At 48.5% G+C, this 69,528-nt stretch overlaps 3 protein-coding genes across 9 annotated transcripts in view; 2 read left to right on the top strand and 1 right to left on the bottom strand.

Annotated features, from left to right (window-relative positions):
• Window positions 1–9,711: 9,711 nt before the first annotated feature.
• Window positions 9,712–31,921, top strand: GRK6 (G protein-coupled receptor kinase 6). Of its 3 annotated transcripts, XM_056811693.1 has the most exons (17): window positions 9,712–10,019; window positions 14,761–14,856; window positions 17,400–17,512; window positions 17,818–17,895; window positions 19,198–19,298; window positions 19,549–19,641; window positions 19,987–20,050; window positions 25,113–25,253; window positions 26,086–26,276; window positions 26,988–27,025; window positions 27,101–27,190; window positions 28,093–28,301; window positions 28,393–28,530; window positions 28,909–29,046; window positions 29,189–29,323; window positions 29,659–29,660; window positions 30,469–31,921. In XM_056811693.1, exons 1-17 carry the CDS (start codon window positions 9,968–9,970, stop codon window positions 30,560–30,562), a joined length of 1,773 nt encoding a protein of 590 aa, XP_056667671.1. In that variant the 5' UTR covers window positions 9,712–9,967; the 3' UTR covers window positions 30,563–31,921. The 3 variants fall into 3 exon arrangements, with proteins under 3 accessions (XP_056667671.1, XP_007474210.1, XP_007474211.1); XM_007474148.3 differs by lacking the exon at window positions 29,659–29,660; XM_007474149.3 differs by having other exon boundaries at window positions 9,738–10,019; window positions 29,659–31,921.
• Window positions 31,922–36,450: 4,529 nt separating this feature from the next.
• PRR7 (proline rich 7, synaptic) lies at window positions 36,451–58,787 on the top strand. Of its 4 annotated transcripts, none has more exons than XM_056811695.1 (4): window positions 36,451–37,398; window positions 37,519–37,660; window positions 38,070–38,209; window positions 58,134–58,787. In XM_056811695.1, exons 1-4 carry the CDS (start codon window positions 37,335–37,337, stop codon window positions 58,523–58,525), a joined length of 738 nt encoding a protein of 245 aa, XP_056667673.1. In that variant the 5' UTR covers window positions 36,451–37,334; the 3' UTR covers window positions 58,526–58,787. The 4 variants fall into 4 exon arrangements, with proteins under 4 accessions (XP_056667673.1, XP_056667674.1, XP_056667672.1 ...); XM_056811696.1 differs by having other exon boundaries at window positions 36,452–37,368; XM_056811694.1 differs by lacking the exon at window positions 36,451–37,398 and adding exons at window positions 39,251–39,356; window positions 57,036–57,842 and having other exon boundaries at window positions 37,610–38,209.
• Window positions 58,788–60,399: 1,612 nt separating this feature from the next.
• DBN1 (drebrin 1) overlaps window positions 60,400–69,528 on the bottom strand; it is a 23,195-nt gene continuing 14,066 nt past the window's right edge. Inside the window, exons 8-15 of one of the 2 annotated variants that reach the window (XM_056811691.1) lie at window positions 69,280–69,343; window positions 68,280–68,339; window positions 67,940–68,057; window positions 65,972–66,112; window positions 65,316–65,462; window positions 62,813–63,447; window positions 62,063–62,165; window positions 60,400–61,467 (exon numbers count right to left, since the gene is read on the bottom strand). In XM_056811691.1, the coding sequence (XP_056667669.1) occupies window positions 61,397–61,467; window positions 62,063–62,165; window positions 62,813–63,447; window positions 65,316–65,462; window positions 65,972–66,112; window positions 67,940–68,057; window positions 68,280–68,339; window positions 69,280–69,343 (1,339 nt within the window). In that variant the 3' untranslated portion in view covers window positions 60,400–61,396. The remainder of the gene's footprint in view (window positions 61,468–62,062; window positions 62,166–62,812; window positions 63,448–65,315; window positions 65,463–65,971; window positions 66,113–67,939; window positions 68,058–68,279; window positions 68,340–69,279; window positions 69,344–69,528) is intronic. The other variant, XM_056811692.1, reaches the window with a different exon arrangement.

Here is a 69,528-nt window from a genome sequence, read left to right as displayed (position 1 = left end):
GTTTCTCTTTAAAAAGCATTGGGTGTATTTTTGGTTGTTTTTTGTTTTTGTTTTGTTTTTTAATAAAGGATCAGTCTCTAGGAAGGAGCTGGGGAAAGAGATCCTGGGGGGAAGTTTGGTGATATGAGAAAAGGTATCCATAAAAATGTATTTTCAAAAATCCTTGGAGCTGTAGCTAGAAAATGGCTCAGTGGACTGAGAGCCAGGCCTTAGAGACAGTAGCTCCTCAATTCAAATTGCCTCAGACACTTCCCAGCTTAACCCCCATTACATAGCCTTTACTGCTTTTCTTTCTTGGCACCAATACTTAGTATCGATTCTAAAACACAGAAGGTAGGGTTTAAAATAATAATAATTATAATTATATATATACATATATATACATAATAAACTTCAAAACTGAAAAATGTCAGCTACTTAGTATCTGTCTCAACATTTGCTTAACTTTTGGGAGGAATATGGTACTTCATATCAGTGGTTTTGGGGTATATCTACTGTATCAAAACAAAAATGTACCACTTTTAAAATTTCATTTCCTTCAATTTCACAAACATTTATTAAGCTCCTTCTATATGCAAGGGACCTAGCTATGTTTGGGGAATTTAAGGCATAAAGCCCTGTGGGTATCCCCTGGTACATGAGGCTCTCAAGAAATCTAGCTTCCATCCAAGGGACTCTTGGTAGTGTGTACCAAGTCAAAAAACATTGATTCATGAGTCCCCATTGGTGTTTTAACTTTAGCTGGTGAGTCAGAAGACCCAGTTCATTTAAAGCAAAAATAGGATACCCAGAAAAATAGAAATATGTCCCCATACCACACTCTTACACAAATAAGATTAATCTTCCTGAGTTCAAATTTAACCTCAGACACTAGTTGTGTTATCCTGGGCAAATCACTTAACCCTATTTGACTTAGTTTCTTCATCTGTAAAATGAGCTGGAGAAGGAAATGGCAAACCACTCCAGTATCCTTGCCAAGAAAACCCCAAATGGGATCAGGAAGAGGTGGATACCACTGAAATAAGTGAACAACAACAATGAAATATGTCATTATATATGTGTGTGTGTATACATATAAATATGTATAATGAAATACATATAATTATAAATATATGTGTACGCATATATATAATAACAAGTATCATTGTATATAAATGTGTATTATGTGATATGCACATAGATGAAATGAAATATACTGAAATGTGACATTATAGGTGTATGTTATGTGACTATATACATATATAATAAAATATGTCATTGTATATGTGCATATGTAACTGTGGGCATATATACATGTATCTAAGGAAGCATGTGTGTGTATATACAAATATATCATGAAATATGTCACTGTGTGTATACATAGTATGAATATGGGGGGGGGGATAGTGAAAAGAATGCTGGCTATGGAGACAACAGACTTGGGTTTCAATCCTGGCTCTTCTACTCATTACCTGTGTGACCCTGAGCAAGTCATTGAACCTCTATGGAGCTCAGTTCCTCCTCATCTACAAAATGAGGGGGTTGGACTAGGTTACTAGAAGGTCTCTAAATCTGTGATACTATAATCACAGTATATATAGTATCACATATAATATAGTATCACAGATTTAGAGACCTTCTAGCTCCAGGCCAGAAACTGTTTCCTAGTCCCTGTCTTGATATCTCCACCTTAGCATAGTGCCTAGCACTTAACCAGTCTTTCCCTTCATTAGTACTTATTAATTGATTGATTAATTCCAGTGTCAGCCAAAGTCCTCAGCTAAGGCGCTCTCTCTTTGATATAAGAGGATCGACAGGCTTTGCCATATCTCTTTTGGCTTAGAAACTAAAAGTAAGCTTTAGTCCTTTTAGTTAGGGAGGTAGGCCCCTCTGCAGGCATCTTTGGAACTAGATAAAACTCTTAGCTCTTTTCTCTCTGCCAATTGTCGGTCTTAGTTGTGTGTGGCTTTCTTTCTAGAATAATCTTGTCTCCATACAAACAGGCCCCCATAAGTAAAGTCCACAGCTATTGAATCTGTCTTTATATCTGTTTTCTTGTCTCTAGAAGCCACTTTTCTATTCCAGACCTCTATCTGATTGAGGATTAGAAAGACCTCTTTAATGCCACCCCTCCTCTTCCTTTGCAAAGGTAAGGAAGAGGGAAGTCCATGGATGTGGAATCTTGCTCATGTTAGATATTTGTATTATATTGATTGATTTTGCTGATTTTCTTCTCTTCATTTTTTTCTTTAAAAAATATTTTTTACAAAATAGCTTTCTGGGAAGAGGGAGGAAACATTGGAAAAATTAAGTCAATGTAAAAATAAAATATCTCATTTAAAATCTCTCTTTTTAGCAGGCAGCTGGGCAACTCAGTAGATTGCGAGTCAGGCCTAGAGACAGGAGCCCTGACCATTCTTCTGCCTTGAAACCAATACACAGTGTTGATTCTAAGATGGAAGGTAAGGGTTTAAATAATTAAATAAACTAATTAAAGAATCTATTTTTTAGTCCCCTTTAAGTAAGGGAGAGAATTTTTTGTGAAATAAATGGGAGATTATGTGTGTGTATATGCATATGCATGTATATTTAAATACCCACATACAAATACATATATATGTAAAATCTCAGATTCTCTCTCCATACTATTCCTCTCAGAGAGCCATGCCTTATAGTAAAAAAATTTTAAGAGGAAAAATATTTTAAAATTCAGTAAAACCAATCAATAAATCTAAAAAATCCTGACATTAAATGTAGTGTTCAATATCCGTGGGCTCCCACTTCTACAAAAAAAAGGGAAGTTGGTGTCTCCTCATATCTCTTCTTTGGTGCCAGGCTTCAAATTCCTTTGGGAAAAGGTTCTTTACATCTTAAGGGCTCAACCATGTTGGAACTTTTTGAGCAGATTCTTTTTGAATCCTGGTATGTAGGTCAAATGGGCTAATTTGGATTTTTTAGTCCTAGGCTACTTTCCTATCCTTGTGGCTTGAGTTCAGATAGCAAATACCCTGAAGACTCACATTACACATGTAAATCTGTGAAGTGTAACTGAGTGCTTTGCCTCTCCAGATGGAAGCTTAGCTTAGAGGGGGTTGGGTTTTTTTTTCTACTTTTAGAATTTAGAGGGTTTTTTAAAAACTTTTTTTTCTGTGTTCTTTATTGTGGGGTGACTGGGACAAACTCTGAGAAGCACTATTGAAGGGGTGAAACTGTAGGAACTTTGTAAAAAAAACTTGTTGAATTTGTACTATTATGTGTTTGGGGGTCAATGTGAGCTCTGGGCCCACTCAGCCTGGGAGGTCTGGAACCACACAAAAGACAGTTAATTTAGTGTTTCAATGTGCCACCAAAAATAAATAAATAAAATAAAATAAAATCTCTCCCTTACATAAAGGGGGCATTTTAAAAATAGATTTTCATTGGGATCTTTTACTTTTTACATTGACTTAGATTCACTCCTGAATCCTCCCTCTTCCCAGAAAGCTATTGTATAACATACTTTTTAAAAAGTACTAAGATGCTGAAACTCTCCTGGATGTTGCTAGGACTCAGCACAAAGCACAGAGAAAGGCAGTCAAAGAAAGAACAACAACTAGGGCTTTCCCTCAAGACCCCAGGAAGTTCTCCAGAATAGATGTTGGCCAAATGTGACCCAAAGTGCCCCAGTTTGATGAATTGGAGTGGTAAATATTTAACTGAGATGAGGAAAGTTTTAGGGGATTTCCTTCTAATTAACTGAATGTCTAGGGTCAGGAGGGAACTTCCCTATAAAGAGTGTTGACATCCACAGTGGCATCATGTTAAGAGAGTGAATGATAACTATTAATTTCCTGTCATTGGTACTACCCTCAAGATGACTTGGTCAACTAGAACTCATCAAACACTGTGCTCTTATGAAGTAGCTGCCCTTCTGTGTGACCTATAAAAGAGTCAACAGACCACTTAAGTCCTTTCTTCTACCTTTCTTGTCTACCTTTATTCTATAGTATTGCCTGGATAGGGGTTAGGGGGCAAAAGGGACTTCCTCCTCTCCTCACCAGGAGCTTTTAATGGTGTCTTGGGGCAAATGCACATGGTCTGTTTTAAGGGCCTGCCTATGTGGCCCAAAAGGAAAACTGGACCCCAAGAATGAACAGCATAAGTATCCCCCCCTCCCCAGCCCAAATTTTCATCTGCATAGTTGACCTCTCAGCTCCAGAAATGGCAGCAAACATGGCAGGATTAGAATATCAAGAACTTCCCCAGAGCCACATGACAGAAAGAAACATGTGCTTGACCATATTACCTGACAAGAGAGCTCATCAGTAATGCTCCTGATCCCCAGCCTCCATTGTAGAAGATGTATTTAGAGTCTAGATAACTTGACCCCAGAGTCTACCTTTCTAGCAGAGAAGGAATATTTTGGGGGCAATATAAACCTTCAGGCTTGCCTCACAAGTAACCTTGAGTTTGAGTTAAGGAACCTGATTTTTATGGCAAGGTATCTTCCTGAGCAGCACACTTCTTAGAGGAAGAAGATTGTCCAAGTGACATTATAATTAGAGGAGCAACGAGGGTGGCAAAGACCTAATATTACATACACTGAGTTATTTGGACAGTGTTGGTATTATGGGAAAGAAACAGTCACAAAGTATGTTTCTTTATAGAATCTGAGTCTAGAAGGTCCTGGTAGGAAGCCTAGAAATAAGTTGTAATAACAAGGTGTTGTTCTTCTAGGAACCTTAAATTTAATCCCCTATTCATGGGGATTTATGAGTTATGAATGATTTATATATTTACCTTACCTTTTTATGGGTTCTTTTGAGTCCTTTATAAATTCAGCATTATCCAGAAGCTGTCCTCTACATCATTTTTTTCTCTCTAAGAGCTTGTATAGGAGCTGGGGACCACATTACCTATATTTGTGTGTAATGAGTGTTGTGGACCAGGAGTACATTTGGTGATAGTGTCAAATTTTTACTCATCTACACTTGATTTGTCCTTCTGCTTTCTACATCCTTTGTAGAAGCATTTATTATTGTTGCTCTTGTTCAATACTATCCAACTCTGTGATACTAGAGTGGTTTGCCATTTCCTTCTCCAACTCATTTTATAGAGGAAGAAACTGAGGCAAACAAGGTTAAGTGATTTGCCCAAGTTCACACATCTAGTAAGTGTCTAATTCCAGATTTGAACTCAGTTCCTTTTGATTCTAGGCCTGGAACTCTATCCACTTCAACACTTAGTTGTCCCTATGTAGAAGCATGCTTTCATATAATTAATTAATCAGTTAACCAGCTAGGGAGTTCTGTATATTTAGCACAGATGGTACCATCTTCCAGCCACCAATCAAGTAGCTCTGTTAAATGATATTGTGTGTATATGTAGCTGTTTTCAGACTACAGAGGGTACTTTGACTACACAAATAGGTTACTCTCCCCCACCCCCTACTTCCCCATTGCCTTGAGTTTTCCTGAGGTCCTGAGTAGTGTGGTTAGCCCCAGGTTCTGTATAAATCCAGGATATAATAAGGAATTACAAAAATGGAAAATCTCTCAACTCTATACTAAACCCCTACCCCACAACAGGAAAACATCCTATGATTGACAAACCTCAATTTAATTTTTAATGACCATTACACTTATTGAAATACAAGAATGTGATTGTAAATGAGCCATAGACTCCCTTTTGATCCTCTTACACTCTCCCTTCAAATCCCTAAGGCATAGGTTAGGATAAGAGAAGGAGCAGACTCAGTAAGCACTTGGAAACAACAGGGGAGAGAAAACTGGAAGTTAGTTCTCCTCTTGCTAGTCTCACAACAGTTTCACAGTGGCTGGCAGCATTATCTTCTGGTCTGTACTGAAATTCCTGAGGCAATCTTGCTGGTCCCATACTTATGAGAAAGAACACTATCCACATTTAGAGGAGTAACTGTGGGAGTAGAAACACAGAAGAAAAACAACTGCTTGATCACTTGGGTTGATGGGGATATGATTGGGGATATAGACTCTAAATGATCACTCTAGTGCAAATATCAATAATATAAAAATGTCAAACCCAGTGGAATTACTTGTCGGTTATGGAAGGGGATTGAGGGGAGAGAAAGGAAAGAACTTGAATCTTGCAACCATGGAAAAATATTCTAAATTATTTAAATAAATTTTTTTTAAAGTATCCTAGAAACCTTAAAAAAAAAAAACCTGAGTGATGCACAATAACCAAATTTATCCCTGCAGAAGAGTTGAGAAAATGGAATTTCTTCACTATATTTTTTAGTAGCAGTAGGAAATTAAAGGTATGGAAAAGGTATATGAATATTGCGTGTACTTTTGGACATGCTTGATGTGTCAATTGGGAGTGATGACCTTATTGATTTCTTTTTATGTTTAAATCTTTGTTATAAGAGATGGCCATCTGGATATGATATGAGGAAATAAGAGTAATGTAAAAACAAAAGATGGGCAGCTTTGGAATAAAGTAATTTGTGTTCCTTCTCTAGGACAGAGAGAAGAAGCAAGCTTTCAGATGAGCAGCTAGAAGCCCTTCACTCCTGATACTGGTCCTTAAGAACCTTAACGTTCCAGGACCCAGTAGTTCTCCTCTCCCTCCTTGATCAAAGGGGTCAGAAACAAAGCAGAAACAGACTAGAATGGAGTGAGAAGTCAACTTGCTAACTCATTTCTAGAAGCAGCCCAGAACAATGGACTGAGTCTGAGAACTCTGTCCTGGCATTTTCACTGACTGTGTCAGGCCTGGAACTCTTTTCCTTCTTATTTCTCTTAGTTGACTTGATTTTCTTCTCATCTATGCTGAAGTCTTACCTTCTACAAGAATTAATATGCCTTAATTCCAACATCTTCCCTTCATTGCCCATTTCTACTTAATCTTCTAATTAGTTTATTTATTTGTATATAGTTGCTTGCATGTTGCCTTCCCCATTAGACTGTAATTTTGGGATTATGGGAGCAGGGACTATCTTTTCTTTATAATCTTACTACATTAGCCCCTTGTAGGCAATTAATAATAATAGAATTGTTGACTGAATGACACAGACACTTGATTTGAACATTGGTTTTGCTATTTCTGAATGACTTTTGGCAAAGCCATTTAACTTTTTTAGGCCTTAATTCCTCCATTTGTAAGAAGTTGAACTATATGGCCTCCAAGGCCCTTCCAATGCTAAAGTTCCTAGCAGCAGCAAACATTTGTTTACCTGTATGAACTAGGCTTTGAGAATAAAAAGTAATAATAATAAATCACATTTATATAGATGTTTAAAGACTTTCTTCACATTACCTCTATGAGGCTTGTAGTTCAAGTTTCATTCTTATCTTGTAAATGGAGAAACTGAGACTCAGAGAGTTTAAGGAATTTGTTCAGTAAAAACCAGTTCTCCTGACTCCAAGTTCAATGTTCTTTCCATTACAGAATCTCTACTGAACATAGCTATACTCTTAAGATGCTCAAAATCTGACTGGAGAGGTAGACATGAGCTTTTGGACAAATTAGCCTCTCTGAGACTCCATTTCCCTATTTGTAAAATGAATGGAAAAAAGCAGTAAATTGGGTAAAATGTTTATAGATGGTTTCTCAAATAGAGGTCTCTTCTTTAAACTACATAGAGAACTTTGTCAAATATATATGAACCTCTCCCCAAATGAGAAATGGTCAAAAGATATGAACAGTTTGGGGATGAAATCAAAGCTATATTTAATTATATGGGAAAATGTTCTAACTCATTATTGATTAGAGAAATGCAAATAAAAACAGCTCTGTGATATCAGCTCACACCTATCAGATCAACTAAAATAATAAAAGGGCAAAATGACAAATGTTGGATGGGATGTGGAAAAATGGGAACACTAATACACTGTTGATAGAAGTGTGAATTGACCAAACCACTTGGGAGAAGCAATATGGAATTATGCTCAAAGAGTTTTAAAGCGTGTGTAAACCTTTTGACCCAGCAATTAGTTTTATTTCTTAAGGGGATCAAGGAAAATGGAAAAGAAACTATATTCTAAAACATTTATGGCAGCTCTCTTTGTGGTAGCAAAGAACTGGAAATCAAAGGGGATGCCTATCAATTGGGAATGCATAAAAGTCGTGGCATTTGATTGTGATGGAATACTACCGCATACTAAGAAATGATGAAAAAGTTGGGAAATTTGGGAATTTGGGAAAACATAGAAAGACCTACATGAAATTATGAAGAGTGAAGGGAGCAGACCCAAGAGAACACTATTTACAGTAACAGAAATAATGACTGAAGAATGACTTGTGTATGTACACCTCCAAAGAAGTGACAAATAGAATTAAGTAAGATGTTTTATGTATGCACCTATCTTTTTGTCAGATGTCTTCTTTAATAGAGGAAGGAGAGGGAGTTAACAGGGTAGTTAACTGTAACAAAGAAATACATAAATAATTTTAATTTTTTTAAGGGAAGAGGAGACGAGACAGTGGGGGGAAACGCCACTAAGGTCCCTTAAAGCTCTAATTCTTTGACCCCTTTAGAATACAGCCTGGGACCACCCGCTTTGACTAGTTCATCAGGCCTACTTCACAAATGGAGGAAGTTGAAGAGCACCCCTGCCTACCGATCACCCCGGATGTTCAAGGAAGCCGGTGGGTAAAGGCTTTTCTACCTACCCAATAAGAGGCCTCCAGTAGAAGCTGAAACCAGAAAAGATAAGATAACTCCTGACGTCACGGGGGAGCAATCTGTAAACGACCTCCCCTCCCCCTCCCAGCAATGCTTCAGTTCCTGCTAAATTCTGGCTCTAGGCCCAGGCCGCCTTAGTGAGGCTACCCCAATCCCTGCCGCTACCACCCACCCTGGGACAGCTTCTGGCTTCAGCCCCCGAACCGCCCGGGACTGGAGCTCCAGGACTGGGTAGAGCAGGAGAGGCCGGGTGTGTCCTGGGAAATGCATTATGGGCAGGCGAGGGAGGAAGGAGAAACTGACTGCTGCCATAGGGAAGTAAGGTTTGTGCTGAGCCCCAGGAACAAAGAGGATCCCCCGAAAGCGACTGGGAGCTTCTCTGCAGTTCATGGAACAGAAGCTTCCCAATGCAGAGTCCGGAGCCTCTGCCAGCGGAGACTATCTCAGATCCCCCAGACCCTGGGGTAGGCTCAGCTCCTAAACGAATAGCTACCTCCCATAGGGAGTCTGAGTCTCTGGAGGTGAGCTTCAGGAGGAACTCCCCCAGGTGCCAGGCGGGCGCCGCCCCAGTCCTCGGAAAAGCCACCCCCAGGGCAAAGGAGCCACCGCTCAGGGGCGTGCCTTCTAATGACCCCACCCCCTAATTAAAACCTCTAATTGGAATGCTGGCCTGAGACTGAGTGAAATTTCACTCTCCAATCAAAGTGCCATTGCAGCACGGGGGGGGCGGGGATTACCCTATAGGCGTGATTTCCCTGACTCCCAACCACATTCCGAAGGCGAAGGGCTCGTCCGTAATTGGCAGACCTACGACCAATCATAATCCCGAAATCCGGAACCCAGGTCGCCGCGCCCTGTGTTCGAACCAACCAGGGTAAGATTACGTCCTCAAGTACCTCCACCTCCTCCCGCAACGCCTTTGGCCGGGGCGAGGCCCTCGTAAAAGGGGTGGGGCAACGGGCAAATAGAGCCCAATGGAAGGCCGGCGCGGGGAGCGTGTGAATTGCAATTGGTAGTAGGGAGTAAACAGTAGGCGGGGAGTGGGTGGGCTCGGTGGCGGCGGCTGCCGCCGCGGCGGGGTGGGGGGGAAGGGAGGGAGCCTCTTTGGGGGGAAGGGGAGGGCGGGGGAATGAGTAGCCCCGCGGCGGCAGCAGCTGCAGCAGCAGCAGCAGCAGCAGCAACGGCGGCAGCAGTTACAGCAGCAGCAGCAGCAGCTGGCTGGCGGCAGGCGGCGGCGGCTGCTGCGGCGGCCCGGGAGGCCGAGGCTGAGGCCGTGGCGGAGTCACTGCAATCCGGGCCGGCTAGCTAGCCAGCGGGCAGGCGAGCAAGCGCCACGGCTCCATGGAGCTCGAAAACATCGTTGCGAACACGGTGCTACTCAAGGCCCGGGAAGGTGAGCTAGGCTGGGGTTCGGGTCCGACCGGGCTGAGATCGGGTCAGGGTTGGGTATAGGCTTGCGCTGGAGGCGAAGGCGGAGGCCGGCCATCTACCGGAGCTGCTCGCCGCCCAAGGACCGCAGCCCTGGGCCCTGCTTGCTGGGGCCGGGCGGCTCCCGGGCCCGCGGACGCACGCGGATGCTCGTCCTGGGCCAGTGAGGGACCGGCCACGCGCACAGGAAGGACCCCCCTTCCGGACCTGGGGTCGCCTGGCCCCCTCCCCCGCTCCCTGTTTATCTCTCCGCATCCCATCCCACCTGCTTTGACTTTCCGCGGGGGTGGCCCCAAGGAGGGGGGGTGAGAATCCAGTACTTGGACTCGCGCCCCCGGCTTCCTTTCTGTCCTGTGGCTCCCCCCACCCAATGTAATCCCCCCTCCCCCCGGGGCCTGGCCCATTTGGTGATGCTGGGCAGGCGCAGCACCCCCTTTGTACCCTGGGTGCTTGTTTCCGGCTGAGTGCCGAGAAGCTTGGGGTGCTTGAGTGAGCTTGGGGCCCGGGCTTCCTGGAAAGGGGAACAGGCCAAGCTAGGCTGGGGACCCTTTTGACCTCCCTTCTGGAAGCAAATCAGAGAGAAGTTGGGAGGGGATTGAGCATCTGGACCCCACTGGTAGAGGCTGACCTCTTGAGAATGACCCGATATGGTGATCTGTGTGGGGGAGACCCTAGGGACTGCTGTTTTAGCTGCTTGGGGAAGCTTTCCATTTTCAATGGGTGACCCCTAAGCTGGGGCCCTCTTGAAGACTTGGATATTCTGCTTTGACTCTGAAGGCCTAACAAGTCAGACATAGTCAAGGTGGTTCTTATTGGGGTGGAGGGGAAAGAATTCATTGGCTCAATGAGAACATATGGTGGGAATCCGAAAGTTTTTCTAGGATTCTTTGGGGCCCCATGAGGTGGCTAGCTAAGATAATTGCCTGGAGCCCTTGGAAAAGGGAGGGAGGGAGGGAGAGGGGTGTGTGTGCCTGTGTCTGTGTAGATTAGAATAGTATAGTTAAACAAATGCTAAATTTGGGGTAGGGTTTGAATCTCAGCTCCCTTGGCCCTAAATTTTCTCATCCATAAAAGGTGGCTAGAATAAGTAATCTAACCTCTGAGTTCTTTCAGCTCTAATTCTACAATCTTATTTCTTTTCTCCCAAACTTCTTCTAGCAGTTCAGACTCATCATCATATATAGGCAGGGACTTGGCCACCCTAAATGCTCTGTTACCAGCATGGTCTGACCATAAGTCATTCTTTAGACAGGGGATATACTACCCCAACCAGCCATCTACACCTGGTAGGTGTATCTATTTCAGTGACCCTTGGGTTATCATACTTCCTTGCAAGGTAAAGTCCAGTCCACATGCCAACTAAAGATGTTGGGAATATAAAATTCATACAGTTTCAGGGCAGAAATAGCGCAGTTCTCATTGTCCTGTAGGCAAGGCCTTATCCCAGAATGGGGAACCCAGATGGTAGTGTCCATTGCTGATCCACACCTCTAGTACTACTACCAGATGAGCTGCATCTTTCTAGATTCCCCTACTTGTTACCTATGTGATCTTGGACAAGTCACCTTAAATTTCTTCTTCTGTAAAATAAACCAGTTGGACTAAATTCTCTCTAAGGCTCCCTTGACTTCCAAATCTGTAGTCTAGGATTATATGGTTTCTGCTCCTCGAGGGCAATGACTATTTTAAATTTTGTCTTGGTATCCTAAGTGCTTTCTAGGACAATGCCTTGTTTGTCCTTTTTTTTTTGGGGGGGGGGGTGAAGGTAGGGATAGACCTGTGATTTTTATCAATGTAGGGGACTCCTAGTGAGAAAATTCTACCAGTCCAGGCTGGCACCTTATCTACAACCTTTATCTTAAATCATTTCCCTGGTATGTGGTTGACACAATAAATGCTTGTTGAATTGCACAGAAAATTCTGCCTATATCTTAATGAATTTTTTTCTGTTTTATTTATTCTACACACACACACACACACACACACACACACACACACACGCACATCCTATCCCCACCTTCAGCCTTTCATGATAGCAGTCTCAACTAATGATCAGCTTGGATTGAATAGTCCCTGGACCCAGTGTGCCAAGAGCACTGTGACCTTCCAAATCTATACTTTCTTTGCCTTTGCCCTTCTCTCTTTTTTTTAAATCCTTACCTTAGTGAGTAATGATTCCAAGGCAGAAGGGCTAGGCAGTAGAGATTAAGTGACTTGCCCAGAGTCACACAACTAGGATGTGACTGAGACCAGATTTGAAGCCAGGCCATTGGATCTCTAGGCCTGACTCTCAATCCACTGAGCTTCCTCTCCTATCCCTTCTAAACTTTCTTTGACTCATGACAGCTGGAACTGGATTGATTGACAGTAACTAGCCCCCCATTAGATCCTCAAGTCAGCCCCAGCTCTTATCTTACCAACTCTGCCTCTTTAGCTTCATGGTTCTGCCTGTTAGATTTCTTAGGCTAGTACTAGCTTTTCTTCTAGCTCTAGGAACCTAGTGCACTCAGATAGGTACTGTAGACATTGTCTTCCTGCCAGAGATATCCAGAGCTGGGCATAGGATCTGGATGTACTCAAATAAAAAGTAAGGGTTGTAGTGTCCTGTCTCTGTTGGTAGCTTCAGTAAGTGGCCCAGCTGGGATCCAGTGAGAGAGCCCTTCTTGGGCATGTGCTGGGACGCTGAGAGATAGACTGCCGGTCACCAGTACTAAACTGACCACCCAGGAGGCATCTGGCAGACACTCAGCACTGGGCAGCCTGGCTTGGCTTATCTCAGCTCCGTTATCAGGTCAGCCAGACCAGACTTTCCTTCTATCCCCTGAGAGAGATGTCTTCTGGTTTCTTTTTTCTGCCTCATCATTCTGCCCAGGATGGAGGGGAGGGAAAGGGGGGTGGAGGGCACTGGTCAAGCTGGTCCTTCTGCCTTGGGCTATATCTCAATGCCTTTAGGATTTCTGGGTGGGGAGAGTAGTCCTAGGTATATATACATAGCTTAGTTGGGGAAGAATGTTGACTTGCCTAACCTGGAAAGACCAGAGGAAAGGGAGGAATTGATAGCATTTAGTGATGCTATGGTAGCTCCAGCTGTGATGGGGGATTTCTCGAATTCAGGGCCTTAACATAACATAACATTCAGAAGCTTAACATAGACAGCTTTGGGGGGCCCACGGTAGGATCTGAAACTCAACTTGCTCCCAAGGACTGATTTTCAGGCCCAGAATTTCCTTAAATGAAGGAAGATCTTCTCACCCTTCCCTTCCCCTTCAAAAACCTCTTCCTCCCCCTGTGAACACACTCTAGGAAGAAAGGGGACAGGTACCTAGGTATTTGGGTGGGGAAGAGGAAGAAGCAGGAGGTAGGGTGGGGACAGGATATTTGCATGAGACTTTCTGCAGCAGCCTTGATGTGGCCTAAAGCAGGGTGGGAGGAAGTAGCTTGTGGGGAAGGGGAAGATAGAGTGGTTAAAGCATATGAGTGACCTGCAGAAGGTGGGAGCTTGGTGGAAAAGCTTCTTCTGTACCTCTCCCTTTTCTTCTGGTCTCCTCTTTGAGGCCGCAGAGCCCACGCTATGAGAGAGGAGGTGGGAAGGGTTGGGGGAACCTTTCTCTACTAAAAGGCATATAATTGGGCAAGGCTAATGCAGGGGCCAAGCCTTCAAGTGCCCTTGTTGCTGAGTGAAGCAACCCTCCAAGAGCAGGCCCCTGACAGACAGGGTTGGAAGGGAAGGATTTCCCAACGGACATTATCAAACACTTCCGCTTTGAAGCGCGCGCACTCTCCCTCCCTCCCTCTCCCTCTCTCTCTCTCTCTCTCTCTCTCTCTCTCTCTCTCTCTCTCTCTCTCTCTCTCTCTCTCTCATTCTCTTTTTCTGCTTTTGCCCAGGTATTGAGTAGGTTTGCCCTGCCCACTGAGCCTCCTTATCAATTGTCTGTGTGATTCCGCCAAAGGGAAAAGTAGAGGGGAGCTGCTCATCTATGGGTGGAGCTATAGGCCCAACTACCTTTCATAGAGTCATAGGATTTTAGAGCTAGAAAGGACCCTAAACCGTTATCCCATCCACACACCCCTCCCCCAATTTTATAGGTAAGCCCCAGAGAAGGAAAGTAATTTGCCCAAGGTCACACAGAGTAGTAACAGAGGTAGAATTATCACCTGTTTCTAAATCCAAAGCTCTTTTTACTATGCTATGTTCTTTTGCTGTTATTTTTTTTTTTCAGTTGTCAAGCACTAATTTTTTTATCCTTCTCTAAGTTGGGGGGGCAGACAAAAAACAAACCCTTGTATAAGTTAGACAAGTAAATAAGAATAGACAAGTAAAACAAATTCCCATATGATAATGTTCTTTCTGTAGGGCCATGACCAGCCTCTTCTGATTGCCTCTCATCCCCTCCCATGGGGCCCAGAAGTCACGCTCAACCTTAAGCCAAGACTTGGCTCCCCTGCGACACAGGCCTGGTACCCAGTTGTATAAATCCCAGGCTTCCCCTCTAGGAGCTCCCAGGGCCTTTGGGGAAGGAAAGAGACATGGGTAGAGATGGACCATGGCTAGAGCTGGGGACCAGTGTGTGCCCCAGTAGGGAAATAGAGGAAGAAGCTAAAACTGGGCCTTGAAGTCCAGGGATCAGGGAAGAGGGCAAGTCCTCCCTCCTCTGCCACCCATGTACCCAGTCACCCTGTTCCTAATCCTCCCGTGACCCCTACAGGCGGTGGTGGCAACAGGAAGGGAAAAAGCAAGAAATGGCGACAGATGCTTCAGTTCCCCCACATCAGCCTGTGCGAGGATCTTCGTCAGAGTGTGGGTAAGGAAGGGCCTGACCTTTAGGCTTCTGAAGGGCACCAGAGCAGGCAGCTAGGGCCCATCCAACCCCGGCCTAGTCACTCCCCCATTGTCCCTGAGCCAGTTGGTCCACCTTTCTGGGCCTCTGTGTCTGAAAGAGGGGACTTCAATGATGACCGAAGGTCTCTTAGTCGGGTGGTCCTTATCTGGGCGATGGGCGCCTGGCCTGGCTGCTCCTGCACCTCTGCCTCGGTTGGGGTTCATCAGGGCCCAGCCCGCTAAGTTTACCAGGTGTGGTTTGAGAGGAATGGTTCCCCCATTTAGGGAGGGGGTGTGGCAGGAAGCCAGGCAGTATACACCACCCACTCCCCTTCCCCCACCAGAGGGTTTCAGTTCCTGAGCCTGGGCCGGAGGAAGGCCTACTCCACCCCAAAGTCTGAACTTCCTGGGCCTTGGCGTTTGCAGGCCACCCCAAACCTTGAGCCCAGAAGGAAGGCTCCTCCTAGGAGGAAGGCAGGCTGCAGGAGTGACCACAGTTCTCCTTTCTAACAGGACTGTTCTCTGGATGCTTTAGTTTTAAGACCAGAAGGTCTGATGGGGAGCCACTGGGGAGATGGGAAGTACCCATAGCTCAGGGGATCCTTTCTGGCTTCAGATCTGGCCTGACATTTTATTGAACTTGATACCCCCACTCACCCCCAAAGGGGAAGAGGAGGCAGCCCAGGCCTGCCCTCAGGGAGCTCACTGTTAATGTTAAGTAATGCTGGAGTTTGAGGCTGGATATGATAGGGTTTGGTGCCCCAGCCTGACCTGAGCCCCAGGCCCTCACACTTAGTAGCTCCTTACTTATCTCTTTAGGAAAAGTTTGGAAAGAAAGTGCTTTGTAAACCTGAAAATGTTACAAATATGGAAACTATTACTGTTATCAACATTGCACTCAGTGGAAGAAATGTTTGGCACTTAGGTGGCCTTGTATGAGCATGCTACCTTCTCTCTTGGGACTCAGTGTCCCCTCTGTAAAGCGAGGGGGGTGGGCTGGGCCAGGGCAGGGATGGCACACCTATGGCATGGGTGCCAAAGCTGGCACACAGAGTATTCTCTGTGGACACTAAACCGCCTCCCCCCCTTTTTCCCCTCTCCCCAGTCCCCAGTTTGTTACTAGAAAGGCAGAGGGACTATGGACAGAGCTGTTCCCCTCCCCCTCTCCACCAAGGCTAATGAAATTTTTTCACATCCCCCACCCCTCTGCCCAGCAGCCATTGGGCGCACACAGGGGGTAAGTTGGGCAGCTCACTGGTGGTAGAGCTGGAGGGGAGCAGAGCCACTCCCCTCCCCCTCTCTACACTCACTGAGGACATTCCTCATTTCACTCACCCCTCCCCCAGCAGCCCAATGGGAGCACTTCCTCCCCACTAGGGGATGGGACATGATACTCTGTGATGGGGGTGGGGTACGGTGGGGAGGGGGGAGGGCAGGCAGAGCATTCAGTTGGGGGGGGGCAGGGCCAGGCACTCCATCTTTCAAAGGTTTGCCATCACTGGGCTAGGGAATTACCAGGGTCTCTATCAGCAGAAGCATTCTCTGACAAGTTTAGAAAAATTGCTACAGATGCCCCAAGTTGGGGCAATAGAGGCTTGGCGAGACCAGCCAATCTCTGAAAAGATTCATCTGGAGAGATGGACTGGAGCCAGCCAGGTCTTGTATGTAGGATGGGGAGATTAAACAGGCAGAGAGCAGACTGGACCAGGTCCCTCACTGTGGGAGCTGTCCATTGGGAGACTAGCCCAACAAGATCTTGAAACCTAGAATTAGACTTGTGCCTTCATCCATGCTCCTGGGGCTGGGGGTGACTGACATCCCTAACTCCAAGTTGCACTGGCTCCCAAAGCTAATTTCTTTGCTAGATTCCCAAGGTGGGTTTGAGACTGATAACAGAAGAGACTATAAAATTGCCTGTCTAAAAAAAGGTGGGAGGTAGGGAGGGGAACTTCCGTAGAAGCCACCAGGGTTTGCCCTCTCCACAACACTTAACAGGGTGGGCACCTCTCTGTCCTTGAGCCCTGTATTCTTGAAAGCTATACAGGAAACCCCTGCTTCCTCCCTAGTGATGCCACATTTCAAACACTAAGGGTGCAGAAGTAGTCTCCTCCTCTCTGTGGAACCTCCTACTCCCCATGGCCTGTCCAGATTAGAGGGGCTCAGTTTTCTCTCCATCTGTCATAGGATTTAGAAATCCTTCATTCAGTCGATAAGGAAAAGTGAAATGATTACCTAGGGAGAAGTGGGTAGAACCAAGGTTCCAACGCAGGTCTTTTGACTCTAGGTCCAGGGCTCTTGCCACTATTTCCCACTATTTCCTTCCTGTCTTACTCCTTCCAGAAAGTCTCCTCTGACTATTTTTCCAGCCTACTTCCTCAGGGCCAAGAGACCAGAGTACCTGGTCACCACAGTGCCCTCACCAACTGAACTAAGTCTCTCCTGGCTCAACTTCTGCTGTGGGGGATGCAGGGAGGTAGGGGGAGCTACCTGGGTTATGGTGGCCACAGATATTCCCTCTGTTTGTAGAGCGGGACTACCACAGCCTGTGTGAGAGGCAGCCCATTGGGCATTTGCTCTTTCGGCAGTTCTGCGAGACACGGCCGGAGTTATCCCGATGCATCAGCTTCCTGGATGGGGTGGTAAGGGCTTTCTCTGCTTTCCAAATGTTCCTGTGACCAGGGTGAGGGAAGCAAGCCTCCTGAGGGTCTTCTGTTCCAAGGCCAAGGGCCTGTAAATCCAAGTAGGCCATTCCTACCAGCAATGGTGTCAGGGCAGGGGCATCTTCAGTGTCTTTCTTGGCCAATTCCCTATTGGATTCTGGTGCTCAGGCCCAGTCCAGGAAACATGCCTTCCACCCTGAGTATTCTTCCTGTTCTGGCACCTTCTATAGCCCCTGCCTTTCTTAGGCTAAGTCCTTTAGATCTCAGGGTCATTCTTCCTATAGGCTGAGTATGAGGTGACTCCTGATGACAAGCGGAAAGAAGCTGCCCAGAGGCTGATGGAGAACTACCTGAACCCCAAGGTAAGTGAGCTGCAACTGGGCCCTACCAGTGAGAGAGCCTTATCTTGGGAAGAAGGGGTCTGTCCTTGCCAAAAAGTTTGATCTGGTCAGATCAGGAGATGAGCACTGGACTATCCAGACCAGGCTGAGCCATTCGGCCCAAAGCCTTTCTTAAAGAAGACAGACAAGTGGGAGGAACCAGGCAAACCATAGAGTTTGGGAACTCCTCCGGACCTAAAGGGCTGGGCAGTAGTAGTCATCTAGTCTAAACTACTAGCATCTTCTAGAATATTCTTTTTACAAAAGAAGTACTTAGCCTTTTTAGTGTCATGGACCCCTTTGACCATAAAGTGAAGACTATGGACTCCATCTCAGAATCATGTTTTTAAATTCATAAAATAAAATGCATAAGACTGCAGAGGAAACCAATTTGAAATACAATTTATATATATATATATATATATATTTTTTTTTTTTTTAAAGCAAGTTCACAGAGGCAGCTAGGTGGCTCAGCAGCTAGAGATCCTGGTCAGGTCTGGCCTCAAACAGGCAGGGGACTCACTTGTGACATGAGGGTTGCAGTTTGGGTACTCGGTCTCCGAAAGGTTCACCATCGCCTAGCCCTTACCACTCTTCTGCCTTGGAATCTATACTTACTAGAATTAATAGTAAGTATAGATTCCAAGGCAGAAAAGAGGTAAGGTAAGAAGATTACAGATCACAGGTTAAGACCCACTGGCTCTCCCTTGAAAAGGATCATCTATCCTTAGCTTTCTGGACACCATACTCTGTCCCCTTGGCTTCTGCCCACCCCATCCAGGCATGAAAGCTAGTAGACTAACTCTTACTTTCAAGGTGAGTACTTGTGTACGGGCTAAAGACAAGAAATACCAAGGCAATCACAAGTATCTGCCATTCTGGCTCACGCCTGTCTGTCCCTCTGGCTGCCTGCTTGGAATTCTGCTGGCGCCAAGCAGAGTCCCCTGGAGCTTGCTTCAGGCCCCTCACTCAGTATCCAACATGACCTAACAGACAGTCAGAGCTGTCCGGCAGTGGTACAGGCTGCAGCAGAAGGCAGGGAAGCCAAGAGTGGATGACTCCCTATCGGGAAGGCTATAAAAGTATTCCAGAAGGGGTAGGGAGTTTGGACTCTGACCAACAGCTTCAACTTTTTATGAGTTCATGGGGCCTACAATCCCTTGGTGCATGCGTGTGGCCCAGGAGAAAGCTCAGCTCTCCTTCTAGAATTTGTTGAGGGTTGGGGCAGGGTAAGTTGCTCAGGCCTTCACTTTGACTCTTCTCTACCCCTGCTGGAATTCCCAGTGTACAGACCACATCCCTGAAGTTCCTCCCCAGCTAGTGAGTGCCTGTGCTGAGAGACTTGAGCAGGGGCCCTGCAAAGACCTCTTCAAGGAGCTCACCAGGTATGTATCAGCCTATCCTTCTATTCTGTGGAAACAAGAGGAGGCTAGAAGGGGGACAGGGGGAGTGCGTCAGCCTCAGACAGGCTCTGCCCTGGGAAAGGCGACCACAGTGGAGCAAGAAGCTGGGAGTCAAGGTCCCTAGGAAAGGGAGGAAAAAGAAAAGCTGCCATCCCAATCACCCATTGTCCTGAAGGGCTCCCTGTGTGATGACTGAAGCTAGCTGAAGCTTCAGCATTCACTGTACTTGCAGGCTGACCCATGAATACCTGAGTGTTGCCCCCTTTGCGGATTACCTCGACAGCATCTACTTCAATCGATTCCTACAGTGGAAATGGATGGAAAGGTGAGTATTAACTACTTTTGTCATACTAGAAATATGGGGGGGGGGTGCATGGGGAGGAAATGTATGTATTGAACTATTGGGGTGAAAGGAGGGTGTCTTGATGGGCAGTTGGCTGGGGCAGCCAGTGATCTTAGATGAGGCTTATGAGACCTGCCCTGAATTAGTAGAAGAGAGACTCAGCATCTACCTTCTTCCCATTTCTATCTGTAGACTTGTAGTTACTCCCCTGCCCTCGTACTCCAACACTACCCAGACATAGCCTTCCCCCATCCACAGTGCCCAGTTGGAAATCCCACACCACCTCAGGAATTTATTTTGGTAATTCTTCTCCTTTCACCTCTGCAGGCAGCCAGTGACCAAAAACACCTTCCGCCAGTACCGTGTGCTGGGCAAGGGTGGCTTTGGAGAGGTGAGTGGCCTTGAATGCAATGGAACTTATGAGACTAGTCCTTTGGATGGCAACGGGGACCCAGCTCTCAGAGGGAAGCTTTATCCCCCTGCCAAGGAGATAATTTCTCCTATACACACTGCCATATTCTCATTCACTAGTTCCCAAAGCTTTTGGAAAGGCAATACCTTTTGTGTCTTATCCCACTGCTGCCACCACTTTTATTTTATTTTTTAAAACCCTTACCTTCCTTCTTGTCAATACTGTGTATTGGTTCAAAGGCAGAAGAGTGGTAAGGGCTAGGCAATGGGGGTTAAGTGGCTTGCCCAGGGTCACACAGCTGGGAAGTGGCTGAGGCCAGATTTGAACCTAGGACCTCCCATCTCTAGGCCTGGCTCTCAATCCACTGAGCTCCCTAGCTGTTCGAAAATGCACCCCACCACCACCACCACCACTTTTAGAGACATAATGCAGGTGAGAAAGAGTGGTAGTAGGCCTCCAGATTCTCACCTATTTTGGTTTCCTTCTCTGAGAGGTTTGAACCAAAGTCCATCTTTATTCTCTCTACACTGCTCCAGTCTCTTTCTGACTTCTGGGGACCAAGATGGTGGGGTGGAGAGGGGGTGGAAGGGAGCAACCATTTCATTACTGAGACAAGCTCAGAGAATTTAAAGAAATAGTAACTCTCAGCTTGGCCATGGCAGCTAAGTGGAAGGATCCTTATTCCATCTATGATATAGGAAAAAGATAACTAGATAGGGACTAGATGTGAAATAATAGGTCAGGAAGGCTTGTGTCCAAATCCTGGCTCTAAAGTTTGCCAGCTTTGTGACTTTAGGTCATTCTCTGATCCTCGATGGGAATGATACATCCTTCCCTACTTCCCTTATACAACTGTTTTGTTTTGGTTAAAAGGTTTTTGTAAACCTTAAAAGAGAAGTGGCAAAAGTGAACAGTAGTGGTGGCGGCAGCTGCTGCTACTCCTGCTATTGCTATTACTATTATTACTACTACCACTACAACTACTACTACTATTATGCTTCATCACAATATGAAGGTCATGGTAATTCATGAAACAGGAATGTAAAATGGCTCTTGGATCTGTGGGGTCCACTGTCATTACTAATGACAGCTATAGGATGGCAAAAAAGGAGGCAGCAGGTATAAAGATCCATATTTAGACTACCCACAAACACCAACTTTAGATATTCTCAATGTGAGATCTCTTACCAGTAAACTTTTTTAGTTCTGAAATAACTGAATCACATCAGTGTTGGCATTCTTAAGATAAATGAAGCTAGAATGTAAAAGGAAGTTACAGCTAACTGGAAGGATGGCTCATTGGTTCTCCCTTGGGAAGTAAATAAAGACTTGGCAGACTTGGTGTGTTTGTGCATTCAAAGGCAACAAGAAACATTATTTAATAGCCCACTTGGTCATCTCTCATAACGCTTATAATGAGAATAAGCAAAAAGAGCATCAAGAAGATAATGATTGAAGCTTATACATCAACATTTGTTGCAGACAATGAGTAGAGAAATTCTATGACAAAATAGACCAGATCTTCCAAACCAAGTCAGACCTTCCCTTTGATTTTTGGTGACTACAATGCAAGATGGAAAGATGGCCAAAAGTACAGCATGGTTCCATGGAAGAACATTGGCTGTGGAGTCAGAGAACCTGGGCTCATATCTCATCTCTAGTATTTACTACCTCTTTGACCTTGGGCAAGTTACTTAACCTCCCTGGGCCTCAATTTCCTCATCTGTAAAATGGAGTTGATCTTGATGTCACTGAGGTCCTTCCCAGCTCTAAATCTAGATCCTATGTACATTGAGAATATGATTCAGTTTTAAGAAACTAAAGAGACTAAAGACTTGTGGACTACTCAGAAACCTCATTTCTATATATTATGAATACTTCAGTAAGTAAGTTAGAAGGTTTTGAATGAGATGGACACCTAACAACATCACAGAAAATTAAATGGACTATCCTGACAGATATAGAAATCATATCAGAATTAGCCATCTCTGTGCTGTCACATTCAACCTCTAAGGAGAGAGGAAGGATCAAAAATCAGTCTCAGTGTGGAAGAAAGGCTGAAAATGAAAAGAACTGGATGTATATTCAACAGCTTCAAACTGGCTTCTTTCTTTTTTTCCCCTCCCTTCCTGCCCTCCCCACTCCCTGTCTGGCTTATTTCAAGCACTTTATTAACAAGAAGGGAAACTGTGATCTTGACTTAAACCATTTTCTGCAGATGTCAACCAATATGAAGCGGTCACCACCACAGGGAGGCCAAAGGGGCCTAGGATCAAATATCCTCACTGAGCAAACACTGGACCTCCTTGCCAGGCAGAGAGACATGGTAGCCAAGAACAGCATTGATTTAAAAATTTAAGCCCCAAGCACATTTGCAAACACTATAGAGGAGAATGATAGAAGTTCACCAACAGCAACACCTCACAGAACATTTAAACGCAGTGAGGGCAAAAACAAGCCTGTAGAAATCTTGGTTTGAGACCCAACTAAGCCAAAATATTGCTGAAGGCATTCATAGATGAAATGGACAGGACAACAATTAGAAGAGAAGTACAGTGGGTTTGTTAGGGCCCTCCATTTACAATGGTGACAGTAAAACCACCACATTTTATTCCTAATACTTCAGTCCCTTTAAGAGGAAGTGAAAATGGCACTTAAGAAGATGAAGTTAGAAAAAAGCACCTGGACCAGACCAAAATACACACCAGGGGTATCCATGCTGGAAGAAATAGTATCTTGAGAAGCATCAAAGGATCATATTGTGCCTCGCCCTTGCCCTTCTGTCTTAAGAGTTGTTACTAAGACAGAAGGTACGGGTTTAAAAAAATAGAATATGCTACGTAGTAGGGGAGAAGATACAAAAAATGATTGTTTAAGAAGTCATGTGAGGAATAATCAAAAAAGGTATGGCATGATTTCCCACAACAGATTCTATCTTCAAAGCTAGACAGTAATTTCTATGTATTAAATCTACATATCTATATATGCAGAATATCTACACAATAATAATAGCTAACATTTTACAAAGTGCTTGCTATTTGCTCAGTGCTGTGCTATAGACTTTATAATTGTTTTATATATACGTTTAAATAGCTCTCACCTTCTATCTTAGTTTTAATTCTAGGCAAGGGCTAGGCAGTGGAGGTTAAGTGACTTACTCCAGGGTCACACTGCTAGGAAGTGTCAGGTCAGATTTAAATCCAGGTCCTGGTGCTCTATACTGGGCCATCTAGCTTCTCTGCAATTGTTATCTAATTTGATTCTTACAACCACCATGGGAGATTGGTGCTACTTTTATCTCCATTTTACAGATGAAGGAACTAAAGCAAACAGAAGTTAAGTGACTTTCCCAGAGTCACACCCATCATTTATAATCCTTGTAAGGTTATTTGTTGATACAAAAAAAAAAATCCAGACTCATTTGACTTGGTAGAGCAAGATGCAACCTTACAAGGATTGCCTTATTCCTTTGTAAAAGTCCTTGCTAAATGTACCCACAGGGATGATGGATTAACAACATCAAGCAAGACGTAAAATAGAAATATAGATGTCTGCCAGAGGTATTCACTAGTACTAGGGAGATGTCCCATGCAAGATTCAAAGGGGGAAGAATTTTCTTTAATGGGTTTTTTGACTATATGAACATTAATTAGAGGTATTTCAAATGGGTGATCTTTGTCCAGTGCTTAGTGTTATTCGCAGAACTGAACCACATCAATATTGACATTGAGACAAATGATTATATTAACATCAAGCAAAACAGAAAACTGGAAAGCTGAGAGCCTGCCAAAGAGATTCATCTTTGTTCCTCCTGTTTGCAAATAGCATGCTAATTTATCTAGTCCCTGGTACGATTTAGGGCTCCTTCATCAGTTCCTTCATTATTCAGAAAAAGTGGGTCTCCCTGACTTTACAAAGAAAAGAGATGAAACATGGGATTTCTTTAGAAGGGAAAACTCCCTTTACCAGAACTAGTCACCACTGCTGCCACTTAATAGTCTCTAGAGACCTGGAAGTTTAGGGACATGTCCAGCATCACACAACCAAGCCAGTACGTATCAGGAGACTTGAGCCTACCTTTTCTGGCTCTGAAGCTCTATCCATTATATGGCATATACCTACCTATTGGAAAAACCAAATGGATAACAAGTGCCAATTATCTAAACATGCAGCAGAGTTGATACATCTGCACTGCAGTGGACAGTGATATGGGCCCGTAATTGAAGAAGATGAGAGAAGGCAAGGCTGCATTTGCTTAATTACTTGGTGCCTTCATCAGCCCCAAGCTTCTATCCAACACACAGCCTCAACTTTCTAAGCCAAAGACTTTTGGTTGTGCTCCGAAGTTGTAGATCTTAAGACACCACAAGTCACCAAGGAATCAAAGTTTTGCGTACACCAAAGTGCATGCTTGGGGCTGTACGTAGGTTGTAGCATTCTTAGACTAATGACTTCTACACAGAAAATGGCGGGAGGCATGTCATCCAGATGATGGAGAACAGATGAATGGGCCAAGTTCAACCCCAGTACTCAGGAGATGTAAAAAGACTTCCAGGGAGTTGGACAGCTCTTCCCTGCAGGATCAAAAAGCCAGGCGTTGACAAAAATCACACAGGATAGGAAGGCAGGGCAGAGGGAAATGCTGTGCTAGAGAATATCCACATTGATGAGATCATAGGGCCATTGATGTGTCATTATTTCTGCTAAAGGATGTTTCACCCCAGTTCCTCAGTAAAGTTTCCTTTTATCTCAATTGTGCCAGAATGGGTTTTAAAGGGAAAAGAGCCTTATTCTGGCCAAGAAGACTGGTAGGATCTGGGGAATCCAAGACTAAACGGATCAAGGAGCTTCAGGAAACCCTGAAAGAAGAAAGATTAGCTAGGCAAGAGGGCACAGGCTTCCCCTCCATATGGGGCTTAGGAACGGAGGAGGTGGGTTTGGGGCTAGCAGCTGGGCCCAGAGAGTGGATCCTTGAATCAAAAGAGATCATTGGGTGGGGGGGAACAGTAAATATTCACTGGGCATCTTTCCTCCCACCTAGGTCTGTGCATGCCAGGTTCGAGCCACAGGCAAGATGTATGCCTGCAAGAAACTAGAGAAGAAGCGAATCAAGAAGAGGAAAGGAGAGGCTATGGCCCTGAATGAGAAACAGATCCTGGAGAAAGTGAACAGTAGGTTTGTAGTAAGTACAGAGGAGGCCTTTTCCTTTACCCCCAGTCACCTCCAAGAGAGGCCTCAGCCTGCCCTTGGCATGACTTCCCTGCTTACCACATAGCCCTGGCCTTTCTCTGCCCTGCCTTAGCTGCCTTTTTATCTGGGTGCCGATATGGACAACGATTCCTCCCACTGATAGGAACAGCAACCTCCCACTGGACCAGCATCTCCAAATCCTACCCTGGAGGCCAGGGCCTGTGCCTGGGGAGCCCCTCCCCATAAGGCATCAATTCTTCCACATCCCAAGGTAGTTTCTTAAATCACACCTGGGAAGCTTCTATGAATGAAGCAATTATAATCTGGTCCACAAGGAACTGGCCAGCACTGTGTATGCCCTGCCATGCCTGTGTCTGGCTCTGCTCTCCAAGGAGATTCACACACACACACACACACACATTATTCACACACAGACAGACATGCATACATGTCACACATACACACATCACGCACTCTCTGGAATCAGTCTAGCCTCTGCTGCCTCACTGATTTGGGGCTTCCAAAGAGGGGACCACTGCCTTGAGCCAACAATTTCCAGACCACTTAGTACCCACCAGGGTCCCTCCCTGAGTCTCCCCTACGTGTGAGGTTGAAGGAAAGACAAACTTCAGCCAGGACTGAAGTGGCCCTTTTATCCCTAAAGCAGTAATATCACCAACTCCCACCAGCCAGTGTGGGACCCTTCTGGATTTGGAGCCCTGAACAAGGGGAGGGGTGGAGGCAACCTGCTAACTAAGGAGAGCCTGGGCTAGTGGGCTAGCGGCCCACTGTTATAACACCCGAGTCACTGCTGGGTATTTCAGGTGAGCTTGGCATATGCCTATGAAACGAAAGATGCCCTTTGCCTGGTGCTGACTCTAATGAATGGAGGAGACCTCAAATTCCACATTTATCACATGGGTGAAGCAGGATTTGAGGAAGCCCGCGCTGTCTTCTACGCAGCTGAGATCTGCTGTGGCCTGGAGGATCTACACCGAGAACGGATCGTGTACAGGTAGGCTTGACTAGTCTACCAATGATATTGGCAGGCCCTTGGCCATGTCAAGGAGAATCAGTTGAAGTAAGTGGGAATGCTTAGCCTGGAGAGGAGGAGTCCGTGGCTGGTTAGAACCATCTACTACACCCCTCTCTAGGGCTCCCACCCTATCAGGAGCATTCTATCTTCAGGTATTTGAAGGACTATCATGGGAAAAAGATTGGGTTCTTCTTTGGGCCCCGGAGGACAAAATTGGCACTTGTACAGGGAAGTACAGGTTGACCCTTAATAAAAAGAACTTCCTCAAAATTAAAGCTGCCCAAAAATGACCCAAGCCATCTCTTGAGACAGTGAATTCCCAGTCACAGAAGCCTTGGAAGCAGATACTGGATGTACCCTTGTAGGGATATTCTAAGTAGGACTCAAGCTCTGGATAGGTAGGCAGTCAGAGAAGAGTTGGGCTTGGGTCCCGTTTCTGTCAGGTACTTGCTGAGTAAGAACAAGTCATTCTCCCCATCCCCACCCTAGAAAATGTCCAAGTCCTATTCTAGGTCAAGTAGCCATGGGTTCCACGAGTCCTTTCTAGCCCTGAGAGTCTGTGTGTTTTGGGGGACCAGAGTTGGGCCAGAAACCTGGTCCACCGAAGGGCAGGATTATCCACAACTGGGGAATGCCCATTGCTCTAGCCCCTGCCACATATAGCATTAATCCTGCCCCCTTCTCCCTCAGGGACTTGAAACCAGAAAACATCCTGTTGGATGACCATGGTGAGTGGGGGAACAAGGGGCTGTGGGGGTTGGGCTGGTTCTTCTAGTCCCACTCTGACCACCCCTCCCTTTCAGGCCACATTCGGATCTCTGATCTGGGACTAGCTGTGTACGTGCCTGAAGGTCAGACCATGAAAGGTCGAGTGGGCACTGTGGGCTACATGGGTGAGTGTTTTCCCCCTTCCGTAGGGAGGCTGCCTTCCTGACCTGGGCTTCTTGTACCCTCTGCTAGATGTACAGGGCTAGGTCAGCCTGCACATCTTCAGTAAAATTGCCTTCCTTCTCTCCCCAACCCTGAGGGGCAGGAGGTAGTAACACACTAGTCAAGGAAACTCATTACTCTGGGTATTAATGAAAATGTCAGCTCTCACAGGGCCTTACCCTCCAGCAATGAGAATATTCAGGCATGGAGAAGACAAGAGTGGGGCGAATACCTTTATCCCACCAGCTGCCATTTGATTATACCTAAAAGAAAAATGTTTTCTGTGTCATTGTACCAGAGGGGCTAGTGGACAACTAGCTTGGGCCCCAGGCCCTCCCCCATCACACTTCATGCTGCCCAACAGTGCCCCAGCAATAATTGTGTCTGTGTATGCCACTGTCTTGTTCCAAGAGACCTGACCAGGTCCTGTGGCTGCTAAAAACTCCTTCCATGTCTATTTTTGGAAAGACAGATTGGGGGCCACTTGAGGTCCCCTGTGTTGCCACTTTCTGGCTTCTGGTCTGTCCTGCCCTGGAAAAACAACATGGCTAAGTAAAAGTAGAAGGAGCCCTAAATTTGAGATGAGAGGACCTGAGTTTAAGTCGTGGTTCTGCTGTTTCATGGCTCTGTAGACTTTGGTCAAGTCACTTTCTTTTCTCTGGGCTTAAATTTCTTCCCCTCCAAAATGAGGGGTGTGGACCTAGATCATCAGTAAGGTCCCTACTAGACTGCTTTTACTCTCTGTACTCCTCTCAGTCCTGTTCTTTTACTCTTTGCCTTCTTCCTGGTACTACCTTCCCCACGTCCCCCTACCAGCCACCATCACTGACACTGATGTAGTACTGTGTCCCATGTGTCCCCCCAGCCCCTGAGGTGGTGAAGAACGAGCGGTACACATTCAGCCCGGACTGGTGGGCCCTGGGGTGCCTGTTGTATGAGATGATTGAGGGCCAGTCACCCTTCCAACAGCGAAAGAAGAAGATAAAACGAGAGGAGGTGGAGCGGCTGGTGAGGGAGGTAACAGAAGAATACTCGGCCAAGTTCTCATCCAAAGCCCGTTCTCTCTGCACTTCGGTATGTGAACGTGGTGGGGCTGTGAAGACCAGGGCAGAGGAGGCTATCTCTCATCCCAACCCAGGGCCCTGACCTCCCTGCCTTTCTGCAGCTCCTGTGCAAAGACCCCGGGGAAAGGCTCGGCTGCCGAGGAGGTGGTGCACAGGAAGTCAAGGAACACCCCATCTTCAAACGCATCAACTTTAAGCGCTTGGAAGCTGGAATGTTGGAACCTCCTTTCAAGCCTGATGTGAGTGCTTTCCCCTCTCCTGATTCAGTGGCCCCTAGTGGGAGCCAGCTTTGGGGACTGACCAGGGCAGGATTGGGCTGGGCTCCAGCACACCAGCCTGCACAGAAGTTGTCAGAGAGCCGGCAGAGTTGGACCCCTTGTATCCCCGACAGCTGAAGAGAATCAGAAGCTCAGCTCCACAAAACACCAGAGGCCTTGGGTGGCTGGAGAGTAAACAGGCTGGGGCACTGGGCTGGAGTGGATGGGGGGCTGCCAGGTGTAGGGAGGGAGGACCCACCTAAGCCAGCTGCGGCTCAGGTCACAGGAATAGGTTGGCACCTCCCCTTCCCTGGCCTTGCTGGGTCTCCCAGAGAGCCCTTTCTCTCTTCCTCCTCCCAGCCTCAAGCTATTTACTGCAAAGATGTGCTGGATATTGAGCAGTTCTCCACGGTGAAAGGTGTGGAATTGGAGTCTACAGACAATGACTTCTACCAAAAGTTTGCCACAGGGAGCGTGCCCATCCCTTGGCAGAATGAGGTACGTTGACCTGCCTGGCATGCAGTGGGGGGGGGGGGGGGGGGTTATGGACAGATAGGGAATGCGTAGGCCCCTCTGGGGAGAGTGGGGAATATTCCAGCACAGCACTCTCTCTGACCACATTCTTGCCTTGTGGCCCCAGATGATTGAGACGGAGTGTTTTAAGGAGTTGAATGTATTCAGCATGGACGGAACAGTACCCCCAGACCTTGACTGGAAGGGCCTACCCTCCCCACAGCCCAAAAAGGGCTTGCTTCAGCGACTCTTCAGCAGACAGGTAATAGGCAAGCAGGTGCAGGTCCCCCGAGCCTCTTTGGCCTTCTTGATGGAGCTGGACACTCCAGACACTCCCAGAGTGTGCCAGGTGCTACTTGAGCTGCAACTCCATCCCATCAGGCTCTACCCCCGGGGAAGAGACTATTCTGGGGGGTCAGACCTGCCCCAAAACTTACTCCTGCACTGGGACTGGGCCCTGATGACAGTTCCCCCCAAAGCTCCCTCACCCACATTCTTGTGTAGAAGTTGAGGCCGGGGAAGCAAGTCAGTTCCCTCTGCCTCAGAGCCTCCCTCCCTCCCTGCCGGGGCCTCATTCATGCTGTTTTCTCTTTCCAGAGGTGAGCCAGTGTGTGGGTCCCGGCGGGGCCTAATCCCTTCTGCAGCAGTGGCGAGATGTGGGCAAGAGGAGTCCGGTGCCTGGTGCCCTCCCTCCCCCCTTTCTGCCTGCCCACTGCTTCATTTCTAAATGCCCAGAGCCACTAATCCTTGCTTGGCTGCCCTGTCTGCCCAGGCCCTGCCTTTACCAGCTTGGTTGAAGAGGCTGCAGGGAAGGAGTTCAGTTTTCCCTTCCCCATTCTACTCTGCCAGGCCTCCCTAGAAGCCCAAGTTTATCTCCAGAGACAATGGCTTGGTGGGGGAAGGGGACCCCCTTTCCAAATGTGAAACACCCCCTCCCCCAGATCACCAGCCCTGGCTCTGAGCCTGGTACCTCCCAGCTTCTGGGAAATGGGTTAGAGCCTTCCTTCCTCAAATAGGGCCAGTAGCCTGGAAGCCACTGTTGCTGCCCTGTGGTTGTAGCTTTCTTTCCTCTAGGTCTGTGGCCAACTTCTGGTATACAGGCCACAAGGGAACCCTGGTTGGGCTCAGCCATATCTTACTCTTCCCCAATGCAGGCCCCTTTGCCCCCCTAACTCCATTGTGCAGCTGGCCTTAGCACCCACCCCCACATATCCCCTGGGGGGTAGCCACTCTGCTCATTCACTCAGGGGTGGGAGATGGGGGGTGGGCTGTCTACCAGAAGCATCCCTGCAGGCACCTTTGGGCAACATCAGGCTTCCCGAGTCCAGGAACATTGTTCAATCCTGCCTGCTCTGCTTCCCTCTCTGTCTTCCCTGTCTCTCCCCCTCCTACCCTTCCCTTTTCTAGGACTGTTGTGGGAACTGCAGCGACAGTGAGGAAGAGTCCCCCACCCGCCTCTAGCCCTGAGGGCCTGACACCCACGCCCGGCAGATGGCGGTAGCAGCTGCCCACCGGCCCTGTTTACAGTTTTGCACAATTGTCCTTAAAGATGTCTGTAAAGGCCCATGGAGGCCCCTCAGAGCCGGGCAATCCCAGCACATGCCAGGATTGTTCTAAATCTTTGGCTTGCTAGGGTAGTTTCCCTCCTGCACCCTCGGGAGTGAAGCAGGGAGGAGAAATTGTTCCATTCTTCCTTCTACCCAGCCTGGATGGGGTGCCCTAGGACACCTTCCTAGAGGTGGCAGATTCTGGTTCCCAAACCTGCCCCCTAGGAATCATTGGAATTTTATATATTTATATATCTGTATGTATGTATATATCAATTGTAGATTTTTAAATCACCGGGCAGAGGAGCCATCTCCCCCCACCACCACCACTGCCCACTGTACTCACTGTGGCCCTTCCCAGGCCAGAGCAGAGAGGGGGGGGGAGATTTATTGCCAAACCAAAGGGCCCCCACCTGGCCCAGAGGGGCTGCTGGGCAGCTAGTTTGGGTCCCAGGCCCTCCCCCATCATACTCACTGTGTCACCCACCGTGAACTAGTGACAGTTGTGCCTATATATCCCACTGCCTTGTTTCCAGTGGCCTGGCATAGCCCTGTGATTGCTGGAAACTCCCTCCCTGCCTGCTTCCAGATAGGAAAGTTTGGGGCCACTTAGGGTCCCAAATGAAGCCTCCACTTGGGGACAGAGGCAGCCCAGACAGGAAACCAAGGCCTGGCCTGTGGCTGCCACCCCTAGGAACCCCCCTATAGGACCAGTGTCAACTGCCCAGGGGTTTGGGCCATGTGGCATCACACCTCTGGGTAGGAGTTCATTGTGGTCAGGGGGAAGGTTGTCTGGATACCACCCTTAGTCTTCCCAGAAGGCATCTATCTCTTCCATAGCCCCTGCCAGATCTGAGCAGAGAAGCCTCTTCTCTCCCCTGGTGGCCTACAGCTCATGTGCCTTCCCAGGGGCCAGAGAAGTGGGGCCTGGGCTCTTCTCCCTCCCCGGGACAGCACCCCACCACCCCCTAGGGGTTTGGGGGTGGGGGGGAGGGCAGTTTTAAAACATTCCAGCCACATTGCACAGTATCCACTTGTCCTTGTGTGAGTTCCTAGCAATAATCTGCCCCTTCCTCGTGTTTCTGAGCGTGTGGCGTGCCTGCCCTCAGCCTGGGCCCTGTCATCCCGCTGAGCCAGGCTTCTTGGGACTGTGACTTACCTAAAATGGCACCATATCTGTGGTAACATTTGCTTGCACTGCACTGATGTTCCAATATGTACAGACTGATTTTTATGCCTTTTATTCATTGTACAATACCCAGTGTCCATTGTTTCCTTCATGCAAACGTGAATATGATAAGAGCACAATCCCACTGCTGCTCCCCAGCCTGCCTCTTTCTTGGGATCCCCCGTGGCCCCCCGTAGGAGCTGGGACGGGAGTGGGGGCGGATGACTGGATGGCTCACCCCACAAGCCGAGTTTCCAGCAAAGTATTGGGGGTAAAACGTGAGCTAGGTGGTGCCGGCTAGGCTCCCAACAGTGCGAATAGCCGGATCTAGTGAAGAAACGTTGACCAGGCACGGGGAAGGTGGTGCGTCGGCAGACGGCTACCCTTAGCCCTGGGCTTCGTTCGTTTTTTCTCATAGATGGCACGTCTGTGAATCTGAATGACAGGAAGCTAGTGTGGCGGGTAATGTTTGGGCAGACAGGCTTAGGCTCCAAAAGCATCTTGTGTCTGATGAGGTATACAGTGATGCAAATATCTAGTAAGTGCCTTCTGCGTGCGGAGCACTCCTGGGGGATGGAAGGGATGAGGTCCATCTCTACCCTCTGGGAGCCCACTGTGGGGAGATGCTAGCAAGTGGAGCACTAGCTGGGGAGTCCAGGAAGGCTTCCCGGGAAGAGCATCTCAGCAGGACTTTACAGGAAGAGCATTACGAACATCCCACCCAAAAGGTATGGGGAATTGGCAGCTCCTCAAGCATGTTTGAGGTGGATGAGCAGAGAAGGGCCTCCAGGACCACTGAAAGTTAATCATGGGGACCATGTGGAATTCAACCACAAAAATGAGCAGTTTGGGGCTTAGTCCTTATGAAATTGCCCAGGTATAGGGTGGGGACTTGGACCACAAACTCAGTGAATTAGCAGTGTGACAGGATGTTCAGAAGCATCAGGACAAGAAAGGATGCTTCTGTGCCCAGTGGATTGAGCTGGTCTGTAGTCAGGAAGGCCTGAGTTCAAATCCAGATTTATATATTTTTTTGCTCTGAAATCCTGGGCAAGTCATTCACCCTCAGCTTCCTTAAGTATAAAATGGGTAATAGCACCTTCCTCCTAAAGGTAGATGTAGGGATCAAATAAGATATTTGCAAAGCACTAAGCACAGTACCTGGCATATAGTAAGTGCTATTTAAATGCTAGCTATTATTAATCCATGCTTCTTTTTCCTTTCTGGGCATCATATTTTTAAAGACAAACTAGGGGGCAGCTGGGTGGCTCAGTGGATTGAGAGCCAGGCGGAGGTCCTGGGTTCAAATTTGGCCTCAGACACTTCCCAGCTCTGTGACTCTGGGCAAGTCACTTGACCCCCTTTGCCTAGCCCTTTCCGCCCTTCTGCCTTAGAACCAATATACACTATTGATTCTAAGGTGGAAGGTGAGGGTTTTTAATTTTAAAAAGAAAAACTAGAAGAAAACCAGGATGATGAGACAACTAAAAGACAAGCCAAGAACCTGAGAATGGTTCTCATAAAAGAGACAGTGATGAGATGGTCCTCATCTTCAAACATCAGAAGGACTCTTCCCTTGGAAGAGAGATTTGATTTGTTCCACCTGGCTCCCAAGGACAGAAATGAGATCCCGCCAAAGGGAATCTGGGCATAGAGAGAGAAGAACTTTAAAGGAGCAGAATGGTCTGCCACAGGCAGTGATGAATTTCCCATTCCTGGGCCTTCTTGCTTAGATACAGATTTGCTGGTGTCTTGTTACAGTGCAGCTCCTCTCACTGGGTGGTGGGAGGCCTGCCCCCAATAAAAGCTTCCAGCTGTTAGCAATCGCCAGCCTCCATCCTGCCCTGAGCTGCTCTGGCAGAGCAGAGAATTGGCTACTCCCGCCCCCCCACTTTCATCACTGACATCGGAGCACCCTTCTGTAAGTGCACTGAGGTTCAGAGACCAAGAGTGTAGAGGAAGAACAGTTTCCCCCAGTCTTTGAGGGCTGCCCACTAGCTCTGTATATGGCTCCTCCACTATTCTAGCTTGAAGGGTCATCCTTACCTCTCCTCATATACACATGCGGGTGGAGGGAAATAGCCAGGGGATCCCGAGGCACACGGGTTCTATTGATGGGTCCTGCTGATAACGGCATCGAAGGCATACCTGCCACTTCAAATGCTTTCCCAATGATTTTCAATGATCTATTGCCTGCCACCAGTTGTTTCCAGAAAGCCATACTGTTGGCTTTTAAGGGAAAGGGGGCTTCCTTCCCTGGCTAGATCCTGGCACGGACCTTGTGGTTCCAGTGCAGAAAAGGCAGTTGGAGGAGGCTGAATGAACTTGGCAGCCTCTGAACCAGAGTAATCCTATGCCTTCCTGTCTGTATCTGTTAAAGCCTTTGGGTGCTTGACTGGGATTCCCTAGAGGAATAATGGAGGAAGCTCTGGCCTGAGTCAGAAGACCTGGGACTGATACTTAACTCTATGACATTTGGCATGAGGACTCTGCTCCTTCATTTGTAGAATAACAGTAATCATTCTACCCAGCCCAGGGCGATGGAGAGAGGGGTGTTTTGTGTACTTAAGGAACTAATGAAATTGTGACCATATGACTGGAAATTGGACAGGTTAATGATGGAGCCCAGGGCTAAGCTACTTACATCCCTCTCCTCCTTCCCTTCCCAGGCCTGGCTTTAATCCTGGAACAGGAGAAAACTTCTACCCACCCCATCTCTAATACCTAGCAGCTGTGGTGGTGCACTGGATTGAGTGCCAAGCCTGGAATCAGGAAGACAAGTTCAAATCTGGCCTCAGAACCTACTAGCTGTGTGATCTTAAGCAAGTCACTTAGCCTCTGTTTGCCTCAATTTCCTCAATTGTAAAATGAGGATAATAAAAGCACATACCTGGGGGCAGCTGGGTAGCTCAGTGGATGGAGAGCCAGACCTGGAGATGGGAGATCCTGGGTTCAAATGTGGCCTCAGACACTTCCCAGCTGTGTGACCCTGGGCAAGTCACTTGACCCCCATTGCCTAGCCCTTACCACTCTTCTGCCTTGGAGCCAATACACAGTATTGACTCCAAGACGGAAGGTAAGGGTTTAAAAATAAATAAATAAAAGCACATACCTTTTAGGGTTTTTGTGAGGATGAAATAAGATAATATTTGTAAAAAGCACTTAACCCACAGGGTCTAGTGTTTAAATAGGTGTTCTATAAATGCAGATTCCTTCCCTTCCCTTGTTCCTTTTTCCAGGCCCAGAAAATGGGCCTCATTTGTAAGGGTGAGTCCTAGAATGGGAGATAGGAAGCAGTAAATGATTTCAAAATTGAACATTTTCAAAAAAGAAGGGAAAGGCCTGGAGTCAGAAGGACCTAGGTTTAAATGTGGCCTCAGATACTTCCTAGTTGGGTGAGCCTGGACCATTCATTTAATCCTGTTTGGCAAGGCCTTGCTTGTCCTTCCGTCTTAAAGTTTTTGGGTTTTTTTTAAAACCTTGACCTCCTGTCTTGGATTCAATACTGTGTATTGGCTCCAAGGCAGAAGAGTGGTAAGGGCTAGGCAATGGGGGTCAAGTGACTTGCCCAGGGTCACACAGCTGGGAAGTTTCTGAGGCCAGATTTGCATCCAGGACCTCCTGTCTCTAGGCCTGGCTCTCAATCCACTGAGCTACCCAGATGCCCCTCCCCCTTAAAGTTGTTATTAAAGCAAAAGATTGGAAAGTTTTTCAAAAGTTCTTTGGATACCATATCCTTGACTGCACTAACCAAATTCTTCCTTCTCACCTTGGAACCTTGAGTCTCCTCTCACCATAGTTTTCTATCTTCAGAATCATAAAATGTTCAGGTTGTAAGTGACATTAGAGGTCATCTTCATTTTTCAGATGAGGAAACAGAGGCCAAACAGGGAAAGACATTTGTACAAGTTCACACATTGTGAATCTTCTATCTTTTTCTCTCCCTTATTCCTCCAGAATCTATTCCTCGTCTTCTTTGGGATCTTGGTGCCTCAATCCTTAATATCCCATCTTTCAACCCTTCTTTTTCCTTCCCATCCAACCTGGATCCCTCCTCCTAGCCCTCATCTCCAATTTCAAGTTGTTTACCATCCCTCTAGAGCCATCCTCCTGCCACACCCTCTGGGGTTGGGTTATTCTTTGTAAAGAAGTGCTTCTGGATTTGGGGGTAATGCTGGAGTCAGCTGAAATCTGTCTGACTTGTTTGTGTTTTTTTGTCACCTGATCAAGGCAAAAGTTCAAAACCTGGTTCTTCCCCTCATTCCATATGTAGCTGTAGGCAAGTGGCTTTTGGTCCTTGGATGTCAGCGTTCTCCTTTGTAAAATGCTTGTGACTTCTCCTCTAGCTCTAAAATCCTTCAGTCCCCTGATGGATCTGTGATCTCACTAACAATATAACTCCCTCCAATCATGCGTGCACCTATTCATACCTCCACATGCTGTGGAACCCTTATCGGTGCCCTACGGTAAATTAGTCCATTCACTCAAGATCCACAGACCCCCAAAGGGGTTCCTAGATAAATCTCAAGGGGTCCCCAATAATTATTTTGAGGTAATTTGTTTCCTCCATATTTTATTTGATGCATTTAAAAATATTCTAAGAGTTTCACAGTCTTTGCCAGACTACCCAAGGGGCCCATGACCAAAAAAAAAAGAGAGAGAGAGAGAGAGAACTCTTGCTCTAACTGTTTTTTCGTTACATGGGTACCGATAGCATAGGCAGGCAGTCCATCCTTTTGTCCTTTGCTCTGGCTAGTTCACTGATCCATTTCCAGACAATGAACTCATTTGTACCCAGCCTTTATGCTCAATTCTTCAGGGGCTATATAGCATCCTGTGGGCCCCATATGGAAGTGTGCTTGAACACTGTTAGGGGAGCACAGACCCCAGCAAGCTTTACCAGGCTGGAAAGGCTTTGAGTACAATCCCAATGTCAGTCTGTGTCTGATCTCTAAGATCCACCCTAGGTAAACACTGGAAGATTAATAGCTAGGAGACAGAGCTGGTGACATCTTTGGCCGGGGCAATCTCGAAACAATTCTAAAATTCTATGATGCTAAAATGTCTAATTAGCCAGAGGAATTAAGGGAGTGTTGTGGGTGGGGCACCACGAGCCTGCCCTGTCATCAGCAGGGCTCCTGATTGGCCTGGAATTGGGAGAATAGTCCAGGGAAGCTGGTCCAGAAAGCACAGGGGAGAATATCAAATTAAATTAATTTGCCCAAATAAAAAAAAACCTCTTCATAGAGCTTTCCAGCTCTGTGGAGGAATCGGGAGAGTCATGGAGGACCCCGGTAAGTGTCACTATAGAATATTTTAGAAAGCTGATGCCCAGCTTGTCCGGGACTTGATAGGTTTGTTTATACTTCTAATGATTTTGCCCCGGTATATTAATTTCTTAATTTGTGGTTCTCTTTTCCCTTGTAAAGAAGCTCTAGGGCGCCCTCTTGTGGTCTGGGCTGGGTGTAGGAAGGCACTGGAAGGAAAAGAGAAAAGTGAATGTGCAGAGGAAGGCTTCCTGAGACTGCCTGTATATATAGTACGGGAAGGGATGATGGATGGGCAGCCGAACTCTGACGACCCGGACACCGGGTCAGGCTCAGGGGCCAGAAGAGGCACGGGGTAGGCTGGAGGCCTTGGTGGAGCAGCAAAGCTCAGAGAAGTTCTCTCCTGGGCCTTGCCTATTTTAGAAGCGCAAGTTGACCTAAGGTGAATTTTCTGCGTATATATATTTCCCACTAGTTCTCTGCATACCACAAGCACTTAATAGACGTCTGTCAAGCGGACTTGGATTGTTGGAATGGGCGCTGGACGCGCTGGACGTAGAGAAGCGGACTGCCCATCACGAGAAGGAAGCCCCTGGATCGGATCCTCTGCTTCCCAGGTCTGTTACTTGCCCTCTTCCCCCCCTGGCCAAGCTGATCGGCGTGACTGCTCAACTGTACTGTTCCAAACTTTCCTTTCACGTGTGTGGGTGCTTGTGCATGCGTGCGTGTGTGCAGAGCAGCAGGCCAGGGTAGGAGCATGCGGTGACCGGGGCCAGGGCGCTGTGCCGGGCGTGCGCTCTCCAGCGTCGCGTCTCGGGTGAGTCCTTCCTCGGGGAGGGTGTGGGGTTTGGGGTTTGGCTAGGGGAGGGAGGACTCGTGGTGCGCGCGCGGGCTCCTGTCTGGGCACGCGCACGCTCTGCTCCGGGCTTGTGAGTGTCTGTCTGTCTGTGTGTGTGTGTGCATGTGTGTGTGTGCATGCATGTGTGAGTGTGCACTCTGTGTGTTGGTGCACGCGCCCGCGCGCAGGAAGCTCGAGATTGGAGATTGGAACCTGCTCTCTCTGGGCTGCCCCCGGACCAGGAGCCCCGGCCCTGGCAGGTCCCGGGCCCTGACATCCAGCCTACCAGCCCGAGGAGGAGGAAGAAAAAGAGGAGATGCCGGGGCCAGTAAGTAGCGCGGTCCGCGGCGGGGAAGGAGGGCACAAGGGCATGGCAGGGAAAGAGGCTCTCCCAGGTCCGCGAGGAGGGGGGGAGGGCAGGGAAGGGAGCAGCCCCGAGGATTCCTGGACCAGGAGGCAGGTGGGTGTGTGCCAGGCGGGGGTCCGTGTGCCCCAGGCTCTGGCCAGGACCAAAGCTTTCTCGCCCTCCTACCCCCTCCCCCCACGCTGCCCGAACCCAGCGCCTGGCAGTTCAGGGAGCACCCCCCACCCCAATCCTCATTCCACCTCCCCCCCCCCTTCCCGACACACAAGCACCGGCTCAGGGAGAGGGAGAGCAAGAGAGCCCTTGGTTCGCTTGGTAACAGTTGCCATGGCAAAGAGGCTGCGCTCACCAGGGAAACACATCTCCTCCTGAAACCCAGCGACGCCTCCTCCCTATCCCCACCCCCAGCCCGGCTGCTGCAGGAGGGTGGGTGCCTCAGCCCTCCCCCCCTTCCCAATAAAGGGAATCTCCTATCCCCAGAGGCAGGCCCTCCCTCCTCTGGGCCCCACCCCGGGCAGCCTAGGCTCTCAGCCCAGGGGGTATCCCCACCTCTTCCCAGACCTGGGGTGCCCTCGGGGATCTGAGCCGGAAGGGACCTTCAGACAAGAATATCAGAGCCAGAGGAAACCTTAGGCCACCCAAGGGCCTACTGTATGTGTGTCAGGACCAGAAAAGGCCCTAGAACATAGGACACAGAATGTCGGAACTAGAGGGGACCTTGGGTCACGCCACACAGAGTATAAGAGCTGGAGGGGGACTTAGGACATAAGATGCCAACACCAGGGAAGGAATCTCAGAGGTTGTCTCGTCTGATCCCCCGACGCCCCCACAACTAAGAGGGGAAGTGACACTTATGGTCATATTAAGTAAATGGCAAAGCTGCAAGTCTTCTGACTATAAGCCTGGAGCTTTTAGCTGGGTAGCACTAGCCTAGAGTGTCCAAAATCGTGCTTCACGTGCAAGCCATACTGCCTGCCCTCCGGGAATAGGCCCTGCCCGTTTCAGCTCTCTTCCAGGTCCAGAGGCCAGAATTGCTTTCTCCTTGACCCATGGTGGACTCTTGAACTCTGAGGAGGGTCAGCTTTTCCACTTCAGTCCTCTCCCTCCTCAGGTAAAGAATAGAGAGACCCCCCCCCCAACTCCCAGCAAGAGCAAACGGATTCCCCCTGTGGCAAGATGCTCAGAAAGGGCGGCTCTAAATGCTAGGCTGATGAGTAAGATCTAAGGCAAGGGCATTGGAGAGAGTTTCCCAGGCATTTCCAGACAGTCCCTAAGACCAGGCCAAGAAGAAGGAGCCAGCCCACCCTGCAGGAGGGCTTTTGAGACCTGAGAGTCATTACCTGGGAGCCTGTCCTCCCAAAGTCCCATTCACCTCACAGGGGTCTCTATGCTGTCTGTCCTTCCATCCATCCATACGCTGACCTGACTCTCCCAGAGTCTGGGGTGGGAGTGGGGGAGGGGGGAGAAGGGGGGGAGAGCCTATTCAGCAACAGCATCAAAGTTGTGTGTCTCCCCCCAGCCCCCAGCCCCTAAAAGGGCATGAGCCAATTTCCATAGTGGGCGACTGCCTTTGAGCCACCCCATTGCAGATCCATGAGACTACACATGTGGGAGTGGGCTGGTAGGCCTGGGAAGCCTCTGCCGGAGTTAGGACTCCCTATGACACAGAGGGAAAGGCCAAAGGACTCATTCTTTACTCGCTTCTCACACTGGAACCCATGCTCCACCGAGCAGCCAATTCTTTGCCAAGTGGTTAGAGACCTTATCCTCTGTTTCTCCCAAAGAAGCCTTCCCGTCCTCTGGCTCAGGGGCTCTCGCAGCAAATGAAATGTTCCTGGATTCAATTTCCTAAACTCACCCGAATAACCTATCATGTCTAGAATCCTGCGGTCTCTACTTGATCCAAGACCTGTCTGCTTCTCCCAGGAAATACCAATGGGAGGCAGCTGAGCAGGGAAGAGAAGGGAAAGGAGGAGGGGTGGGGGAGCAGATTGCTGACGTACTGCAGTTGCAGCGTCCATGTGGGAGCCAGCCGGAGCTCAGCCACATTTTTCTCTCCCTTTGTTCCGGGGCCATAAGTGTCCTTTTCTTGTCTGAGGACAATGAGCTGCCTGTGCTGAGATGGCTCGGGCCTGGAAGAAACCTGGGCCCTCTTCCGGCCCATGGGGGGAGGCCCAGAGATTGGACCTAGGGGCCCACATTCCAACTGTGGCAGCTGCTGTGTGTGTGAGAAAAAAGATCTGAGTCAGAGGAAATGACCTGCCCCCTTTCCTGCCCTCCCTCCATCCCACCAGCCAGGGAATGAATGGCTGCCCGACCCTGCCTAATTCAGCCTGCATACACTGGGTTGGGGTCACTTACTCCTTGTCATGTCAAAAGACCTTGCGCTGGCACAGGATGCCCATACTGTGGAAAATCCTGGTGACTCAAGGATGATCCGCTGAGTGCTCTTGGTGGCTGAGTAGCAATGCCTACAAGGGACCTTCAGAATGGGGGGCCTTGGAATACGGCGGGGGCAAGCACTGGATTGGAAGTCTAAGAACCAATTTCCAGGATCCTAAGTCAGAAGACAGGACTTGGGTTTGAATTCAGGCCCATCTCCTGTCTGCTGTCCTTTGTGTGGCCTAGTACCATGGCTAGAATGCTGGACCTGGAGCCAAGTTCAAATTGTCCCTCTGATATTTGAGATGTCTAATCCTGGAAAAGTCACCTACCTTTCTCAGGCTCAGTTCATTCATTTGTAAAATGAGAATAGTAATAGCACCCACCTCTAGGGTTGTCATGAGGATTCAGTGAAAGAAACCGAACTTTGTATAGACTATAAAGCATTCTGTAACTGTGAGCACTGGGATTGGAATCAGGAAGACTCATCTTCCTAAATTCAAAACTGACCTCAGACAAGTACTGGCTGTGTGACCTTGGGCAAGTCACTTAACCCTATTCGTCTCAATTCCTCAATCTCTCAAATAAACTGGAGAAGGAAATGGCAAACCACTCTAGTATCTCTGCCAAGAAAACCCCAGGGTCCCAGAGAGTTGACATAACTGAATAACATTACTATTTGACCATAAGCAAGTCATTTTCCTGGTCTGTGCCTCAATCTCTCATCAGTAAGATAAGATGATCTCCAAATTCTATTCCAGTTCCAAAAACTTTTCATTTAGTCCATCCCAGTGCTTTGGCTTCTCCATTTGTAAAATAGGCTTATGTCTTCCCTTCTGGCTGGGCAGCATGATGTTGGGAAGAGAACTAGGCAGAAAATTAATAAAGAGATTTGGGTTCGAATCCTAGCTTGGAAGAACTCATGGATACCCTAGGTCATGGAAGAAGCAAGACTCTTTGTCTGAGCTTCAGTTTTCCCATCTGCAAAAACAGTCATGACAAGTGCTATTTCCATTTCCTTTTGTTCTTTCTCTTCCTGCACATCTCCCCCCCCCCCCCCCCCCCCCCCCCCCCCAGTTCCCTAGCTTGCCTAGGGTATTCTATAAATACTCTAATCTGAGTCTTTCAGAGGCTTCATTTAAACCATCCCAGACAGGTGAGAATCTTCTTCATGAGCATATGTATAAACACTCCATCACTCTTCTTCACACACCTACCTGTGGCGAAGGGCCTTGTTTCATCTAAATCCCTCGAAGAAGAGTGACTCCAGTGCCCACTTCTGAGCCCTCAAGTCTGACTTCCATTTTCAGGCTAAATCATCGCAGATTCCTTCTTGTCCCCAGGCTCTGTGGGGCCCGAGATAGAGTTAGGCCTATTTCCAGACTGCCCTTTAGGCAGGGTCCCGAGGAGGAAATGCAGTGAGGCCGGACAAAGGCACCCAACACAAGGGGGCTTCACTGGAAGTCCTGAGTGGAACAAGTGGGTCAAAAAATCAGCAAAGGCTCAGCTCAAGTGCCATGCCAGGAACCTGGGAAATAATGGAAGAAGACAGTCTGGTGAGCCACTCAGGGACTGATCAGAGGGATACAATAGAAAACAATATTGCTCTTCTGAGTCTCTCTAACACTTTGTATTTGCAAGGTATCCCATTAGTCTTTTCTTTATTATAATCAGCCCTCATATGTGGCTAATCTTTATCTTCCCCATGGGGGTAGTAGACTTGGGATTCAAAGACCTGGGTTTGAGTCCTAGCTCTTCTCTATACTTGGAGTCCTTATTTCTCCTTTATGGGACTCAGTTTCCTCCTTCATAATATGGGAACAGTAACAACTGCTCAAATAATCTCCCTTACAGAGTTGCTGATATGGTGGGATGACACAGTGAAGACGGAATGTTTTCTTAACCATAAAGCCCTACACACATATTGGCAATTATTTCTGTTGCTGTTAGGAGTATTTGAACTCCCCCTAGCACTGTGATACTAAGAGGGGAAGGATTCTGCTCCCCGGTTTTTGTTGCTGCTCAGTTGTGTTTGACTCTTCGTAACCCACCATGGATTTTTGTCTAGAAGGGGATTTTCTTCCTTCCTTCCTTCCTTCCTTCCTTCCTTCCTTCCTTCCTTCCTTCCTTCCTTCCTTCCTTCCTTCCTTCCTTCCTTCCTTCCTTCCTTCCTTCCTTCCTTCCTTCCTTCCTTTCTTTCTTTCTTTCTTTCTTTCTTTCTTTCTTTCTTTTCTTTCTTTCTTTCTTTCTTTCTTTCTTCCTTCCTTCCTTCCTTCCTTCCTTTCTTTCTTTCTTTCTTTCTTTCTTTCTTTCTTTCTTTCTTTCTTTCTAGCACTTACCTTCAGTCCCAGTTTCAACTCTGGAGCAGAAAGGCAAGGGCTAGGCAAACAGCATTAAGTGGCTTTCCCAGGGTCACACCCATCTAGGAAGTATCTGAGTCCATGGGGTTTTCTTTCCAAAGGTACTGGAATGGTTTGCCATTTTCCTTCTACACTATGTCACCATTTTCTAGTTGAGGCATTTAGGAAGCAAATGAGCATTTAAATCATTTGCTCAGGGTCACACAGCTAGCTAATAAGCATCAGAGGTCAGATTTGAACTCCTCTTGCCAACTTAAGGCCAGTGCTCTATCTAATTGCCACAGTGCACCAACTAATTCCTCCAGCTTCCCCCTAAATAAAGGGGCAGATATTGAATTTGAAAGAAATCTCCCATTTTACAGAGGTAGAAATTGAAGCCAGGAGTAGGGAAGTCATTTGTCCAAGATCATGAAGTTAGTTAGTTGGCCAGGGCAGAACTAGAACCCTGGACTCTTGACATCCACATTTGGTATTGTTTCTACATCAGCCTGCCTATCTGGGACAAAGATGCTATAATTTCCATTTTACAGATCAAACATCAAGCCTGTGCCCATGGTGATCCCAGTTAGAATTTGCTGGCTCAGGAGCTTCCCTCATTGGGTCAGGGACCCCACCAGCTCAATAAATTAATAGCCTTCCAGGGAGGAAGCCAAGCCATTCAGAATTGGAGACACATGCCAAACAGGGGTCTCAGGATGGCCTAACTAGTAGCTGTAATGGAAAGTCCAAATTAAAATTTAGTTGACTTTCAAGTCCCAGTTCTGAAAACCAACTGCTGTGTGACTTGGGGCAATCATTTCTCCTCCTCTGGGCCACATTTTCCTCATCTACAAAATGGAGACATTCAAATCCTAGAGAAATTGTCAAGAAAATCAAGTTACCTTTGCCAGAATGAATGCCTTTCTCCTTTTAGGATTTAGAGCTGGAAGGGACCTTGGGTCCTACAACCAGTCCGATTTTCCTGATTTTCTACAGGATAGAACTGAGACCCAGAAAGGGGGAAATGATTTGTCTAAAGTCACACAGAAACTGGCAGGGCTGGGAATCGAAGCAGGGTCTTTTGCCTCTGAATTCCTCTCTTCTCTACCTGCCTATTGTTCCCAGTTCTGCCCATGATAACCCTATCAATAGGCCTTCGCCTTTTCTGTTCCAGGCTAAAACTCTCCTAGTTCCTTCATATGATTGCCCGATGACATGCTCTCAAGTTTCCTTCTCATCTTGGTCGCCAAACTGTCAGCATTCTCCCCAAAAGGAGTCACTCAGGACTGAATAAGATCCCTTAGGTGTGAAGGCAAGGGAAGAAACGTTTTTTTCCACGTACACGCTCTGCTAAGTGATTTGTAAATATGATCTCATTTGATCCTCATGATGATCCCATGAGATAAGTGCTATTATCTCCATTGTACAATTGAGAAAACTGAGGCAGACAGACATCGAGTCACATAGCTAGGAAGTGTCTGAGGTTACATTTGAACTCAGATCTTCCTAACTCCAGGCCCAGTGTGCCCTTTGGCACCCCCTAGCTGCCATAGCTGTCAGATGTGATCTGACCCTAGTGGAATACAGCAGGAAATCACCCCCTGGCATATTCTGTCTCAATGCCGCACAAGATTGCTTTAGTTTGGGGACTGCATTTCGAACTGCTGTTTTATATGTAAACTTGCAGCCCTCTAAGACCTTCACATCATTTTTTTCCCCTAATTAACACCTGACTTTTCCTCTGCATCCTAACCCCATCTTCCATTTTTTAAAAATTTAAGTATGGGGGCAGCTGGGTGGCTCAGTGGATGGAGAGCCAGGCCTAAAGATGGGAGGTCCTGGGTTCAAATGTGACTGCAGACACTTCCTAGCTGTGCGACCCTGGGCAAGTCATTTAACCCCCATTGCCTAGCCCTTACTGCTCTTCTGTCTTGGAACCAACACACAGTATTGATTCTAAGATGGAAAGTGAGGGTTTAAAACAAAAAACTTAAGTAAAAGATTTTACATGTATCCTTCTTGTATTTTACCTGATTAAGATATTTTTTGGCTAATTCTGGCACCCAATATGACTTCCCTCTTAGCTTTGTATCAGCTGAGAAGCATAACATCTTGATGCTCATGTATACCATTAACAAAAAATGTTGAACAGAAGAGGGCCAGAGATTTTGACCTGGAAAGGACTGCAGAGAAAAGTCTTATTTTATAGGTGAGGGAACTCAGGTTCAAAGAGTTTAAATGTCATTGACTCAGATCCTGCAAGGGGGAGCGACAGGATTTGAATTCCATCTCTCTGACTCCAGAGCCTATGGGTTTTTCCCACACTGTGCCAAGCTGCTTCTCCTAGAGTCTAGGGGCTGGCATTTTTAAAGTCACCATGGCCTCCTGCACTGATTGTTGGATTTAGAGACAAGAAGCCCTGGGTTCAAATCTCACCTCAGACATTAGTTGTCTGACCCTGGGGCAAATCCCTTAATCTCTCTGGGCCTCGATTCCTCATCTGTAAAATGGAGGTGGACCAGATGGCTGCTGAGGCTACTTTTTGCTCTGAATCTATAATCTCTCTCTAGGGCATTTCACTTAAGATCCCCTCCAGAGCATGCCACTAGAGACCTTCCTCCAGGTTGACATCAGTTAATTAATTACTGCTTTTTACGTTAAGCCATCATCAAGTTTAACTAACTCTACTGCCATTTAACCCACATCTCTCCACTTTGCTCAAAAGGATATATTAAAAGGTTTTGCCAAATGTCTTGTTACAACCTGGATTTTCTATTACTCTGGCCTACCAGGCTGAGCTGACCTCAAATAGGTGTGTCATCTCACTGGTACGGGTTCTCCCTCCACTGGTGCAGAGCATAATTTATCCGTGCCCACTCATCCAGGGTGACTCTTGCCCATTACTTCCTATAAATCCTCCACAGCGCTTCCCTTACATCCTCTGGTCCTTCTTCTGTCCCTCCTCTCATGTCATAGACATTCATGGAGCACCCAGGCTATTGTCTATCCCCCTTCTCACTACATGACTGACCCACCTTTTCCCATCATCTCTCTGTAGGATGACATCCTTCATACCAGCTCAGCTGTGCAATTCTGCATTGGTAACTTGTAACCTAGGTACACCAGCTATGGGCCTCTTCTTTGCCTTCAGAGAATGTGGAATTCCATCCCTTATAGGCATTCAGAATCACCAGAAGAATCTCGTTAAAATCAAACAAACAAAACTGACTTTTGTTTCATTCTGGAGGAAGCTCAGAGTCATTAAAAGAACTCAACAATTTCCAAAGGCAATGCAACTTACTCCTCTCCTCCTAATCAACTTCCTCACAGTAGGCTAAGTTTATTGCACTGGGTCTGTCTAAGACGTGTGTACTGATAAATCAACTCTATGGTTTGACCATTCCACTGCATATAGGTAGTTTGCCAGACTTTGGGTATTTTCCATCCACTTAGTTTTTCCCATGTGGATAGTTAGTCAAGGGGTTTTAAGAATGGTTATGTCATTTAGGTTTTTCAGTATTCCAGGGCTTAATTCAATCCTTATATGTCATCCAGAAACAGTCTGGCAGCCATGGTAGATTGTTTGCCTGCTGGAGGCTGCTTATGTTGAACCATTCTGATGGTCTCTGGTGATGACCAGTATTCATTGCTAAGTTCTAGGGAATCAAAGAAAGGTTTCTGGTTTCTGCTATGATAGAGCTCACATTATAATGGGAGAGAAAACATGCTATGTACATTCAAGATATATACAGTCTGGATGGGAGGCATTCTTAGAGGGAGAGGACTAGCAGTGGAGTGGATGAAGGAAGACCTCCTGCAAAAGGTGAGATTTGAGCTGACTCCTGAAAGAAGCTAGAAATATTTCCCTTTCCAAGTATTTACACAGAATGATTTAAAAAAAAAAAACAACCATTACCTTTGGGCTTAAGACAGAAGGGTAAGTGCTAGGTAAAGGGGGTTAAGTGACTTGCCCAAGGTCACACAGCTAGGAAGAGTCTGAGATCATGTTTGAACCCAGGGCTTCCCCACTCCAGATCTGGTGCTCTAGCTGCTGGACTACATACCTGCCCCAAGGTGTGCTTTTGATAACATGTTCTAGAATTTTACTAACAACCAGAGTCAAGCTCCCTGGCCTTGTTAATCAATAAGCACTTAAAGACAGCCTCACTTGGACTTTTTATGTGCCAGACCCATTCCTTTGGGTCAAAGGGTCCATGATTTTTCAGATATCGACAACAGTGATTCAGCAATCACATCTGCAAGTGCTCTCAGTACCTTTGAGCTAGTGATCTTGTTGTCTAGCTGTGATAACCTGAACTCATCGAGGGTGGCTAAGGACTCCCCAGAACCTCTCCATTCCCTCGGGTTTGAGTTCCCTGTTAGCCATTTATGTTCAAGCCTTTCCAAGGCAGTTGAGTCCAGGCAGGACTTGCATTCAAAACAATAACTAATGAGACAAATCATTATGATTTTATTGAGAAGTGCCAAATGAGTAAGGAAGAGGCTGGGGAGTTCAGAGAAGGAAGGAAGTGCATTATTACCAGGAGCTGTTGAAAGTGCCCTGGATTTGGCTCCCAGAGTTATAAGGGACATTAAATGACCTCATCTAGATTTTCCATGTTTCGGTCAAAGGACTGGGTTCCTGTATGGCAAAGAGCCCAGTGGCTACAACTTTATGGGTAGACCAATATGACTCCTACTTCTCTAGGGGGCAGTTAGGTGGCACAGTGGACTAGACTTGGAATCAGTAAGACTCATCTTCCTGAGTTTAAATCTGGCCTCGGACACTTACTAGCTGTGTAAGACTGAGCAAGTCACTTAACTCTTTGCCTCAGTTTCCTCCTCTGTAAAATGAGCTAGACAAGGAAATGGCTAACCCCTCCAGTATCTGCCAAGAAAACCCCGAATAGAGGTTAATACACAGAGTGGGACACATCTAAAAACAGCCAAACAACAACAATTTCTGTAGGCCTTTTTGTCAGCAAAATCCCTCTTAACTCTAAATTTATGATCCCATGATGCTATGAGATGCAGATGAAAATGGAAAGGACTCCTTGGCCCAATTTTCTTCCTATATTCAAATATTGATGTAGTATTAGATATGGCCCAGGTTGCCATTCAGTAATGTTCTAACTCACCAAAAAAAGATGCTGGCTAACTGCATAAATCAAGCAATAGAGGAAAATTGAGGTCTTTGGTGTACACCAACCATGTGTCATCTGACAAAAGTTCATTTGATTGAAGCTTAAATAGGCACTAAGATTTGTTGGGACCCCCTGCAAATTGGCCACAGATGGGTATTATTCTTATTCAGTTGTTCAGCGACCCCCTGGATCACAGCGTGCCAATTCTGTCCATTGGTTTTCTTGGCAAAGATACTACAGTAGTTTGCCATTTCCTTCCTCAGCATGTAGTTATTTTTATATATGGAAGCTAAAAGTACTTCCATTTCTAAGTACTTACAAAGCATGTCTTTAATAACATGTTCTAGAATTTTTCTAGGAAACAAAGGCCTTTTGTTTGAGGAGTCCATGATGGTATATCTCTTTCTATCTATATCTATATGGTAACTAGGTGACTCATCCTGTTAGAGTGCTGGACCTGAAACCAGTAAGACCTGAGTTCAAATCCTATTTCACACATAGCTATGTGACTAGGCAAGTCCCTTAACACCTCTTACCCACAGTTTCCTCATCTATAAAATGAGGGTGTTGAACTCAGTAGTCTCTAAGGCTGAGATCCCTTCTAGCTCAGAATCTATGATCCTGTGGACAATCTTGTAAAGGGAGAGAGTACAAGTATTATTCTCATTTTATAAATGAGTGAACTGAGGTTAGATAACTCATCCAAGGTTCCGTAATGAAGTTTTTAAGAGCCAGAAATTAAAACCAGGTCCTCTGATACTAGTTGGGCACTTTTTACACTCTACCATTCTGCTTCAACCTATAATAATGTCTGTTCCCCAAGCTTAACATGGCATAGGACACATGCCTAGCTATCTGCCCAGGCCACTCATACTTCTCTCCTCTCTCAGCTGAAGTACTGGGGACCTCTACCCAATATTCTTTTATTTAAACCCTTACCATCCATCTTAGAATCAATACTGTATATTGGCTCCAAGGCAGAAGAGTGGTAAGGGCTAGACAATGGGGGTCAAGTGACTTGCCCAGGGTCACACAGCTGGGAAGTGTCTGAGGCCAGATTTGAACCTAGGACCTCCTGTCTCTAGGCTTGGCTCTCAATCCACTGAGTCACCCAGCTGCCCCCAATCTAGTATTCTTAATGAGAATCATTGATATCCCCATAGCACCACATGGTTTACCAAACTCTTTACATTAAAACTTGTTTGTTCCACACAACAACCCTATGAGATAATCTTAAAAGGCAGATAGACAGACAGACAGATTGGCAGATGGATGGGTGAATGGATGAATTAGAACATTAGGTTGACAGACTGACAAACAGATGGGCAGATGGATAGATTGATTGATTGATTAAGAGACAGATAGAGATGGATGGATAGATAGATAGACAGATGGACGGGCAGATAGAGGCAGACAGATAGACGGATGGATAGATAGACAGAAAGATAGCTTTGATAAGGCCAAGAGAGAGGAAACGACTTTCCTTCAGTCACTCAGCAAGTTAATGGAAGAACTAAGACTCAAACTTGGGTTTTTAGATCCTAGTGCTCTCTCTACTCCTTTATATGTATGTAGCCCTCTGATTTACTCCAAAGCCAAACAAAATTGGGTGCTGACAAGTGTACATTGTAACAATACATTCCACAAACATGTATTAGGCACCTTCTGAGTTGCAGAGCCTGGTGCCAGGTTCTAAGGAAGATACAAAGTTTTGTTGAGCTCTTGTTGAACCCTGAGTCTGTTAGAGGAACCATATGCAAAAGAACAGTGCAAGAGAGAGTCCTGTGTGATGTCTCAGAGGGCAGGTCACTGCTGATCAGGACAGGGACATTTGAGCTGGGCATTAAAAATATATAGCAATTACAAGTCCAAGAAGAAAAGGCAAGATATTCCAAACAGAGAAGATGGGGATGAACAAAAGCATAGACTCAAAGGAGCACAATTATGTTGGGGGAGGACAAGGAAGGGGCAAAAAGTAGTCCAGCTTGACTAAGCATAGTTTGCAAGGGGAAGAGTAATATGATATGAAAAGGCAGTGTTGTGCTCAATTGTACCACGCAAAAGACTTTGAATGGTATTCATCAAGCAATAGAGAGCCACTGAAGAATTTGAATCGAAGAGTGACATGACCAGATATGTCCTTTAGAAAGACAGATTTTTTTAAAAAAAGACAGCCAGAAAGACAGAGACAGACAGATGGGTAGATAGATTAAATTAAAAGATGGACAGACACACACACAGAGACAGTGAGAAGGAGGAAGTTGAGGAGGGAGAGAGGCAGGAGAGGGCAGCAATGTGAAGATTAGATTGAAGGGAGGAGAAAAGGAGGAGCAGACCTATTCAGAAATCTATTGTATCAACAGATGGTAAGGGGGCCTAGATTAGGATGATGACAATGACAGTAGAGAGGAGGAGATGGACTTGGACTTCTTGATCTTATTGGATGGTAGAAAGAAGGATCAAAAACAATCCTAAGACAACAAAGATTAATGGTGGTGCCATACAAATAATGAAACCAGAAGATGCAGGTTTAGGTCAAAAGATCACAGACTTGACTGGGGACACCTTTGAGTCTGAGATGCTGCTAGAGTATCATAGTGGAGCTCTCCAGTAGGCTGTTGGAAACATGGGTCTCCAGAAGAAAGGGCAGAAAAGAAAGAGAGGTTTAAGAATCATCTACACAGAGATAATAGAAAGATCACCAAGAGCAGAAGAAAAAGATAAAGGGTCAAGGGTGGGGAGCAGCTGGCTGGCTCAATGGACAGAGAGCCAGGTCTGGTGACAGGAGGTCCTGGCTTTAAATCTGGCCTCAGATATTTCCCAACTGTGTGACCCTGGACAAGTCACTTGACCCCTTTAGCCCTTACCACTCTTTTGCCTTAGAGCAGTATTGCTCCAAGATGGAATGTAAGGGTTAAAAAAAAAAGTTGCTCTTGGGGAGCTCCACCCAAAATGAAGAGGTCATAACAGGGATATAAAGTGTCCTTCTTTGGCCATGGAGCACCAAATCCAATCCCTCCTATTTCCGGAAGGTTTGAATGACAGTCCAGCTTATCCTTCCTCCTACAAACTCCCAAAGAGTCTGCTCTGCCCACTAACCAGAGCAAACAAATCAAAGTCTTCCCCAGTGCGTCAGGTTCCTCCCCTAATTCTTTTGAGCAGAATGGGGCAAGGAAATAAGCATTAGAGTTGAAGTCAGAAAAGCTGGATTTGAATTCCATTTCTACCACTTACTACCCAAGTAACTTTGGGTAGTCACTCCACCCCTATGGGCCTCAGTTTCCTTATCTGTAAAAGGAAAAGTTGACCTAGATGATTTCCAAGCTGTCTTCTTCCAGGCCTAAATTCTACAATGATATTTATTGCCAGCCTCATTTTATTCCTGAGGTTAGAGTTCCCATTTCTGTCCTGTGGGCAAGTCTGCTGCCTTGCACCCTGACCAAAGCCTGGGTCCCTTTAAATGAATGTGATTGGCTCTCTTGGAGCATTCCTGAAACACTTCCCCAGGGTTTCAGAAAAAAGGAGAACAACAGCTTTAATTAACTCCAAGTGACTGGCAGCAGCAGCAGCATTGTCGGGCAGGCAGCAGTGTCGTGGTTTCTCTGGGCTCCGTCGCCATGGCAGCTGTGTGGAGGGGCTGGCATGGGGGCGGGCAGGCGGGCGCTATTGTTTCTGCCATTGTCTCGGCTCAGAACATAGTGCCCGGGAAGTGGAGGGACTGTCCCAGGTCTGGAGTGGCACATGGCAGAAAGGGGCTAAACGGAGTAGAGTTGGGGGCCAGACAGTGCTTTCCAAGGTTTGTGCCCCTTTTCTGGTTTAGATTTTTCTCCAGGCCAGGGCTCACTCTTCTTCCAGCAGGAGGGAGCAGAAGGCCTAGTAGTCAACACCCTCATGACCTTGCCAGCCCTTCAGTCCATGGATATGCCTTTAAAACAACTCTGGGGCTCACACTGCTCTTAATTGGGGGGCAGGGGGCTAGGGCCAGAACTGGGCAGGAAATCCATGTGAATAGATTTCAGAGTCCATGAACTTGGGTGGGGGAAAAGCATACCATTCTTCACCAACCTCTACCTGAAATTGAGCATTTCCTTCAATTATTTAAAAGCAATATTCTGAGGAGTCCTCAGGCTTCACCAGACTGCCAAAAAGGTGCATGACCCGAAAAAGTTGAGGATCCCTGTTGTAGGGAGATGAAAGGAAAGGAAAGGAGAGCAGAACAAAAGAGAGGCAGAGCTAGGAGGAAATCAGCATCCAGGATTCAATACCCCTGCCATCAGCTTAATATCCCAGCCCTGACCTTAAATTCCCTGATACAATACAAAACAAACACTTAGAAAGCACTTGCTAGGACAGCTAAGTGTCACAGTGGAAAGAACACCGGGCCTGAAGTAAGGAGGACCTGGTTCAAATCCGACTTCAGTTACTTCCTTAGCTGTGTGACCCTGAACAAGTCATTTAACCTTATTTGTCTCGGTTCCCTTGACTGTAAAATGAGCTGGGGAAGGAAACACAAATCCTTCCAGCATCTGTTCCAAGAAAACTCCAAATGGGGTCACGAAGAGTCAGTCACGACTGAACAGCAATTATGCAGAGAACTGTTCTAGGTGCTGGAGTTGAGAACTATGTAGCCAAAACACATCCCGGGGCCTCATGGAGCTTCGGGTAAAGTTGAGGAGGCCAAGAGTCATTTCTACGTGAAAAGTGCATCGGTGTGGTGTGGTGGAATGACCAGGGATCAAGGGCCCGGGCCGATTCCGGTTCTGCGGCTTATTCCTCGCTCCACTCCGGGACTGAATTTCTTTTATCTGTCGGATGTGGGGGTGGGGCCGCCTGAGAGCCAAATTCCAGCCCAGCTTTAGGGAGGAACATGTTAGTTTGGACCTATGATTTCCTCCGAGCTAGGGAAGTCCTAAAGTGGAAAACAGTCTCCGACGTGTGGGTTTCGCGTTGTCTGGGGACACTGAGAGGTTGTGATTTGTGGCAGAGGCAGGTCTTCTTGACTCCAAGGCTGACCTCCTTAGGCATTAGACTCCAGAGTCAACCCAACAAAAAGAGCTCATCTGAGGTCTGAGGGAGGTCCTCCCAACCCCGGGAGACGTGTGAAATCTGAATGGGCAGGGGACATTTGTCCGAGTCCGAACTCCTGTGGGTAGGGAGAACCCACTCCCATAGTGAAATCGCATGGGTTGGCTGACCTTGAGGTGCCAGATCTTGGGGGATTCAGAGGGACCAGGTGGTTATTAGAGAAAAGAGTCCGGGCAGCTTCTAAAGGATGATGAGCCCCGAGACCTTGTGCCAGAAGAGGAAGGGAGGGGGATCCCATTTGCCATGCCCCTATCTATTTTTTCCTCTCTCTAGGAGAAGATGCCAGCCTTCATCCTGCCTTTTCCCTCAAGCAGAATAAAGGACTGGAGAGGCTTGGCGAGGGAAATGCAGTGTGATGGAGAGAGGAAGGGGGTGAGGACCAGGGAAATGGGGGAGGGAAGAGTATGACAGGCATCGAGGGGGGCGGGAATGCGACAGCGGGAAGGAGGGAGAGAAAGGCACCCTGAGCAGGGAGTGTTCCGGGCAGCCGGAGCGGAAAGAAGCCAACCCCGAACTCTTTCCCCACCCCATCCACTGAGCTTCGAAGAAACAAAAGGACCCTCACCCTCGCCCGGCTCTCCGCCCAGCCTCGGGAGCACCACCACCCTTAGGACTGGAAACTGGGGGTGGGTGCACGTTGCGGGGCCTGGCACGAGGCCGCCCCCGCCCAGCTATTCCGGAGCTCCAACGGAGCCCCCCCCCATCCCCCGCCTGAAGGAACGACCAGGGGAAGGCTGGGGGTGCTTCCCCTAGGTGTGTGGGACGGAACTGGGCTGGGCTGGAGGGTGGTGAGGCGGGTGTGTCCCACCTGTGGGGGAAACCCAGGCTATGGTGGCGAGTCTAAGCGTCTGGGGTCGTTGGTAAAGACCCGGAGGTTGGTATCAGTCTCCCGGAGAAACAGGCACCCAAGGCTAGTGTGCTGCCTAGGGGAATGAAGGGGTGGGGGAGCCCAGGCACGGTCTGGGAGGTGCGTGGGAGAATGGCCCACTGCCCCTTCCATAAAGCGCTGCTATTATGCACGTGTAGACACCAGCACTTGCATGTACGATATGTGTTCGGTTATGTCCTTGGCTGATGGGCGAGGTGCGGAGGGGCAGATGTCTACTGGCTATGCGAGAGCTGGGAGGGGCAGGGGCACGGGTTCCATGCCCATGGGTGTTGGAGAAATAGGCACACTTGGAGTCAGCTTGGCACCGTGGCGTAGAGGAAAGAACCCCAGACAAGAGACTTGGGTTCTAGTGCCGTCTTTGCCGCTTCCTGGCTGTATCCACAGGCAAGTAAAGGCACTGAACCTGGGCTTCGGTTTCCCCATATCTAAACTGGAGATAATGATCTTTGTGCTATTTTGCAGCGTTATTGTGAGGAAAGGGAAGGAAACAAGCATGAATTAGTCAGTCAATATTCATTTATTAAGTGCCATGCAAGGGCTATAAAAATGTAAGCTATTATTTCTATTCTACGGCTCTCTCTAGGTATAGGAAGGGAGAGCCACCTAACCTTCGCACTTCCTCTCCCTCCAGAACCCCTTAGATTACTTTTCTCACCGGTTGGCCCCCCCTCCCCCTCCCTGCCTTGGCTCGTCTCTGAAATGCCTCTTCAGCTCTGTGTATTGAGGCTCCCTGGTGCCAGAAGGCCCCTGGAACCCACCCAAAGCTTTTGCCTAGTGCAGTTGCCCTCATATGGAGGACTGGGAAGGGGAAATGGGTAAATTTATTGAGAGCAAGTCACTCATAAGGACCCAGTCGAGGATCATGCCTCAAGGACTGGGGGTGATTGGAGCAAGGACAGGAAAGGGGGACTGCTGGTCGCTGAGGAGCTAGATCTCAGTCGTTTGCTGCCCCGGCTTGGACAGCTCCCTGGAGAGAGGATTTAAAATTCTCTGTTAAGGGAAGTTTGGAGTTCTTTCCCTAAGCCTGTCTGAGCTGTTAGCTTCTCTAACAGACCCCAAGCTTCGCCCTGTTGCAGTCCTGGGATCTCAGTGGAATGACTCGGGCTTCCGCCTGAATCCTAGCACCCTCCTCCGGCGCATACCTGGGGAGTGACCCAGAGAATCCAAACTTGCACCGACTGGGGGAAGCCTCAGTGACGTTAGTGTCTCCAGTGACATCATCAGCCAGTCTGGGCCACTGGGGGAGCATCTGAAGATGGAGATTTTTCCGGGAATGGAGGAAGAGAGATGGAGGATTGGGAGAAGGAAATCAGTAAAGGCTTAAGCTCTAACCTGGAAGTCAGGAAGTGACACCTTCAAAAGAGCTCTGCTCACAGCTATCCTCCCACTGCCAGCACCATCTCTTTTCTCCTATAACTGTCCCTTCCTCACACATGCCTTCACTCCCTTACTAGCCCTCTCCATCTCCCACCCTTCCTGACCTCCAACACTTTCCTCTCTCCATCCTTTCTTTTCCTCTCTACATAGTTTCACTTCCCCCCTTCAGTTAAAATTCCAGGAACATTTATTAAACAGCTGCCTTAAGCAAGGCCTGGTTTTCAAGTTGGGGAACAGAGCTGAAAAGCAACACAGACCCTGATGTTCTGGAATTTATGATTAAGTGAGGAGGAAGTTGGGAGGTGGGGTCTGCCATGTACACAAATGAATATGCTACAAGCTAGAATGTGGTGGGGTGGAAGAAAGATCTAGAAAAGATGCTCTAGGAAAATCTGAGGAGGGAGGAGAGGGGTAGGGACTAGAGGAATAGGAAAGCCTTTGGGGGAGGAGGAGCTGGAGCTTCAAGTAAGAGAATTTCAACAGGCAAAGATGAAGCCTACTAAAGATGGATAGCAGCCAGAAGGGCCAGGATGGGATTGGGGAACAGCTAAAGAGTCTAGTTTGGCTGGAATACCAAGTAGAATAATACAGTGAAATAAGACTGGAAAGGTAAAGGGGAAATTCAGAGTATCAAAGACCTGTAATACCCAACTAAGAAGTTTTGTTAAGCCTTTAGTGTAGGTAATAGAATTATAAAAAAAAAAAATCTTTGGAACAGAGGAGTGAATGAATGAATGAATGAAAGTATCAGTGGTCAAAGCAATTCATTAGGAAGATTATTTTGTCAGTCTTTTAAACCACCACAATCCCCGGAAATACCTTAAAGTCAAAAATAACTTTTTTTCTTAAATACCAGGTCTGACAAAAGCTAAAGGAAAACAACAGATCCTTTGAAAGCAAATGTTCATTAAGGGTTGGAGGGCAGCTGGGCCTCCTGCCTGTCTTGCCTACATATGTCCCTTTTCCAGGCTTTCCTCCCCCACCCACTTCGTCAGCTCCTCCCCCCAGCCTCTCCTAGTACAGTTCAACCCCTCCTTCCACTTCCTGCAGACCACCCAGCTAGGTCAGGGATACTGGTTCTGGTCTGGGTTCTGAGTTCCTTGCAGATCCCACCCTAAACCAAGTTCCTCGGGACTGCTGCAGTGCTTCCTCCATTACTGTCTTCAGTCCTGCAGTGATGCCTCCCCTCACTCCCACCTGAGAATTGTAGCTCCCTCTCCAGGGCCCAAGTTGCTAGAGCAAAAATTCTCTGTCCTACTGGTCCTCTCAATCCAAGCACAAGGCACACACTGATGTCCCAAGGGACTGGAGGAGCAGGGGGCAGGATAACGGTGGGAGGGACCAGAGCAGAGTGTTTGCCCTGAGAGGTGGGGTGATTAGGAACCCTCTGACCTGGGCAACAAAGAAGGGAGAGAGAGAGAAGGAAAGGAGAAAGGCGGGAAGGAGGAGGCAGAAAAGGAGGGGCCCAGGCAAAGAGGAGACAGAAGGGAGGGAAACAAGGTGAAGAGAGAGGGAAGGGGCAAGCCCAACCGGGAGCTGATCATCCTCCCTACCCTCTGCTCTGCCCCTCACAGATCCAGCCCGTCTGTGGCTGAGTAGGTGCCCACACCGCGGGGCCTGCGGGAGCAATGGGAATGAGTCGGGGCAGACTCTGGGCGACCAGCCGCTGCCTCTCGCGCCCGCCCATCCCCGTCAGACGTGGGCAACCCCAGGCCACGATCAGCGCTCTACGGACAGCGAGGCCCGCGGCTCAGCTCAGAGTGGCTGACCCCTAAGGAGTCCCTGCTCCGGCCTCCGGCCCCCGCCCCAGGCCAGCGATGTTCGAAGGGGAGTGAGCGGGCTGCTGAGTGACTCCATGGCTCGGGCCCGGGGCGCCCACTGAGCCCGGGCCGCCCCTCCCCAGCCCAGCCCTCCGCCCGCCGCCGCCAAGATGGTGATGTCCCAGGGCACCTACACCTTCCTCACCTGCTTTGCCGGCTTCTGGCTCATCTGGGGGCTCGTAGTCCTCCTCTGCTGCTTCTGTAGCTTCCTCCGCCGCCGCCTCAAGCGGCGCCACGAGGAGCGGCTGCGAGAGCAGAACCTGCGCGCCCTGGAGCTGGAGCCCCTGGAGCCCCTGGAGCCTTTGGAGCTGGAGGGCAGCCTGGCCGGGAGCCCCCCCGGGCTGGGGCTGGCCCCCGGACTGGCCCCGCAGGCCCGAGTCCGTCTGGAGGCCCCCGGCCATCCCCATGCCCTGCATCACTCGGCCCCACCACAGCACCAGCCCCACCCAGGCCACCATCACCCGCATCCACCCCACTCGCACTCGCACCCGCACCCGCACCCTCATCCGCACCCGCCTCACGTCCTGGTGCCGCCCCGGCCCTGGAGCTACCCGCGCCAAGGTGGGCGCCCCGAGCGGGCAGCAGCCAAGAGGAGGGGATGGGCCCGCACAGCCCTGGGAGGGGTCTGGGGTGGAGGTTAAAAGGAAGGGGGAAAGGCAGACCTGTAACGGGCACCCGGGTCAGCCTTGGGAGCTGGGGGTCGGGGGAAGGAAGTGCTTGGGGGGCCAGAAAGGAGGTCGGGGGCTTCCGGAAAAGATGGGGAGAGGAGGGTGCGTACGGTGGGGACCCAGGGAGGGACACGAGTCCCCAGGGCCTGAGCCTGACTGACCCCTGGCCATGGGCTTCTCGCAGCCGAATCGGACCTCTCCAAGCCCCCGTGCTACGAGGAGGCGGTGCTGATGGCCGAGCCACCGCCGCCCTACAGCGAGGTGCTCACCGACACGCGCGGCCTCTACCGCAAGATCGTGACGCCCTTCCTGAGCCGCGACAGCTCCGAGAAGCAGGAACAGCCACCCAACTACAAGCCGCTCTTCCTGGACCGAGGCTACTCCTCCGCGCTGCACCTGTCCAGCGCCCCGCGGCCCGGCCCTCCCTGCCCAGCCCTCTACCTGCAGGCCGAGCGCTCCCGCCGTGTCTTCCCCAGCTGGACCGACTCGGAGCTGAGCAACCGCGACCCTCTGGAGCACGGAGCCTGGCGCCTGCCGGTCTCCATCCCCTTGTTCGGGAGGACTACAGCCGTATAGAGGGGGCGGCCCGAGCCCCTGCCCCCCTTCACCCCCTCGGTCCCACCCCAGGGGCTGAGCGCCCGGACCGGAGCCAGCGCTGCCCCGCTCCCTGCCCAGTCCCGCGCCTTCCTCCCCTTCTCCTTCCCCGAGGGCAGGCCATTCAGACTTTTAGGCCTCGGGGATTTTTAAAAACAAAAAACGCTTCCCTGGGACTCGGGGCTATTTCTTACCCTGTTTGTTACATTTTGAGGATAATAAAGGTGTGTGATCGGCTTTGGTACAACGGGAGGGAGAGCCTGCTGCTTGCACGTAGAGAGGGGATAAGGGCGGGAAAGGGTCCCTCCTTCCCCAGGCACGCCTCCCAGCATTGTGCAGCCTCAGCTCCGCCAGTTCCACTTCCCAATTCAGGGGGCCTCACCAGAGGCTAAAGTGAGTGGAATGGAAAGATTTGTATTTGCAAGTCCTGGGTTCTGCCTCCAGCTACTGGTAGGGCCTGAGGAAAGTCTCCTCCCCTCTCTGGGGAGGACCGTGGATGTACATCACTGAAATGAGAGCTGGAAAAGGATCCTTTGAATCCTTGTTTGACATCTGTACGGTATTTTCTTTCCCTATTGAGGGAAACTGAGGCCGCGATTAGGTAAGTGGCTGCCCAAGGTCATATCACTGAGTAGCAGGGCCAAGATTTGAACCCTTCAGTCTGTAGCTCCCATTCCAATGCTCTTAGCAAATTCACCGCACTGACTTATTGACTGGGCATCAAAGAATAAAATTCAGGAAACTTGGAGAGTTTGGGCCCATTCCTAGTAGCCAGGCTTTCCCTGGAGGTGAAGACATTTGGGCAGGATCCTTTCCCAGATGCTTTCTTTAGTCTAAATTACTACAAGAAAATTGATCACCACCTGCCATGATGGATACAACAAACGTAAGGACTGGCAGGAATGGTTAAGTGCAGCCTTATTTTAGACCGGGGAAGGGTTTGTCCACAGTCACATAAACTAGTAACATGGTATAATAAATAGATTTAGAGTTCGAAGATAATTTAAATGGCCAGACTCTGCTACTTGTTACCTGTGACCTTGAACAAGTTATTCTTTGTGCCTCAGTTTCCTCCTATGTAAAATATTAGACTAGATGTTCTCTAGTTCTAAAACCCCCGATTCTATCCTCCATCCTAGATACAACTATTCAATCCTCTAGCTGGTGCTCAATAGGCATCAAGAGGCTTTAAGAGATGCTGCTGCTGCCAAGTCCTCCCTAGCACAATTCCTTCCAACCTCTACAGGAGAAAGTAGACCTGACTTAAGAATTGTCCACTCCACATCAGGGCTGCAAGATAGAAAGTCCAGTGTGTCCAGTCCTAGTGCGATATATTTAATTCAGACTTTGGGTCAGTGAACCTTTCCTTTTTCCCGTCACAGCTCAGGCAAAGGGTCCTACTTTGAGGTTAATATTTAAAACTATCATGGCAGAAAGAAGATAGGATGGTGTAGAAAGTGGTTTAACTTTCACTTCATCGCCTTACAACCTTTGTGACCTTGGGTAAGTCATTTGATTCAGAGAAGGTTCCTCTCCAGGAAGACTTTGGGGCTGAGGCCCCTTCCCAGTCTAGATCTGTGATCCTATAATCCCTTATGTTCTTCCTACTTCTAAATACAATGATCTTATGTTACAAGGGCTAAAGTAAGGGCTTTGGTTGCTCCCAGTGGTATAAATTACCTTCTCTCCAAGGCTCTCCCTTTGCCCATGGCTTTGTCCCTACCCAGCAAAAGTTGCCCCACCCCCTGCCTCCTCGACTAGTCATACCTACTGGGGGATGGAGTCCAGGGAAAGGGAGGATAGGGAAGACATATTGTGACTGCCCTCCCAGCCCCTAGGAAGTCCAGAGCCAGGGCCTGGATCTGGATTTCTTTATTAACAGACATGAGCACACGCCATTACAGAAGTTTGTGCTTTCCAAAAACAGTTACTAAACGTGAAAAAGGATACCAAGCGACAAGAGGAGGGCAGTTTAGGGGAAGGGGCTGGTTCCTGGGGGGATACCCCAACAGCCCTACTACCTAGGCCCCTCCCATGGCCCAAGTGGGGCCATATAGAGGCCTCCGGCCCGGGACCTGCCCAGCAGGAGGGCAACATTAGAGAAGGCTGAAGGGTCAGGGCCAGGGGAAGATGGCAGATGGTAGAGACCCACTCCCATTCACTCAGGAGCCATTACAGGGATAGGGGAACTCCGTACTGTCACCCCACCCTTTGTTGGCCTGAGAGGGCTCCACCTTGGCCTACCCCCACTGGGTTACTCCTGGGGGGAGGGGGTCCCATGGAACCAGAGCCCACAGAGCCATTTATTGCCATGTTTTTAAATTCGTGCAAATTATCCAAGCCCTGGACAGAGAATGCAGTGAGTGATATTTTCAAGAAACAAAACAAAACAAAACAAAAACTAGGAAAAGGATGTGTATAAGGAGAACCATTCTCCCTGGAGCCTGAAAGCGACCACAGAGAGGGCTGGCCCAGGCCTGGGGTCTGGGCCTCTGATACAGGCCAAGAGAGCTGAAGGAGGGTACAGAGATCTACCTCCTCAACCCCAAGGGGTATCGAGGGGGGGGTTCGGAACAGCATCTCACTACCAACAGAGAGGAAAACCAGTCAACTGTACACTTTTCCTATCAACTTTTTAAAAAAGGGAAAAAAGCTATAAAAGTCTGGCCCCCCCCACGGGCAGGACAGAGGGATGGGGAGGTGGCCCCGTTCCGGGACAGGGGCCGGGAGTCCAGAGTCACCACCAACCAGGTGGAAATGCTGCGGGCGCAGGCGCGACGGGCCAGCTGGCACAGAGCTCAGAGAGCGGGCGGCCTTCACATGGTGTCTGCCTGGAGAGACCCAGCCTAAGGGCTAGACACTGCCTCCAAAGGCCTCTTCTTCCTCAGGCACAGGGTCCGCATCCCAACAGGTAATGTCAATCTCTGGGGGAAGAATATAAAAACAGTCAGGAATCAAGCAAAAGAGCCGGGCCCTCATCTCTCCACCCTGGCTATGAACTTCATAAGATCAGAGATTGAGTCCAAATCCCTCACTTTACAGAGGAAGAAATCGAGATCTATAAAAAGAACATACTGCACTTGAGCAAGACCACCCAGGCAGTACATGGCAGAGTAGAGATTTGAATTCCTGTCCTCTGGGTTCAAATCCAGCTGTCTTGCTAATGTTCATTTTGTGTGATATTCTAAACAATGGCACTCCCCTCTTCCCCACCCCCAACCCCATAAACACAGGCACCCATCCAAAGAATCTTCTCTGCTGAAGATCCAGCTCAGACCTTGCAGAGATCACCCACAAACTGATCCTGACCTATGACATCCTTCTTTTTAAACTGGGTCACGCCCAGAATCTGAGCCTCAGTTTCTTCATATTTCAAAATTGGGGAAGGGGACCCACAACAATAAATCCTATGATGTCTATACAGGTAACCACCTTGCTCCTGTTCGAAGGCCTCACATCACAGAGCCCATGTTACCAGATTCATAATTAGGAATCCCTGCATCCCACCCAAGCCCTTACCTGGGGGTTTGTTGTAAAATACAGGAGGTGGGGCTTTAGCAGATAGATCTTCTGACTGGGCAAACTCCTCCTCCTGTGATTGGCTGAAATATCCCTCACTGGCCTGCAGGGAGAAAATGCAAGGTCATCAGACTCAAGGGGTCACCAGTTTCACCTTTTCCCAAGCTATGTGGGTAAACTGGGACAGGGGAGGTGTGAAGGGAAGGACACCTTAGGCTCTGAACCCAGGAAATCTCTGATGCCATCATAGGATGCCAGGGAAATGCAGTTGCCTTGCTTGGGTCCTGGGCAGGACAAAGACAGAGCAACTCTATGGGAGTCCTGCCCACTCCCTAGCCCCCCACTGCCCCTCTTGGTTACAGGGTTTGGTCTCCTAATTAACCCTGACTGAGCTACAGCCTTCAGGAAAGGGAAGAGATGAAGGGAATGGGATGAAGATGTGCTGATATAGATGGGGGGAGGGGGATCAGAGGCACTGATATATGGAGGGAGGGGGGGGAGGAAAAGCTCAAAGACCAGACAAGAGTTCTGGAACAGGGAAGAGACAATGAAGGGACCAGTAGGGCCCTAGGAGGGGCACATCATGACCAATATGGGAGGGATTATGATAGGTTAAGTAGGGAAAGGACATTAAGAGGAGGAATTGACAGAACCTAGAACCTATCCCAACACTAAAACCTTGATTGTATGCTCCCCTCCTTCCTTCCTCCCCAAGATCATGTTCCAGAAGGCCTCTCTCAGATGCCCCACCTGTGTCCCCTCCTTCTGGGTAGTTTCTCCATTGGTTAGCAAGTGGGCTTCCTGCTCTGGCTCCAGCTCCTCCAAGTCCATGGGCAGGGTCTGGGCCACCAGGCCATCTTGTTCAGAGCCAGGGTGGGACCCCTCCATCCCCCCCATATCAGAGGCTTCACGGTCACCATCCTCAGGGTCACAGAAGGTGGCTGGAGGCTCAGGCAACTCATCGAAGTTCAGGAGGTTGGCACTGTTGTCAGCAGGCAATATGGAGGGCTCTGGAGCCCCCTCCCCCAGTAGGGAAGGCTCTGGAGGGGATACCAAATCAGACTCTTCTAGTATAGCCCCAGATCCCTCCTGGGGTGGAGTTGGAGCCCTCATATTGGCCTGAAGCTCCCACTCTGTGGATTCGGGTTCAGGAGGGGCAACCCCATCACTCTGCCACAAGTTGATGAGGCTCCCTTGAGCTGGCGGTTCAGGGGGGCCAGTAGGCTCAGCCAACTCTAGCTCCTCCAAGCTCTCAGCAGAAGCTGCTGGGGCTGCTGTAACTGCAGCCACCACCTCCTCTTTGGTCTCCAGAAACACCAAGTCCTCTAGGGGCCCAGTTGTCTCTCCTGGAGGCTCATTCTCCAACAAGGCCTCCATGATGGGCTCTACAAGGATAAAGGGTTAAGAAAGGACATGGGTAAGGATTATTCAGTGGAGTGGGCCTTGGACTCAATAGTGCTCACCACACCACAAGCTCATCACAGGAGTCCCTGAGAGTCAAATGTCATGATTAACAATAACTAAGGTTAAACAAATCCTCAGGGCTAAAGGAGATGAAGCAATATTAGAAGGCCATTGGACTCAGAGTTAAAAGGTCTTGGTTTGGATCCTGATTCTGCTGCTGACATCCTATGTCAGTGATTGCGAACCTATGGCACAGGTGCCAAAGATGGCACACAGTGCTCTCTGTAGGCACTCAGCCATCCTCACCCCCTCCCCAGTTTGTTATTAGAAAGGCAGAGGGATTAGGGCAGAGCTGCTCCTCTCCCCCTCTCCACCAAGCTTGATGACATTTTTTTTTCATATCATCCAACCAGCAGCCCAATGGGAGCACTTTCTCCCTCCCCTGTGCAAGGGTAAGGGTGGAGTGGGGTGTACCTGGCACTTGGTGGGAAGGGGAGTGGATATGGAACTTGGTCTGGGGAGTGGGGTGGGTGCTTGGCACTGTCTCAAAGTTTCTACATCACTGTCCTATGTGATCTCTCAAGCAAGTCTCCGGGCTGCTTGGTTTTTACCTTTCTTTTTATATCCCCAGAGTTTAGCCTAGTGCCTGGCACAGAGGAAGCATCTATATTCAAACTTACTGGCTTGTCTTGACTTGAAGGGATCCTTCCCAAGAGATCAGATAATCCTAAACAGGAGATTGGCTGGGGAGGGGACATGATCTTGCCTTAGGTACACTGGTTTTCCTGAGGAACCAGCAGAGACTAAGGCTTTCACACAGCCTAGCTTGAGAGTCAGAGAACTAGAATTCAAATCCTGCCTCTGATAGTTCTTGTGTGTACTTGGACAATTTACTTACTCTCCCTGTCCTTGCCTCTCAATTTTCTCATGAATAAAGAAGAGGGATAGACTAGGTGACTTCTGAGATATCTTTAATTCTAGATCTATGATACTCAAGGACCTCTGGTAGGAAGGGGATCATGGTGCCCACCTTCTACACCCTGGTAATGGAAGAAAAACAATTTTTCACAGACTAGAGAACAACACCAAAATCATTTCTAGAGGGAGAGAATTCCTCAAAGATAAGAGGCTTCAAGTGGATTATAGTGGGAAGGACAATGGTCTAGGCTTTGAGATCCCTTGGTCCTAGGTCTGTCTCTATCTAATATTACATCTGACCTAGTACAGACTGGATGTCTGACCCTCTCCCTGTGCAAAATGAGGGAACTGCACACTACATATGACTGCTTAGGTCCCTTCCAATTATTCCAGAGCTGACATCCTAAGGTTCCTCTATGGCAGGGCTGTTTATCCTTTTTTTTTTAATGTCAGTGAAGCCCATGGACCACTTCTCAGAATGATGTTTTCAAATGCATAAAATAAAATGTATAGGATTGCAGAAGAAACCAATTAGAGTAAAAATAAAGATGTAATTTGTTTTTCTCATCTGAGTGCATAGACTGCCTCCCTGAAATCTATCCAGGTATCCACTGTAAAACTCAGAGCTAGGGAGCTTTGTTGGTTTGTGCTGAGAAGAGAAAGGATTCCCTAGAATTTGTTAGGCGATGCTCAGCCCCAAGCTACAGGGCAAACCAGCTTTGCTGCTTCGGGCTTAACCATCGCAGGCATCAGTCACCTTCTCCCTCTAAGCTCCTGGACCAAGCATTCAGGACTTGGGCACAGTCAGTCTTGGATAGACACCTTGGAGGTCTGGAGCGTGTCTGTTTGTGTGTATGTCTGGCAAGGAAGAGGAGGCATGATGCCACCAAACACCCCCTACTCAACCGAAAACCACCCTGAGCCCCTTCACCTCGGGAGAGGGGCTGTGGCTGTGAGGATGTCACCTCATCCAGGGCCCGATCAATCTGGTCCGCCACAGGTGTGGAGGCGGAGCTGGAATCGGAGGGGCTCCGGGCAGCTGCCGTTGCAGCCCTCCTGTGGCTGTCCATCTGGCTGCCTATGAAGAAAAACAACAGAAGCTTGTCAAGGAGGGGTCCCCATGGAGCCAGGGGCTGGGGCTAGGGTTGGGCTGAGCGATTCTCCTGGGTGGTCGACTCCATCTCATCTCTCACTGGGCAGCAGGTGGGGGGGCCTTCTCGCCTCCTGCCCCAGCTGGGGCTTCCTGACTCCTCCCTGGAGATGGGAAGAAGCTGGGCTGGGGCAGGGAAGTCTGTCACCTCTTCTCCAGTACCAAGGTGGCCAGCAGATCCCTGGTGCTGCCAAACCTTTATTTTGAGCACCTAACAAGCAGTGCCCATTGCTGTGTGAGCCCTGTGGGGCCAGTGGAGCCTATCCCTGCCCCGAGGGAGGGACAGGCAGTGGTGTCATCTCTGGGGATAAGCCGTCAGTCACTGATGTGGCCCCTAGGGGGGATCGAGCGCAGGGCGGGGGGCTAGGTAGGAGAGGGGGCACTGGGATGAGGGGCCCTCCTCACCCCCCCACCATGGTGTGGGAGCTGCTACCTACATGGGAAGGAGGAAGAAAGATTTGGGGTGCGGTGACAGGTGATATAGGGGAAGGGAGTCCGAGGAGGGGAAGAGGAAGAGGAGGAAGAGGAAGACGGCCCACTGTCCGGTCCCTTTATGAAAGGACAGTATGGACGACCTGCTAAAAGACAAAGACAAGACGAGACAGAGAGAGAGCAAAAGAGAAGAGTCAGTCCTCCCCTGAAGAGGCCCCTTCCCCCAAGCCTTCCAGGAACCATCCTATGGATTCCATGTTTGGCCCTGGAGGGTGGGGGAGACTTGGGCCCAACACACCCTTGCCTTGGGCAGAGAGCCCAGGGCATACTGACACTACCAGGCAAGCTTAGGTAGGATGCCCAGAGCTACAGAGCAATTCCAACCCCCTGTCCCTGACATCACGAGTCATAGGATCTTGGATCCAGAGCTGGATGGGACCTTAGAGGCTACTGAGTCCAACTCCCTCATTTTACAGATGAGGAAACTGAGGCACAGAGCAGTTGGGTGACGCTCAGAGTCACAAGGTTGGAGTGAGCAGGGTGACTGGCATGCAGCATACGTTAAGCGGGTGGAAGAAGTATCAGGCTGGGGACTTGCAGACCTGTACAACCTCCTACCCCCAAAGTCATAGGATTCCTCAGCCAGCAAAGAGTCAATCAAGCATGATCAGGGAACCCCAGCCCAACTGATGCCCATGAAGTCAGACCCCTGAGTAGAGCTTCTGGAGGTGAGAACTCCAGACAGAAGAAAAGAGGTTTGCTGTTTAATAAGGACATTTATTCTCCCACTTCCCCACCCCCAAACACATGCCTTTATGCCCAATGCTAGGCATACAGTAGGCAATATGGAAGCTGCCTGAATGGGCCTGACCTTTATCCACCCCCTGGCCCCTGGCATCAGAAGGGTGGGGAAAGCAGGGTGAACTGCAGCATGGGTGGGAAGCAGAGCTCCCTTAGTGCCAGGGCACATGCCCTGGCAGTGGTCCCACTGCTTCAAGGATTAGGGAATGGCCCTGACAATGTGGCACAGCCTCGAAGCTCAAGGTGCAGGTCTCTGGGCTAGTCTAGCCAGACCCCCAGCAAGCCTAAGCCCACCTTGCAAGGGAAGCAGAAAGCCAGCAGTCCCACAGGGCAGCACCTCTGGAGAGACAGCCACAGCACACCACGGCCAGCTCATTCCCAAGCCCTGCCAGGCAGGCAACATTGAGGGTGGTGCCAGGGGGCAGCCGGGAGTCAAGGTAGGCACAAAGCCCAAGGCTGCCCACTTCAGACAATCAGACCACTAAAAGGTATAATGTAATGCCACCAGCTAGGGCATTAGGCAGTGGGGAGGGCCAAGGCCTTCCCCCTTCCCCCTTCCCACTCTCCTAGTCCCAGCTGCCCTGAAGAGGTCAGAGCCTTGGCACTGACCAAAGGAGGCAGAGCTGATCTGGGCTGATCCCAGAGCACCTCCATGATGAGTCTCTGGGCAATGCTAACAGCTGGGCCAAGTTCTGAGGGTCTGAGCCCTAAGCAAGACCTGAAACAAGTGTTCTGTCTACCTCCCTCCTCCCACAAGCATCCCACTTTGTATGTTCTCTCAGCTTAGGGATGGGCCTGGCTGGGGTTGGAGCAGCCCTGAACACCCATTCTTGGCTATTGTCTGAGGAAGAATTTTCCTAGTCTCTTACCAGGAGTCTGTTCCCTTTGAGTGCCCTAAAAGGGAGAGCACCTGCCTGACTCCTGTTTTGTTCCAGGTTAGGGGCTCCCAGTGGGCTGTATGTGTGGCCCTCCTTCCCCCAGTGACTGGTGCCTTCTCCCCATGGAGGCAGGCCTCCAGGGCCAGGATGCCCAGACTAAAGAACATCCCCACAGGACTCCCCCTACCCAGTTAGCTCTCCAGGGGCCAAGGTGAAAGAAGCTTCTCCCAATAGCCCGAGGACCTAAGCAGGGCCCTTGGCCAGAAGGCCAGAAGGCCAAGAGTGTGAGGATACCTGGCCTGTGGTTGAAGGGGGTGGGCATTTCACAGCTGCTAGCTGAAGCCACTCGCTCTTGCTGCTTGAAGAATTCCCGGGGGTTGTCAGGTCGCTGTGCAATGATGGCAGCTGCCTCCTGGAGACCCAAGGGAAACCCAGTCAGAACCCGCACCCCATCCCCAAGACCAAGGGATCCAGTGTCTTTGGCCCCACTCCCAACCAGTGGACTCCACTTTCCAGGGACAAGGAATGCCATAGATTTAGAACTCCAGTTAACCTTGGGAGACCTCCCTTGAGCCTCCCACCCCACCTCAGACCTCAGGACCTCAAGTCACAGCTCAGAGCAAGGATCCCTCACCTCCACTTCTGATTCTGACTTCTTCATCTGCGCCTCTTCCTCCTCCTCACGCTGGTCACCCTGGTAACCAAAATATAAGGTTCTGGGGCCTTTAATCTTCCCTGAATCCCACCCCCAAACAGCTCTCAACAGGGTTGGTTCAGCCTTTTCTTGTGCCCTCAAATCAGCTCTTCCACAACTTCTCCCTTTACATCAGAGGCCCTACTGTCCTTCCAGCCCCCAAAGGCTCAATGTTTCCAAGTTATCTCTTGTGCCTCCTCCCTTTCTGTGCCAGCCACATGTTGTCCCTCTTCTTCCAAAGCATCCCATCCTCTCCAAGTTGTCAGCAACCTTATCATTTCACACTTGGTCTAATACCACAAGCTCTAGGACTCCAGTGTGTGCAGATAGAGGGCAGGTAGGGGAAGGTGAACAATTTTCTCCAAGCACCAGATCGATACCCTCCATTCAAGAGCCAGATAATCATTCATTTTCATTTTCATTCTCTCTTTCTCTTCAACCTTCTCCTTTTCTGTCTCTCTCCCTTTCTCCCTTCTCTTTCCTTCTCTCCCCCCTTTCTCTACCCACCATGCAAATCAATTTTTTCCCATGTGAGTCTTATTTCTACAAATGAAAAGCTGAGCTGTCTAGAGAAAAAACTAGTGGCCTTGGAAGCAGAGAACCTAAGCTTAAGTCCTGGCTCTGCCTTAGTAGTTCATTCCCAAGTCACTCCCACTCTGTGTGCCTCAGTTTCCTCATCCACAACAAAATGCATACCCCCAGCTCTCTGGGATGCAGGAAGAAATGCCTTTGTACAATTTAAAGTTAATGGAGAAAGGAAAGCTGCTATCATACTTTCCTGCTCCTACAGGGCCAGGCAAAGAACCGAGCCCAATCATAATGCTGACTTGACCCTGCCAGGGAGGACTGGCTCTGTTGCTGCTCTGCTTCCTGCTGGGCCCTGACAACACCCAGAGCCCACTCTGCTTCCTGGGGAGCCCACTCCACCTCCAGAACTTACAAAGATCGACTGTTCCTTCAATCTCTGTTTGGCTTCCTCAGCTTCCAAAGTCTGCTGTTTTCTCCTAAAAGCACAGCATGGCAAATGACTGAGGGAGGGATAGGAGCGGGGACAGGGGCAGGAATGGAACATGGAGACCTTATGTATGACTAGGAAAAGGATTGTTTTTTATCCAACCCAGGCCTGGGCCTTTCCCCAGAGACACCCTAGGTTTGTTGGAAGATCAGGGCATGGGCACAGAGATGGACA

This window comes from Monodelphis domestica, chromosome 1, assembly GCF_027887165.1.
Source record: "Monodelphis domestica isolate mMonDom1 chromosome 1, mMonDom1.pri, whole genome shotgun sequence".
Lineage (NCBI taxonomy): Eukaryota > Metazoa > Chordata > Mammalia > Didelphimorphia > Didelphidae > Monodelphis > Monodelphis domestica.
The sequence above is the reverse complement of the archived record's forward strand: the minus strand, read 5'-3'. Positions and strand labels throughout refer to the sequence as shown.

What these genes read in the sequence shown, in the direction of transcription:
- GRK6 (XM_056811693.1), top strand. Translation starts at nt 9,968, where the DNA reads ATGGAGCTCGAAAACATCGTTGCGAACACGGTGCTACTCAAGGCCCGG. An exon ending in TCAGCTTCCTGGATGGGGTG is followed by an intron (nt 17,513 to 17,817) that starts GTAAGGGCTTTC and finishes TTCTTCCTATAG; the next exon opens with GCTGAGTATGAGGTGACTCC. An exon ending in GCAAGGGTGGCTTTGGAGAG is followed by an intron (nt 20,051 to 25,112) that starts GTGAGTGGCCTT and finishes CCTCCCACCTAG; the next exon opens with GTCTGTGCATGCCAGGTTCG.
- PRR7 (XM_001371038.4), top strand. Translation starts at nt 57,392, where the DNA reads ATGGTGATGTCCCAGGGCACCTACACCTTCCTCACCTGCTTTGCCGGC. An exon ending in CTGGAGCTACCCGCGCCAAG is followed by an intron (nt 57,843 to 58,133) that starts GTGGGCGCCCCG and finishes GGCTTCTCGCAG; the next exon opens with CCGAATCGGACCTCTCCAAG.